The sequence below is a fragment of the Coregonus lavaretus genome (assembly GCF_964263955.1).
Source record: "Coregonus lavaretus genome assembly, contig: HAP1_SCAFFOLD_1374, whole genome shotgun sequence".
Taxonomy (NCBI): Eukaryota; Metazoa; Chordata; class Actinopteri; order Salmoniformes; family Salmonidae; genus Coregonus; species Coregonus lavaretus.
Genome location: NW_028161224.1, coordinates 320 through 72,408, shown reverse-complemented (window position 1 = coordinate 72,408; position 72,089 = coordinate 320). Strand labels below are relative to the sequence as shown.

General features: G+C 45.2%; 1 protein-coding gene across 1 annotated transcript; it reads left to right on the top strand.

Moving 5' to 3' along the window:
• Positions 1 to 12,986: 12,986 nt before the first annotated feature.
• LOC311121000 (striatin-like) lies at positions 12,987 to 69,999 on the top strand (the record flags this gene model as incomplete). Its single annotated transcript, XM_084195546.1, has 5 exons — positions 12,987 to 13,362; positions 54,682 to 54,785; positions 58,217 to 58,290; positions 60,255 to 60,333; positions 69,823 to 69,999. Coding segments are annotated over exons 1-5 (641 nt in total), but the record flags the coding sequence as incomplete, so codon positions are not given.
• Between the last annotated feature and the right edge of the window lie 2,090 nt (positions 70,000 to 72,089).

Genomic DNA, 72,089 nt, shown 5'->3' with positions numbered 1-72,089 from the left:
AGTCTCCTCTGAACAGTTGATGTTGAGATATGTCTGTTACTTGAACTCTTCTAAGCATTTATTTAGGCCTGGTAACTCTAATGAACTTATCCTCTGCAGCAGAGGTAACTCTGGGTCTTCCATTCCTGTGGCGGTCCTCATGAGAGCCAGTTTCATCATAGTGCTTGATGGTTTTTGCGACTGCACTTGAAGAAACGTTAAAAGTTCTTGAAATGTTCCGTATTGACTGACCTTCATGTCTTAAAGTAATGATGGACTGTCATTTCTCTTTGCTTATTTGAGCTGTTCTTGCCATAATATGGACTTGGTCTTTTACCAAATAGGGCTATCTTCTGTATACCACTCCTACCTTGTCAGAACATAACTGATTGGCTCAAATGCATTAAGAAGGAAATAAATTCCACAAATTAACTTTTAAGAAGGCACACCTGTTAATTGAAATACATTCCAGGTGACTACCTCATGAAGCTGGTTGAGAGAATGGCAAGAGTGTGCAAAGCTGTCATCAAGGCAAAGGGTGGCTATTTGAAAAATCTCAAATCTCAAATATATTATGATTTGTTTAACACTTTTTCTGGTTACTACATGATTCCATATGTGTTATTTTCATAGTTTTGATGTCTTCACTATTATTATACAATGTAAAAAATAGTAAAAATAAAGAAAAACCCTTGAATGAGTAGGTTTGTCCAAACCTTTGACTGGTAGTGTATATTTGGGTTATGTGAGATACCCTGTAAGAGCCTTCGTGCCCAAACCCTTGTGATAGATGTCAACTATTTGGTCATGTGTCAAGTCTATATAGACGGGAGGAGAATCATGAAGTGCCCCCTGGGTAAAGGAGACTGAGGTGAATAAGGAGGCATTGAGAATAAAGAAGAAGGGAGTAAAGTTGTAGTTGGATTAGAGACAACAGGATCCTGACACATTGCATGTTAAAAAGGTGAACACTGTATCGTTTATTTTTATTTTATTTTATTTTTTATTTTATTTTATTTCACCTTTATTTAACCAGGTAAGCCAGTTGAGAACAGGTTCTCATTTACAACTGCGACCTGGCCAAGATAAAGCAAAGCAGTGCAATAAAAACAACACAGAGTTACATATGGGGTAAACAAAACATTAAGTCAAAAAATACAACAGAAAATATATATACAGTGTGTGCAAATGTAGCAAGTTATGGAGGTAAGGCAATAAATAGGCTATAGTGCAAAATAATTACAATAGTATTAACACTGGAATGCTAGATGTGCAAGAGATTATGTGCAAATAGAGATACTGGGGTGCAAAAGAGCAAAATAAATAACAATATAGGGATGAGGTAGTTGGGTGGGCTAATTTCAGATGGGCTGTGTACAGGTGCAGTGATCGGTAAGCTGCTCTGACAACTGATGCTTAAAGTTATTGAGGGAGATAAGAGTCTCCAGCTTCAGAGATTTTTGCAATTCGTTCCAGTCATTGGCAGCAGAGAACTGGAAGGAATGGCGGCCAAAGGAGGTGTTGGCTTTGGGAATGACCAGTGAGATATACCTGCTGGAGCGCAGACTACGGGTGGGTGCTGCTATGGTGACCAATGAGCTAAGATAAGGCGGGGATTTGCCTAGCAGTGATTTATAGATGGCCTGGAGCCAGTGGGTTTGACGACGAACATGTAGTGAGGACCAGCCAACAAGAGCGTACAGGTCACAGTGGTGGGTAGTGTATGGGGCTTTGGAGACAAAACGGATGGCACTGTGATAGACTACATCCAATTTGCTGAGTAGAGTGTTGGAGGCTATTTTGTAAATGACATCGCCGAAGTCAAGGATCGGTAGGATAGTCAGTTTTACGAGGGCATGTTTGGCAGCATGAGTGAAGGAGGCTTTGTTGCGAAATAGGAAGCCGATTCTAGATTTAACTTTGGATTGGAGATTCTTTATGTGAGTCTGGAAGTTGAGTTTACAGTCTAACCAGACACCTAGGTATTTGTAGTTGTCCACATACTCTAGGTCAGACCCGTCGAGAGTGGTGATTCTAGTCGGGTGGGCGGTGCCAGCAGCGTTCGATTGAAAAGCATGCATTTAGTTTTACTAGTGTTTAAGAGCAGTTGGAGGCTACTGAAGGATTGTTGTATGGCATTGAAGCTCGTTTGGAGGTTTGTTAACACAGTGTCCAATGAAGGGCCAGATGTATACAAAATGGTGTCGTCTGCGTAGAGGTGGATCTGAGAGTCACCAGCAGCAAGAGCGACATCATTGATATACACGGAGAAAAGTGTCGGCCCAAGAATTGAACCCTGTGGCACCCCCATAGAGACTGCCATAGGTCCAGACAACAGGCCCTCCGATTTGACACACTGAACTCTATCTGAGAAGTAGTTGGTGAACCAGGCGAGGCAGTCATTTGAGAAACCAAGGCTATTTAGTCTGCCAATAAGAATGCGGTGGTTGACAGAGTCGAAAGCCTTGGCCAGGTCGATGAAGACGGCTGCACAGTACTGTCTATTATCAATCGCGGTTATAATATCGTTTAGGACCTTGAGCGTGGCTGAAGTGCACCCATGACCAGCTCGGAAACCGGATTGCATAGCGGAGAAGGTACGGTGGTATTCGAAATGGTCGGTGATCTGTTTGTTAACTTGGCTTTCAAATACTTTTGAAAGGCAGGGCAGGATGGATATAGGTCTGTAGCAGTTTGGATCTAGAGTGTCACCCCCTTTGAAGAGGGGGATGACCGCGGCAGCTTTCCAATCTCTGGGGATCTCAGACGTTATGAAAGAGAGGTTGAACAGACTAGTAATAGGGGTTGCGACAACTTCGGCGGCTAGTTTTAGAAAGAAAGGGTCCAGATTGTCTAGCCCAGCTGATTTGTAGGGGTCCAGATTTTGCAGCGCTTTCAAAATCTGGTCAATGTGGGTACAGGTTAGTCCAGGTTATAAACTGCACAGCGCGAACAAAGAAGACATCTGAGAAAATAGACATCTTTGTGAGTGCGGCTGAAATGTATTTGAGACTCAGGGATTTTACAGCAGAGGCATTACAAGCAATCCTGTCGATGAATGTTCCATCCACACAGGTACCTGAGATGTGATTTGGATTATCACTGAAGGAGGGGGGTGGGGATTTTGGGGATTTATTTTATTTGGTATTGTATATGATGCTGATATTAACCCCCACCCGTCCCCCCGTCCCCTTTCCCGCAATGGATATTATTATTTTTTGTTCACTACCCGTACAGTAGGTGGCGGCAATACACCAATAGGTGTTGTCTGCCATAAAACCTTAAAGAAGAAGAAGACCTCGAACGTGTCCCCTTGACAGAACAAGGTTGTGAACAAGGTCAGTGTCCCAGACATCAAATCAACAGGTTTAGACCTTACCGTGAAAATCTTACTTATAAGCCCTTAACCAACAATGCAGTTCATGAAATAGAGTTACGAATTATTTACTAAATAACCTAAAGTAAAAAATGTAATTAAAAAGTAACACAATAAAATAACGAGGCTATATACAGGGGGTACCGGTACCGAGAGAGATTGCCATGAAAGAATCAAAGTGTTCGTAAACGAGACAAAAAAATCAAGACAAGCGAGAGAAAGTATATTTTCAATGCAATGTGTTGAGCTTTTTTTTATGCATGAATTCTGCTGGACGATTTAGCATAGGTAGTTAGCTATCTAAATGAAATCAAATGAAATCAAAATGTGTTTGTCACATGTGCCGAACACAACAGGTGTGGACCTTACAGTGAAATGCTTACTGACAAGCCCTTTACAAACAATGCAGTTTTAAGAAAAATAAGTGTAAAAAAAAAATTTGATGAGTAAAAAAAAATTAAAGAGCAGCAGTAAAATAACAGTAGGGAGGCTATATACAGGGGGTACCGGTACAGATTCAATGGGAAATAACAGTAGGGAGGCTATATACAGGGGGTACCGGTACAGATTCAATGGGAAATAACAGTAGGGAGGCTATATACAGGGGGTACCGGTACAGAGTCAATGGGAAATAACAGTAGAGAGGCTATATACAGGGGGTACCGGTATGGAGTCAATGGGAAATAACAGTAGGGAGGCTATATACAGGGGGTACCGGTATGGAGTCAATGGGAAATAACAGTAGAGAGGCTATATACAGGGGGTACCGGTATGGAGTCAATGGGAAATAACAGTAGGGAGGCTATATACAGGGGGTACCGGTATGGAGTCAATGGGAAATAACAGTAAGGAGGCTATATACAGGGGGTACCGGTACAGAGTCAATGGGAAATAACAGTAAGGAGGCTATATACAGGGGGTACCGGTACAGAGTCAATGTACGGGAGTACAGGTTAGTCGAGGTAATTGAGGTAATATGTACATGTAGGTAGAGTTAAAGTTACTATCCATAGATAATAAACAGAGAGTAGCAGCAGCGTAAAAGAGAAGGGGGGGGGGGGGGGGGGGGACAATGCAAACAGTCCGGGTAACTATTAACTGTTCAGGAGTCTTATGGATTGGGGGTAGAAGCTGTTAAGAAGACTTTTGGACCTAAACTTGGCGCTCCGGTACCGCTTGCCGTGCGGTAGAAGAGAGACAGTCTATGACTAGGGTGGCTGGAGTCTTTGACAATTTTTAGGGACTTCCTCTGACACCGCCTGGTATAGAGGATGGAAGGTAGCTTGGCCCAAGTGATGTACTGGGCCGTACGCACTACCCTCTGCAGTGCCTTGCGGTCGGAGGCCGAGCAGTTGCCATACCAGGCAGTGATGCAACCAGTCAGGATGCTCTCGATGGTGCAGCTGTATAACTTTTTGAGGATCTGAGGACCCATGCCAAATCTTTTCAGTCTTTGTCGTGCCCTCTTCACGACTGTCTTGGTGTGTTTGTTGGTGATGTCGACACCAAGGAACTTGAAGCTCTCAACCTGCTCCACTACAGCCCCGTCGATGAGAATGGGGGCGTGCTCAGTCATCTCCTTTGTCTTGCTGACGTTGAGGGAGAGGTTGTTGTCCTGGCACCACACGGCCAGGTCTCTGACCTCCTCCCTATAGGTTGTTTCATCGTTGTCGGTGATCAGGCCTACCACTGTTGTGTCGTCGGCAAACTTAATGATGGTGTTGGAGTCGTGCCTGGCCATGCAGTCATGAGTGAACAGGGAGTACAGGAGGGGACTGAGCACGCACCCCTGAGGGGCCCCCGTGTTGAGGATCAGCGTGGCAGATATGTTGTTACCTACCCTTACCACCTGGGGGCGGCCCGTCAGGAAGTCCAGGATCCAGTTGCAGAGGGAGGTGTTTAGTCCCAGGGTCCTTAGCTTAGTGATTAGCTTTGTGGTCACTATGGTGTTGGACGCTGAGCTTTAGTCAATGAATAGCATTCTCACATAGGTGTTCCTTTTGTCCAGGTGGGAAAGGGCAGTGTGGAGTGCAATAGAGATTGCATCATATGTGGATATGTTGGGGCGGTATGCAAATTGGAGTGGGTCTAGGGTTTATGTGATAATGGTGTTGATGTGAGCCACGCCCTGGCTCTGGGGACTCTTATATGTTGAACCAGGGTGTTAGTTTCTATGTTTAGTGTTCTATGTTCATGTTCTAGTTCATGTGTTTCTATGTTGGCCGGGGTGGTTCCCAATCAGAGGCAGCTGTGGCTTGTTGTCTCTGATTGGGAACCATACTTAGGCAGCCTGTTTTGCACTTGTCATTTGTGGGATCTTGTTCCGGAGAGGTTTGTGTTTTGTTAACCTTAGGACTTCACGTATCGTTTTGTTGTTTTGTTATTGTTAATAAGTACTCATTAAAAGATGTACGCATATCACGCTGCGCCTTGGTCCGTTGCTTATGACGATCGTGACAATGTGTACTCCTCAATGCTATCGGAAGAATCCCGGAACATGTTCCAGTCTGTGCTAACAAAACAGTCCTGTAGCTTAGCATCTGCGTCATCTGACCAATTTTTTATTAACCGAGTCACTGGTGCTTCCTGCTTTAGTTTTTGCTTATAAGCAGGAATCAGGAGGATAGAGTTATGGTCAGATTTGCCAAATGGAGGGCGAGGGAGAGCTTTGTATGCGTCTCTGTGTGTGGAGCAAAGGTGGTCTAGAGGTTTTGGCTATATATACAGGGGGGTACCGGTGCAGAGTCAATGTGCGGGGGCACCGGCTAGTTGAGATAGTTGAAGTGCCCAGATATAGCCCAGATATAGCCCAGATATAGCCCAGATATAGCCCAGATATAGACGCGATATAGCCCAGATATAGCGGAGATATAGCAGCGATATAGCCCAGATATAGCCCAGATATAGACGCGTAAAAGCCCAGATATAGCCCAGATATAGCCCAGATATAGCCCAGATATAGCCCAGATATAGCCCAGATATAGCCGCGATATCTCCACTATATCTCCGCTATATCTCCGCTATATCTCCGCTATATCGCCGCTATATCTGGGCTGTATCTCGGCTATATCTGGGCTATATCGCGTCTGTATCTGGGCTATATCTGGGCTATATCGCTGCTATATCTCCGCTATATCTGGGCTATATCTGGGCTATATCGCGTCTGTATCTGGGCTATATCTGGGCTATATCGCTGCTATATCTCCGCTATATCTCCGCTATATCTCCGCTATATCTCGGCTATATCTCGGCTATATCGCGGCTATATCTCGGCTATATCTCGGCTACTCACCATTTTGTAGGCTACAGATATAATTCACCAATAGAATAGTTATTTTTATGTTATATCTTTGTTTAATCTAATTAATCAAATTATTAATCTAACAATAAAAATCAAAATTATTTTGTATGAAATATAAAGTATTTTTACATGTTGCAATGAAGTTGACTAAATTAGAAGCTCATCTATTGTTTGTAGGTATTTTTCACTTGGTAATGAGTAGTAGGACTAAGTAATTATATATAGAAATTGCTATATCCTGTATAACACCTAGTAATTACATTGTACTTATGCAGAATCCACTCTGTGGATTAGTAGTGTGTTTATTTATCACTTGCATGGCACTTTCAGAAGCTGACGATTAGATTGTCAGGATGGGCAATGTACTTTTTATGTACACTATAATTACAAGTATGTACCCCTCAAGATACACTTCATTTTTACAAACTAAATCCTGTTTAACAACTAGTAATTACATTGTACCTATGCAAATATTACATGTATTCTATAGTGTACTAATATGTTTATTCTCCCACTTGGATGGCCCTTCTAGAAACTTAAAAGAATGAGGATTAAGTTGTCAGAATGGGTAATTTACTGTATACAATAAGTACACATTAGTTACAATAAGTTCCCCTCAAGATACACTTTTTTTGTTTTCTTTTTGTTTTACTCATTTAGCAGACACTCTTATCCAGAGCGACTTACATGCAAACACGAGCCTACCAGATGAGCTAAATTCCTTTAATGCTCGCTTCGAGGCAAGCAACACTGAAGCATACATGACAGCACCAGCTGTTCCGGATGACTGTGTCATCACGCTCTCCGTAGCCAATGTGAGCCAGACCTTTAAACAGGTCAACATTCACAAAGCCGTGAGGCCACACGGATTACCACGACGTGTACTGAAAGCATGCGTGGACCAACTGGCAAGTGTCTTCACTGACATTTTCAACCTCTCCCTGACCGAGTCTGTAATACCTACAGTTGAAGTCGGAAGTTTACATACACTTAGGTTGGAGTCATTAAAACTAGTTTTTCAACCACTCCACACATTTCTTGTTAACAAACTATAGTTTTGGCAAGTCGGTGAGGACATCTACTTTGTGCATGACACAAGTAATTTTTCCAACAACTGTTTACAGACAGATTATTTCACTTATAATTCACTGTATCACAATTCCAGTGGGTCAGAAGTTTACATACACTAAGTTGACTGTGCCTTTAAACAGCTTGGAAAATTCCAGAAAATGATGTCATGGCTTTAGAAGCTTCTGATAGGCTAATTGACATCATTTGAGTCAATTGGAGGTGTACCTGTGGATGTATTTCAAGGCCTACCTTCAAACTCAGTGCCTCTTTGCTTGACATCATAGGAAAATCTAAAGAAATCAGCCAAGACCTCAGAAAATAAATTGTAGACCTCCACAAGTCTGGTTCATCCTTGGGAGCAATTTCCAAACGCCTGAAGGTACCACGTTCATCTGTATAAACAATAGTACGCAAGTATAAACACCATGGGACCACGCAGCCGTCATACCGCTGAGGAAGGAGACGCGTTCTGTCTCCTAGAGATGAACGTACTTTGGTGCGAAAAGTGCAAATCAATCCCAGAACAACAGCAAAGGACCTTGTGAAGATGCTGGAGGAAACAGGTACAAAAGTATCTATATCCACAGTAAAACGAGTCCTATATCGACATAACCTGAAAGGCCGCTCAGCAAGGAAGAAGCCACTGCTCCAAAACCGCCATTAAAAAACAAGACTACGGTTTGCAACTGCACATGGGGACAAAGATCGTACTTTTTGGAGAAATGTCCTCTGGGCTGATGAAACAAAAATATAACTGTTTGGCCATAATGACCATCGTTATGTTTGGAGGAAAAAGGATGTTGCTTGCAAGCCAAAGAACACCATCCCAACATTTACATTTACATTTAAGTCATTTAGCAGACGCTCTTATCCAGAGCGACTTACAAATTGGTGCATTCAACTTAGGATAGCCAGTGGGACAACCACTCCCTTTTTTTTATGGGGGGGTAGAAGGATTACTTTTATACTATTCCAGGTATTCCTTAAAGAGGTAGGGTTTCAAGTGTCTCCGGAAGGTGGTCAGTGACTCTGCTGTCCTGGCGTCGTGGGGGAACTTGTTCCACCATTGGGGTGCCAGAGCAGCGAATAGCTTTGACTGGGCTGAGCGGCAACTGTGCTTCCATAGAGGTAGGGGGGCCAGCAGGCCAGAGGTGTATGAACGTAGTGCCCTTGTTTGGGTGTAGGGACTGATCAGAGCCTGAAGGTAAGGAGGTTATGTTCCCCTCACAGCTCCGTAGGCAAGCACCATGGTTTTGTAGTAGATGCGAGCTTCAACTGGAAGCCAGTGGAGTGTGCGGAGGAGCGAGGTGACATGAGAGAACTTGGGAAGGTTGAACATCAGATGGGCTGCGGCGTTCTGGATGAGTTGTAGGGGTTTAATGGCACAGGCAGGGAGCCCAGCCAACAGCGAGTTGCAGTAATCCAGATGGGAGATGACAAGTGCCTGGATTAGGACCTGTGCCGCTTTCTGTGTGAGGTAGGGTCGTACTCTACAAATGTTATAGAGCATGAACCTGCAGGATCGGGTCACCGCTTTGATGTTAGCAGAGAACGACAGGGTGTTGTCCAGGGTCACGCCAAGGTTCTTTGCACTCTGGGAGGAGGACACAATGGAGTTGTCAACCGTGATGGCGAGATCATGGAGCGGGCAGTCCTTCCCTGGGAGGAAGAGCAGCTCCGTCTTGCCGAGGTTCAGCTTGAGGTGGTGATCCGACATCCACACTGATATGTCTGCCAGACATACAGAGATGCGATTCGCCATCTGGTTATCAGGAGGAAAATTATTGTGTGTCGTCTGCGTAGCAATGATAGGAGAGACCATGTGATATATGACAGAGCCAAGTGACTTGGTGTATAGAGAGAATAGGAGAGGGCCTAGAACTGAGCCCTGGGGGACACCAGTGGTAAGAGCATGTGGTGCGGAGACAGATTCTCACCACGCCACCTGGTAGGAGCGACCTGTCAGGTAGGACGCAATCCAAGAGTGAGCCGCGCCGGAGATGCCCAGCTCGGAGAGGGTGGAGAGGAGGATCTGATGGTTCACAGTATCAAAGGCAGCAGACAGGTCTAGAAGGACAAGAGCAGAGGAGAGAGAGTTAGCTTTAGCAGTGCGGAGAGCCTCCGTGACACAGAGAAGAGCAGTCTCAGTTGAATGACCAGTCTTGAAACCTGACTGGTTTGGATCAAGAAGGTCATTCTGTGAGAGCAGGAGAGTTGGCTGGAGACGGCACGCTCAAGAGTTTTGGAGAGAAAAGAAAGAAGGGATACTGGTCTGTAGTTGTTGACATCGGAGGGATCGAGTGTAGGTTTTTTGTGGAGGGGTGCAACTCTCGCTCTCTTGAAGACGGAAGGGACATAGCCAGCGGTCAAGGATGAGTTGATGAGCGAGGTGAGGTAAGGGAGAAGGTCTCCGGAAATGGTCTGGAGAAGAGAGGAGGGGATAGGGTCAAGCGGGCAGGTTGTTGGTTGGCCGGCCGTCACAAGTCGCAAGATTTCATCTGGAGAGAGAGGGGAGAAAGAAGTCAAAGGGTAGGGCAGTGTGAGCAGGACCAGCGGTGTCATTTGACTTAATAAATGAGGATTGGATGTCGTCAACCTTCTTTTTTAAATGATTGACGAAGTCATCCACAGAGGGGGAGGAGGATTCAGCAGGGAGGAGAAGGTGGCAAAGAGCTTCCTAGGGTTAGAGGCAGAGGCTTGACATTTAGAGTGGTAGAAAGTGGCATCTGAGTAGGGGCAGAGTGAGTAGTGTTGGAGGAGAGCGAGAGAGAAAAGGATACAAAGTAGTGGTCGGAGACATGGAGGGGAGTTGCAGTGAGATTAGTAGAACAACAGCATCTAGTAAAGATGAGGTCAAGCGTATTGCCTGCCTTGTGAGTAGGGGGGGATGGTGAGAGGGTGAGGTCAAAAGAGGAAAGGAGTGGAAAGAAGGAGGCAGAGAGAAATACATTTAAACTCAGTCGATGTGCCCTTAAGCAAGGCACTTAACCCTAATTGCTCATGTAAGTCGCTCTGGATAAGAGCGTCTGCTAAATGACTAAAATGTAAAAAGTGACATCAATAAGGGATCATAGCTTTTACCTGGATTCACCTGGTCAGTCTATGTCATGGAAAGAGAAGGTGTTCCTAATGTTGTGGTCTTGTGTGTTTTCTGACAACATCAACATCCATACATGGTGTGGGCGTGATGAGATGCATAGGCAAAACGGTGAAATAGCCGGGCTACTGATGTCGAAAAAAGAGATGTCCGGAGTATCCGTGGTCCTGTGGAGGAAAAACTATGTCTAACAGACAGCTGTGGGATAAGGAGACGTATACTTGGATGACGGAGGAGGAATGGAAGGAAAAAGAGAGGCCGAGGAGGTCTAAGAGAGGGAGGAAGATTGTGAGCTTGAGTCGGGAGAAAATGGCTGGAAAAAGGGAGGTTTGTTAAAGAAGAGTGGTAGAAAATGTAAGCAAAGTGAGCTGAAGACAGGAGGAGAAATGGAAGTGAATGAGGGTGAAGGATCGGAGGTGGTAGGTGTGGTGAAGTACTCGGAGCCCGAGGCTAGCACCGAGGGTCAGGATAAAGATTAGTCTGTGACAGTAGGAGTGAAGTTTTTGGAAAAAGTGGACCTTTGCCTTTTTGCTGATCGATTTGTGGTTTCAAGATGGGTGAAAAAAAGGGGGGGGTGGGGGGTGAGAGTAGTAGAGATGTACCAGTACAGAGAGATAGGCCAACAAGTGATATATGTTTCAGTAAGATTGGATTTTTAGCGTTTATAGCAATGGTTAATAATTATACTGCAGGGATGGAACGTAAGTTGAAGAAAATTGAGGTTTGGTGGCAGCTGCAGAGAGGTATTTGGGTGGCCGAGACTGGACATCAGAAGAGGTACAGGGAGTGTTAAGAGGTGTCCCATCATCTCAGGTTGAGGGCATGAGGTAGGAGTTAATATATTTAAATAGTGGAGTGGGGTGGGGTTAATTATTAATAATAATTTTGAATTTGTGAGTGTAGTGTTAGATGGTAGGGTATTTCTTAATTTTATTTTATTTTTCAAGAAAAATGTTCCTCTGTAGCTCAATTGGTAGAGCATGGCGCTTGTAACGCCAGGGTAGTGGGTTCGATCCCCAGGGACCACCCATACGTTAAAATGTATGCGCACATGACTGTAAGTCGATTTGGATAAAAGGGTCTGCTAAATGGCATATTATTATTTATATTAAAATATAAGGGGTGTTGTACTCCAGTCTAGTAGGTGGCGGTAATGCAACAAATTGGCAGCCAACCGCGGTTAAACCTCATCGAAGAAGAAGAATGGGGCGTGATGATGTTCTCTGACGTCAGTCAATAACAGCTAGCTGTCAGAAAGCCCAGTCCCCATAGAGAGAGAGAGAGAGAGAGAGAGAGAGAGAGAGAGAGAGAGAGAGACAGAGAGAGAGACAGAGAGAGAGAGAGAGAGAGAGAGAGAGAGAGAGAGAGAGAGAGAGAGAGAGAGAGAGAGAGAGAGAGAGAGAGAGAGAGAGAGAGAGAGAGCGAGAGAGAGAGAGAGCTGTCAATATACGGTAGTAGTTACTACCCTTCCGATTGCGAGAGAGAGAGAGAGAGAGGGGCGAGAGAGAGGGGCGAGAGAGAGAGAGAGAGAGAGAGAGAGAGGGGCGAGAGAGAGGGGCGAGAGAGAGAGAGAGAGAGAGAGAGAGCGAGAGAGAGAGAGAGCTGTCAATATACGGTAGTAGTTACTACCCTTCCGATTGCGAGAGAGAGAGAGAGAGAGAGGGGGCGAGAGAGAGGGGCGAGAGAGAGAGAGAGAGAGAGAGAGAGAGAGAGAGAGAGAGAGGAGCGAGAGAGAGAGAGAGAGAGAGAGAGAGAGAGAGAGAGAGAGAGAGTGAGAGAGAGAGAGAGAGAGAGAGGGGCGAGAGAGAGAGAGAGCTGTCAATATACGGTAGTAGTTACTACCCTTCCGATTGCGAGAGAGAGAGAGAGAGAGTAGAGAGAGAGAGAGAGAGAGAGAGAGCGAGAGAGAGAGAGAGCTGTCAATATACGGTAGTAGTTACTACCCTTCCGATTGCGAGAGAGAGAGAGAGAGAGGGGCGAGAGAGAGGGGCGAGAGAGAGAGAGAGAGAGAGAGAGAGAGAGAGAGAGAGAGAGGGGCGAGAGAGAGAGAGAGAGAGAGAGAGAGAGAGAGAGAGAGAGAGAGAGAGAGAGAGAGACAGAGAGGGGCGAGAGAGAGAGAGAGAGAGAGAGAGAGAGAGAGAGAGAGAGAGAGGGGCGAGAGAGAGAGAGAGAGAGAGAGAGAGAGAGAGAGAGAGAGAGCTGTCAATATACGGTAGTAGTTACTACCCTTCCGATTGCACACCGTACATCTGACTTGGTGAACATCCTCACGAATCAGCGACACAAAAGTGGAGCTATCCCTCTGTCCGTGACCTGAACCGAGCCCAGGCCATGGACGAACAGGCAGGGCCCGGCGTTTTCTTCAACAACAACTCTATCTTAGCGGGCGGTGGGAAGGGACTGCTGCCGGAGGGGGACGCAGGGGAGGCGGCCAGGTCTCCGTACAGTATCCCGGGGATCCTACACTTCCTGCAACACGAATGGGCCCGCTTCGAAGTGGAGAAGGCACAATGGGAGGTGCAACGCGCCGAATTGCAGGTGAATAACTTTGATATTTGTAATCACTTTTGAACGATGTTTTGTGATGATGACGGCAGATTTGTACGATGGTCTTATCAGGCTAGCTACATAGCTATTCTTTGTATAAATGTGATTGTTTTAGTTAGCATTAGCTAGCGCGCATCGTCTCCTGGTTGGTTAGCACATGCTAAGTAGCAACCAGGTTAGCCATTATTTATTGACAAGCTAGTTAGGTAGTTTCGTCGTGAGGATAAGACGCTAGCTAACATAGTTGCATGCAGTTAGTTAACGGTAGTTAGTTCTGGATGAGGTGTAATTTGATTTGATTTTAATGTTTTGTCTCTAGTGCCTAACATTGGACGTTTATTTGTGTAGCAAGCTAACTAGCTAGTTAGCAACTGCCATGGCTAAGCTAGGACGCTTGTGAAATCCCCCAAGAGTGGCTAACCAGGTAGCGAACTAGTTAATGTTATAGGAATAATCTAGCAAACCAACTGGTTGCCTATTAAATCCGCTCCCTCTGCTGTTGTCTTGGAAAATACAGGCGTTGAAGCTGCTGAATCCTGTGATGGTATAACGTTAACGTATAGTTAGTACTACATTACACATTAGTGATGCCACCCCCCAATGAACACACACTCCACACCTTTATACATTGCCCATCTGAAGATGGCGGAACGATAGAACAATGTAGGGGACACAGACGTTTCCTGTGTAATTGATTTTCCTCCTTCCAGCCCTGACATATTTTCCTCCTTCCTACCCTGACATCTTTTACCCCTTCCAGCCCTGACATATTTTCCTCCTTCCTGTCCTGATATATTTTCCTCCTTCCTGTCCTGACATCTTTTCCTCCTTCCTGCCCTGACATCTTGAGTTCAGTTGTCACTGTTATGCTCTGAACAGGGCTCAGCTGGCACTTGGACGCACACACACACTGTTGTTTGCAGCAGGGGCCAGGAATGGCGAGTGGACACAGTTTGTGGGGCTGATGTGGATGTGCTCATCCTGTGAGTGTGAACACAATAGATTGGTTTCTGTCTTTTTACCACACTGATTCAGTCTATTATTTGACCAATTAAATCCCTAGCCACACTCTGCAGTTGCATGACTAGCCTAAGTGTACCTGTTTTGGACAGACTCCATCTTCATTCCACTCCACCACAGTGTCTTCTTCTGTGTAGTTACTATGTAATACATGATGTAGGCCCAGAATGAATAGTGAATGACAACATCTCCCCTGATTCGCTACTAACTGACTGATTTGAATTAAAACTTTCATACATATTTGCCCATGTAGCAAAATTTGAAGTTGTGTTTTTTACAATGGATAAAAGTAGAGACTCAGAGCTAGAAAATGGTATATCACCCACTGCAGTTGAGGAACAATGGGAAAGTAATTCTGCTTTGAAAGTTGATAAACTTGTAAACCCACTTTTGAGAAAATGGCCCCACCCAACCCTTTAAGGATTTACAGTGTAGTAAACAACCAAAGATTTCAAGACTAAATGTGGTGAAAGTAGTAGCAAAAGTAATAAGAAAAAGACACTGTATCTAGTCCTTGGCCTATATCTAATCTGACTTTGGTGCAGGTCAGGTTGTTCTTCACATTACCGTCTCTGGTAAACACACACTATATCAAATAAAAACGTGTATTTGTCACATGCACAGAAGGTGTAAATGGTACAATGAAATGGTTACTTGCATAGTGGAGTCTTTTTTTTGTTTTGTCATATAGCATTTAGCAAACTGGTTGGATGCATTTGCTGTTTGTTTAGGTTGTTTCAGATTATTTTGTGCCCATTAGAAATTAATGGTAAATAATGTATTGTCAATTTGCCATATGTGTCCCACCATCTCATTTCAGTCTTATGTTCCAAAATGTTAAATGGTGTTTTTTACGTTGGATAAAAGTACAGACTCAGAGCTTCTAAATGGCATATCATACACTGTAGTTGGAGGAAACATAGAGAAGTAATACACTGTAGTTGGAGGAAACATGGAGAAGTAATGGCATATCATACACTGTAGTTGGAGGAAACATGGAGAAGTAATGGCATATCATACACTGTAGTTGGAGGAAACATGGAGAAGTAATGGCATATCATACACTGTAGTTGGAGGAAACATGGAGAAGTAATGGCATATCATACACTGTAGTTGGAGGAAACACGGAGAAGTAATGGCATATCATACACTGTAGTTGGAGGAAACATAGAGAAGTAATGGCATATCATACACTGTAGTTGGAGGAAACACGGAGAAGTAATGGCATATCATACACTGTAGTTGGAGGAAACATGGAGAAGTAATGGCATATCATACACTGTAGTTGGAGGAAACATAGAGAAGTAATGGCATATCATACACTGTAGTTGGAGGAAACACGGAGAAGTAATGGCATATCATACACTGTAGTTGGAGGAAACATGGAGAAGTAATGGCATATCATACACTGTAGTTGGAGGAAACACGGAGAAGTAATGGCATATCATACACTGTAGTTGGAGGAAACACGGAGAAGTAATGGCATATCATACACTGTAGTTGGAGGAAACACGGAGAAGTAATGGCATATCATACACTGTAGTTGGAGGAAACATGGAGAAGTAATGGCATATCATACACTGTAGTTGGAGGAAACATGGAGAAGTAATGGCATATCATACACTGTAGTTGGAGGAAACATAGAGAAGTAATACACTGTAGTTGGAGGAAACATGGAGAAGTAATGGCATATCATACACTGTAGTTGGAGGAAACATAGAGACGTAATACACTGTAGTTGGAGGAAACATAGAGAAGTAATGGCATATCATACACTGTAGTTGGAGGAAACATGGAGAAGTAATGGCATATCATACACTGTAGTTGGAGGAAACATAGAGAAGTCATGGCATATCATACACTGTAGTTGGAGGAAACATGGAGAAGTAATGGCATATCATACACTGTAGTTGGAGGAAACATGGAGAAGTAATGGCATATCATACACTGTAGTTGGAGGAAACATAGAGAAGTAATGGCATATCATACACTGTAGTTGGAGGAAACATGGAGAAGTAATGGCATATCATACACTGTAGTTGGAGGAAACATAGAGAAGTAATGGCATATCATACACTGTAGTTGGAGGAAACATGGAGAAGTAATGGCATATCATACACTGTAGTTGGAGGAAACATGGAGAAGTAATAGCATATCATACACTGTAGTTGGAGGAAACATGGAGAAGTAATGGCATATCATACACTGTAGTTGGAGGAAACATGGAGAAGTAATGGCATATCATACACTGTAGTTGGAGGAAACATGGAGAAGTAATACACTGTAGTTGGAGGAAACATAGAGAAGTAATTGCATATCATACACTGTAGTTGGAGGAAACACTGAGAAGTAATGGCATATCATACACTGTAGTTGGAGGAAACATAGAGAAGTAATACACTGTAGTTGGAGGAAACATGGAGAAGTAATGGCATATCATACACTGTAGTTGGAGGAAACATAGAGAAGTAATGGCATATCATACACTGTAGTTGGAGGAAACATAGAGAAGTAATGGCATATCATACACTGTAGTTGGAGGAAACATGGAGAAGTAATGGCATATCATACACTGTAGTTGGAGGAAACATAGAGAAGTAATGGCATATCATACACTGTAGTTGGAGGAAACATGGAGAAGTAATGGCATATCATACACTGTAGTTGGAGGAAACATGGAGAAGTAATGGCATATCATACACTGTAGTTGGAGGAAACATAGAGAAGTAATACACTGTAGTTGGAGGAAACATGGAGAAGTAATGGCATATCATACACTGTAGTTGGAGGAAACATAGAGAAGTCATGGCATATCATACACTGTAGTTGGAGGAAACATGGAGAAGTAATGGCATATCATACACTGTAGTTGGAGGAAACATAGAGAAGTAATGGCATATCATACACTGTAGTTGGAGGAAACATGGAGAAGTAATGGCATATCATACACTGTAGTTGGAGGAAACATGGGGAAGTAATGGCATATCATACACTGTAGTTGGAGGAAACATGGAGAAGTAATGGCATATCATACACTGTAGTTGGAGGAAACACGGAGAAGTAATGGCATATCATACACTGTAGTTGGAGGAAACACGGAGAAGTAATGGCATATCATACACTGTAGTTGGAGGAAACATGGAGAAGTAATGGCTTATCATACACTGTAGTTGGAGGAAACATGGAGAAGTAATGGCATATCATACACTGTAGTTGGAGGAAACACGGAGAAGTAATGGCATATCATACACTGTAGTTGGAGGAAACACGGAGAACATAGAGAAGTAATGGCATATCATACACTGTAGTTGGAGGAAACATGGAGAAGTAATGGCATATCATACACTGTAGTTGGAGGAAACAACATAGAGAAGTAATGGCATATCATACACTGTAGTTGGAGGAAACATAGAGAAGTAATGGCATATCATACACTGTAGTTGGAGGAAACATGGGGAAGTAATGGCATATCATACACTGTAGTTGGAGGAAACATGGAGAAGTAATGGCATATCATACACTGTAGTTGGAGGAAACATAGCGAAGTAATGGCATATCATACACTGTAGTTGGAGGAAACATGGAGATGTAATGGCATATCATACACTGTAGTTGGAGGAAACACGGAGAAGTAATGGCATATCATACACTGTAGTTGGAGGAAACATGGAGAAGTAATGGCATATCATACACTGTAGTTGGAGGAAACATGGAGAAGTAATGGCATATCATACACTGTAGTTGGAGGAAACACGGAGAAGTAATGGCATATCATACACTGTAGTTGGAGGAAACATGGAGATGTAATGGCATATCATACACTGTAGTTGGAGGAAACACGGAGAAGTAATGGCATATCATACACTGTAGTTGGAGGAAACATGGAGAAGTAATGGCATATCATACACTGTAGTTGGAGGAAACATGGAGAAGTAATGGCATATCATACACTGTAGTTGGAGGAAACACGGAGAAGTAATGGCATATCATACACTGTAGTTGGAGGAAACATGGAGAAGTAATGGCATATCATACACTGTAGTTGGAGGAAACATGGAGAAGTAATGGCATATCATACACTAGTTGGAGGAAACATGGAGAAGTAATGGCATATCATACACTGTAGTTGGAGGAAACACGGAGAAGTAATGGCATATCATACACTGTAGTTGGAGGAAACATGGAGAAGTAATGGCATATCATACACTGTAGTTGGAGGAAACATAGAGAAGTAATGGCATATCATACACTGTAGTTGGAGGAAACACGGAGAAGTAATGGCATATCATACACTGTAGTTGGAGGAAACATGGAGAAGTAATGGCATATCATACACTGTAGTTGGAGGAAACACGGAGAAGTAATGGCATATCATACACTGTAGTTGGAGGAAACATGGAGAAGTAATGGCATATCATACACTGTAGTTGGAGGAAACACGGAGAAGTAATGGCATATCATACACTGTAGTTGGAGGAAACATGGAGAAGTAATGGCATATCATACACTGTAGTTGGAGGAAACACGGAGAAGTAATGGCATATCATACACTGTAGTTGGAGGAAACATGGAGAAGTAATGGCATATCATACACTGTAGTTGGAGGAAACATGGAGAAGTAATGGCATATCATACACTGTAGTTGGAGGAAACATAGAGAAGTAATACACTGTAGTTGGAGGAAACATGGAGAAGTAATGGCATATCATACACTGTAGTTGGAGGAAACATAGAGACGTAATACACTGTAGTTGGAGGAAACATAGAGAAGTAATGGCATATCATACACTGTAGTTGGAGGAAACACTGAGAAGTAATGGCATATCATACACTGTAGTTGGAGGAAACATGGAGAAGTAATGGCATATCATACACTGTAGTTGGAGGAAACACAGAGAAGTAATGGCATATCATACACTGTAGTTGGAGGAAACATGGAGAAGTAATGGCATATCATACACTGTAGTTGGAGGAAACATGGAGAAGTAATGGCATATCATACACTGTAGTTGGAGGAAACATGGAGAAGTAATGGCATATCATACACTGTAGTTGGAGGAAACATGGAGAAGTAATGGCATATCATACACTGTAGTTGGAGGAAACATGGAGAAGTAATGGCATATCATACACTGTAGTTGGAGGAAACATGGAGAAGTAATGGCATATCATACACTGTAGTTGGAGGAAACATGGAGAAGTAATGGCATATCATACACTGTAGTTGGAGGAAACATGGAGAAGTAATGGCATATCATACACTGTAGTTGGAGGAAACATGGAGAAGTAATGGCATATCATACACTGTAGTTGGAGGAAACATAGAGAAGTAATACACTGTAGTTGGAGGAAACATGGAGAAGTAATGGCATATCATACACTGTAGTTGGAGGAAACATAGAGAAGTAATGGCATATCATACACTGTAGTTGGAGGAAACATGGAGAAGTAATGGCATATCATACACTGTAGTTGGAGGAAACATGGAGAAGTAATGGCATATCATACACTGTAGTTGGAGGAAACATGGAGAAGTAATGGCATATCATACACTGTAGTTGGAGGAAACATGGAGAAGTAATGGCATATCATACACTGTAGTTGGAGGAAACATAGAGAAGTAATACACTGTAGTTGGAGGAAACATGGAGAAGTAATGGCATATCATACACTGTAGTTGGAGGAAACATGGAGAAGTAATGGCATATCATACACTGTAGTTGGAGGAAACATGGAGAAGTAATGGCATATCATACACTGTAGTTGGAGGAAACATGGAGAAGTAATGGCATATCATACACTGTAGTTGGAGGAAACATAGAGAAGTAATGGCATATCATACACTGTAGTTGGAGGAAACATGGAGAAGTAATGGCATATCATACACTGTAGTTGGAGGAAACATAGAGAAGTAATGGCATATCATACACTGTAGTTGGAGGAAACATGGAGAAGTAATGGCATATCATACACTGTAGTTGGAGGAAACATGGAGAAGTAATAGCATATCATACACTGTAGTTGGAGGAAACATGGAGAAGTAATGGCATATCATACACTGTAGTTGGAGGAAACATGGAGAAGTAATGGCATATCATACACTGTAGTTGGAGGAAACATGGAGAAGTAATGGCATATCATACACTGTAGTTGGAGGAAACACGGAGAAGTAATGGCATATCATAAACTGTAGTTGGAGGAAACATGGAGAAGTAATGGCATATCATACACTGTAGTTGGAGGAAACATAGAGAAGTAATGGCATATCATACACTGTAGTTGGAGGAAACATGGAGAAGTAATGGCATATCATACACTGTAGTTGGAGGAAACATGGAGAAGTAATGGCATATCATACACTGTAGTTGGAGGAAACACGGAGAAGTAATGGCATATCATACACTGTAGTTGGAGGAAACATGGAGAAGTAATGGCATATCATACACTGTAGTTGGAGGAAACATGGAGAAGTAATGGCATATCATACACTGTAGTTGGAGGAAACATGGAGAAGTAATGGCATATCATACACTGTAGTTGGAGGAAACATAGAGAAGTAATGGCATATCATACACTGTAGTTGGAGGAAACATGGAGAAGTAATGGCATATCATACACTGTAGTTGGAGGAAACATGGAGAAGTAATGGCATATCATACACTGTAGTTGGAGGAAACATAGAGAAGTAATACACTGTAGTTGGAGGAAACATGGAGAAGTAATGGCATATCATACACTGTAGTTGGAGGAAACATAGAGACGTAATACACTGTAGTTGGAGGAAACATAGAGAAGTAATTGCATATCATACACTGTAGTTGGAGGAAACACTGAGAAGTAATGGCATATCATACACTGTAGTTGGAGGAAACATAGAGAAGTAATGGCATATCATACACTGTAGTTGGAGGAAACATGGAGAAGTAATGGCATATCATACACTGTAGTTGGAGGAAACATGGAGAAGTAATGGCATATCATACACTGTAGTTGGAGGAAACATAGAGAAGTAATACACTGTAGTTGGAGGAAACATGGAGAAGTAATGGCATATCATACACTGTAGTTGGAGGAAACATAGAGACGTAATACACTGTAGTTGGAGGAAACATAGAGAAGTAATTGCATATCATACACTGTAGTTGGAGGAAACACTGAGAAGTAATGGCATATCATACACTGTAGTTGGAGGAAACATAGAGAAGTAATACACTGTAGTTGGAGGAAACATGGAGAAGTAATGGCATATCATACACTGTAGTTGGAGGAAACATAGAGAAGTAATGGCATATCATACACTGTAGTTGGAGGAAACATAGAGAAGTAATGGCATATCATACACTGTAGTTGGAGGAAACATGGAGAAGTAATGGCATATCATACACTGTAGTTGGAGGAAACATAGAGAAGTAATGGCATATCATACACTGTAGTTGGAGGAAACATGGAGAAGTAATGGCATATCATACACTGTAGTTGGAGGAAACATGGAGAAGTAATGGCATATCATACACTGTAGTTGGAGGAAACATAGAGAAGTAATACACTGTAGTTGGAGGAAACATGGAGAAGTAATGGCATATCATACACTGTAGTTGGAGGAAACATAGAGAAGTCATGGCATATCATACACTGTAGTTGGAGGAAACATGGAGAAGTAATGGCATATCATACACTGTAGTTGGAGGAAACATAGAGAAGTAATGGCATATCATACACTGTAGTTGGAGGAAACATGGAGAAGTAATGGCATATCATACACTGTAGTTGGAGGAAACATGGGGAAGTAATGGCATATCATACACTGTAGTTGGAGGAAACATGGAGAAGTAATGGCATATCATACACTGTAGTTGGAGGAAACACGGAGAAGTAATGGCATATCATACACTGTAGTTGGAGGAAACACGGAGAAGTAATGGCATATCATACACTGTAGTTGGAGGAAACATGGAGAAGTAATGGCTTATCATACACTGTAGTTGGAGGAAACATGGAGAAGTAATGGCATATCATACACTGTAGTTGGAGGAAACACGGAGAAGTAATGGCATATCATACACTGTAGTTGGAGGAAACACGGAGAACATAGAGAAGTAATGGCATATCATACACTGTAGTTGGAGGAAACATGGAGAAGTAATGGCATATCATACACTGTAGTTGGAGGAAACAACATAGAGAAGTAATGGCATATCATACACTGTAGTTGGAGGAAACATAGAGAAGTAATGGCATATCATACACTGTAGTTGGAGGAAACATGGGGAAGTAATGGCATATCATACACTGTAGTTGGAGGAAACATGGAGAAGTAATGGCATATCATACACTGTAGTTGGAGGAAACATAGCGAAGTAATGGCATATCATACACTGTAGTTGGAGGAAACATGGAGATGTAATGGCATATCATACACTGTAGTTGGAGGAAACACGGAGAAGTAATGGCATATCATACACTGTAGTTGGAGGAAACATGGAGAAGTAATGGCATATCATACACTGTAGTTGGAGGAAACACGGAGAAGTAATGGCATATCATACACTGTAGTTGGAGGAAACATGGAGATGTAATGGCATATCATACACTGTAGTTGGAGGAAACACGGAGAAGTAATGGCATATCATACACTGTAGTTGGAGGAAACATGGAGAAGTAATGGCATATCATACACTGTAGTTGGAGGAAACATGGAGAAGTAATGGCATATCATACACTGTAGTTGGAGGAAACACGGAGAAGTAATGGCATATCATACACTGTAGTTGGAGGAAACATGGAGAAGTAATGGCATATCATACACTGTAGTTGGAGGAAACATGGAGAAGTAATGGCATATCATACACTGTAGTTGGAGGAAACATGGAGAAGTAATGGCATATCATACACTGTAGTTGGAGGAAACACGGAGAAGTAATGGCATATCATACACTGTAGTTGGAGGAAACATGGAGAAGTAATGGCATATCATACACTGTAGTTGGAGGAAACATGGAGAAGTAATGGCATATCATACACTGTAGTTGGAGGAAACATAGAGAAGTAATGGCATATCATACACTGTAGTTGGAGGAAACATGGAGAAGTAATGGCATATCATACACTGTAGTTGGAGGAAACATAGAGAAGTAATGGCATATCATACACTGTAGTTGGAGGAAACATGGAGAAGTAATGGCATATCATACACTGTAGTTGGAGGAAACACGGAGAAGTAATGGCATATCATACACTGTAGTTGGAGGAAACATGGAGAAGTAATGGCATATCATACACTGTAGTTGGAGGAAACATGGAGAAGTAATGGCATATCATACACTGTAGTTGGAGGAAACATAGAGAAGTAATGGCATATCATACACTGTAGTTGGAGGAAACATGGAGAAGTAATGGCATATCATACACTGTAGTTGGAGGAAACATGGAGAAGTAATGGCATATCATACACTGTAGTTGGAGGAAACACGGAGAAGTAATGGCATATCATACACTGTAGTTGGAGGAAACATGGAGAAGTAATGGCATATCATACACTGTAGTTGGAGGAAACATGGAGAAGTAATGGCATATCATACACTGTAGTTGGAGGAAACACGGAGAAGTAATGGCATATCATACACTGTAGTTGGAGGAAACATGGAGAAGTAATGGCATATCATACACTGTAGTTGGAGGAAACATGGAGAAGTAATGGCATATCATACACTGTAGTTGGAGGAAACATGGAGAAGTAATGGCATATCATACACTGTAGTTGGAGGAAACATGGAGAAGTAACACTGCTTTAAAAGGTGATAAATGTATAATCCCATTTAGGACAAAAAGACATTCAAACATTTTGCCGTGGTTTTCACACGTGCTCAACATTAACCACTGGGAAACATATATTTAGAAAAGGACTACTTTCACCAAATTACCTAAATGGATTCTCTGAACATCATCTCACCAAGTTCCCCCATTAGGCAAACCATTTACAGTATTAAAGATAAAAGATAACCTTTCACATTGAACAGCTACAGAGCTGCTCTTTGTTTATGCCCATTTAGCATCGTTCACACCCTCTAAAGCCTTAGACCCACCCGGTTCATCAGAGGAAAAATACGAGGTGAAATCATGACGTCAGTGATCTTTAGGTCGGAAAGCCGGAGCTCTAGAAAGAGGCCCACGTTCCAGAGTTGGAATTCCGAGTCGGATGACCGTTCAAAATGATTTTTCCCAGTCGAAGCTAATTTCTTTTCCCGAGTTCCCAGTTGTCTAGAAGGCACTGAAGTGGGAAGTTGGAGATGTCCCAGTTCCGAGTTCCTAGTTATTTTGAACGCGGCATTAATGCTAAGACGGAGACGGCAGGGTATTCCTTTTGACTCAGTAACCAAAACTCCACCGTAGTGACCCGTGAATGCATTCGGTCACATGACCGCTCAATCAGCTGTTCGATTTCACTTACCGGCATGTCAACTGCGCCAGGATCACAGTCAAACGTATTGGGAAGTAGGTCCCAAAGTGCTCTTCCAAGCGTTGGAGGTGAGCAGTCATCACTCATGTGGGACACTTACTGATGCTGATGGAAGGGGGCATGGTTCGCTTTTGAAAGACTCAAATAAGAATGATTCTCTCTGAATCCACTGATTCGGTCACTCATCTGTAAAATGTTTTTGTATTTCCCCTGCATGCTTGCATTCCGTTTGTTCAGTTTCCCAAATATGTCTGTTACATTTTCTCTTCATTACACAGAAGGTCAACCAAGTCTGTTTTTTTACGTCCATTGGGAATGACAACAGTTCCTCTCTCAATGCAATAACAAATCTTTCCAACACTCCCCCTCTAACCACAGTGTTATCTGACAAAGGAATTGATGTGAGATTTTGTCCCTCTGCCTCCCCACACATTGTTTTCATTATATCAATTGCGGCCGGTAATATCAAGGTCTCTGCAATAGTGTTGTTTCATCACGTATCGGACCTAGCCGTTCACCGTGGGAATGATTTAAAGTGCAACGGTCAAGTGCGGCCTTTTCCCATAATCTAAGGGCGCTCTCTGGTTGAATTTTATCTTTTAGATTAAATGTTTTTTAATTTAGATGAAGGTTAACCACATTACAATGATTTTGAGATACAAAGATGAGATAAAATATACATTCGGAAAGTATTCAGACCTCTTGACTTTTTCTGCATTTTTGTTACAATACAGCCTTATTCTAAAATTGATTAAATTAAATTTTCCTCATCAATCTACACAACATACCCCAAAATGACACAGCGAAAGCAGGTTTTTAGAATATTTAGCAAATGTATTAAAATGATAAAACAGAAAGACCTTATTTACATAAGTATTCAGACCCTTTACCCTTTCCAGTCCCAACTCACTCTCAATCCCTCCCCCCTAGCCTTAACCCTCCATTCAGTGCTCATCTGTAACATACTTTTTATTTTGTAAATTTTTTTTTTGTCATTTAGCAGATGCTCTTATCCAGAGCGACTTACAGTTAGTGCATACATTATTTTATCGAACCCACAACCCTGGCGTTGCAAACGCCATGCTCTACCAACTGAGCTACATCCCCTGCCGGCCATTCCCTCCCCTACCCTGGACGACGCTGGGCCAATTGTGCGCCGCCCCATGGGTCTCCCGGTCGCGGCCGGCTACGACAGAGCCTGCATTCGAAACCAGGATCTCTAGTGGCACAGCTAGCGCTGCGATGCAGTGCCTTAGACCACTGCGCCACTCGGGAGTAAGGGGCTAATTTAGTGTAAGCTCCACCACTACTATACTTACCTAGTCAAACTATTTTGATATAAAGATGTACGTTGATAGATTAGGGGGTAGTACCGTTTCCTCTTACTAACACGGAAAGTGGTTGTTAAACATTCTCTCATTGTCAGAACAATAGTAGAGCAAGAATCTAATGATAATCTGGATTGGGTAACATCATTACGGAGTCATCCACACTCTCCACACACTCTATCCGTGACCGCTTAGCTGGTGGAGGTTTTGGATGATCCGTCTTTCAATACAAAGTGATCTACTGGCCAACTGCCACATCTTTGGTGGACTTGGTTGCCTGGGAAGAGCAGATTTTGAAATGACTACAGTCGTGGTCAAAAGTTGTTTGAGAATGACACAAGTATTGGTCTTCACAAAGTTTGCCGCTTCAGTGTTTTTTTTGATATTTTTGTCAGATGTTACTATGGTATACTGAATTATAATTACAAGCATTCCATAAGTGTCAAAGGGTTTTATTGACAATTACATTACGTTTATGCAAAGAGTCAATATTTGCAGTGTTGACCCTTCTTTTTCAAGACCTCTGCAATCCGCCCTGGCATGCTGTCAATAGGCTCTATGCACGCATCACTTCCGCATTGGCGTAAGGATGCTTGGGCGTTTCCGGTTACCGGGAAAAAACATTAAGACAGCGACAGTAGACCGTTATGATGGCAGAGATGAAGTTTACAAGGTGTTTGCTGGAGTTGCCTAAAGTATCTGTTAATGATATACGGAGGAGGGTCGTCCGGACATCCAGTACGACGCCACGTAGCAAACTGGATAAAGGCTTCACATTTTACGTTTCTTCTTTTCTTTGCAACTTTGAAGGTAATATGCTAATGCTAGCTAGCCTGGGCTAGAAGCCTTGCTTTGGTGTTTTAAGTCATGACTCCGTCCTGCTTCAGGTTAATCATGCTTTAAATAAAGTTTAATAATGTGTATGTACCTCTCACTTCATGTGTTTGTACTTTTATGAAAGGATCAGGTAAAAACATGGCTCCAAATGAGATCTCTGTGAGAGCCCACTGCTACCGCTCAATGAAGAACCTAAAGCCACCACACCAGCTGAGAGCAGGACTGGATTAAGGGACACGTTCAAAGTTCTGTTGAACTTGTTCAAGGTTCCGTTCAACACGTTTTTACTCGTTTAATGTTACCACAGCTTTGATTGCCGTCGCTAAGAGAACACTTTAGTGGTGGGGAGACAGTATAGCCAAGTGGTGGGGAGACAGTATAGCCAAGTGGTGGGAGACAGTATAGCCAAGTGGTGGGAGACAGTATAGCCAAGTGGTGGGAGACAGTATAGCCAAGTGGTGGGAGACAGTATAGCCAAGTGGTGGGAGACAGTATAGCCAAGTGGTGGGAGACAGTATAGCCAAGTGGTGGGAGACAGTATAGCCAAGTGGTGGGAGACAGTATAGCCAAGTGGTGGGGAGACAGTATAGCCAAGTGGTGGGAGACAGTATAGCCAAGTGGTGGGAGACAGTATAGCCAAGTGGTGGGGAGACAGTATAGCCAAGTGGTGGGGAGACAGTATAGCCAAGTGGTGGGAGACAGTATAGCCAAGTGGTGGGAGACAGTATAGCCAAGTGGTGGGGAGACAGTATAGCCAAGTGGTGGGGAGACAGTATAGCCAAGTGGTGGGAGACAGTATAGCCAAGTGGTGGGAGACAGTATAGCCAAGTGGTGGGAGACAGTATAGCCAAGTGGTGGGAGACAGTATAGCCAAGTGGTGGGAGACAGTATAGCCAAGTGGTGGGGAGACAGTATAGCCAAGTGGTGGGGAGACAGTATAGCCAAGTGGTGGGGAGACAGTATAGCCAAGTGGTGGGGAGACAGTATAGCCAAGTGGTGGGGAGACAGTATAGCCAAGTGGTGGGGAGACAGTATAGCCAAGTGGTGGGAGACAGTATAGCCAAGTGGTGGGAGACAGTATAGCCAAGTGGTGGGAGACAGTATAGCCAAGTGGTGGGAGACAGTATAGCCAAGTGGTGGGGAGACAGTATAGCCAAGTGGTGGGAGACAGTATAGCCAAGTGGTGGGGAGACAGTATAGCCAAGTGGTGGGGAGACAGTATAGCCAAGTGGTGGGAGACAGTATAGCCAAGTGGTGGGAGACAGTATAGCCAAGTGGTGGGAGACAGTATAGCCAAGTGGTGGGAGACAGTATAGCCAAGTGGTGGGAGACAGTATAGCCAAGTGGTGGGAGACAGTATAGCCAAGTGGTGGGAGACAGTATAGCCAAGTGGTGGGAGACAGTATAGCCAAGTGGTGGGGAGACAGTATAGCCAAGTGGTGGGGAGACAGTATAGCCAAGTGGTGGGAGACAGTATAGCCAAGTGGTGGGAGACAGTATAGCCAAGTGGTGGGGAGACAGTATAGCCAAGTGGTGGGGAGACAGTATAGCCAAGTGGTGGGAGACAGTATAGCCAAGTGGTGGGGAGACAGTATAGCCAAGTGGTGGGAGACAGTATAGCCAAGTGGTGGGGAGACAGTATAGCCAAGTGGTGGGGAGACAGTATAGCCAAGTGGTGGGAGACAGTATAGCCAAGTGGTGGGGAGACAGTATAGCCAAGTGGTGGGGAGACAGTATAGCCAAGTGGTGGGGAGACAGTATAGCCAAGTGGTGGGGAGACAGTATAGCCAAGTGGTGGGAGACAGTATAGCCAAGTGGTGGGAGACAGTATAGCCAAGTGGTGGGGAGACAGTATAGCCAAGTGGTGGGGAGACAGTATAGCCAAGTGGTGGGAGACAGTATAGCCAAGTGGTGGGAGACAGTATAGCCAAGTGGTGGGGAGACAGTATAGCCAAGTGGTGGGGAGACAGTATAGCCAAGTGGTGGGGAGACAGTATAGCCAAGTGGTGGGGAGACAGTATAGCCAAGTGGTGGGGAGACAGTATAGCCAAGTGGTGGGAGACAGTATAGCCAAGTGGTGGGAGACAGTATAGCCAAGTGGTGGGAGACAGTATAGCCAAGTGGTGGGAGACAGTATAGCCAAGTGGTGGGAGACAGTATAGCCAAGTGGTGGGAGACAGTATAGCCAAGTGGTGGGAGACAGTATAGCCAAGTGGTGGGAGACAGTATAGCCAAGTGGTGGGAGACAGTATAGCCAAGTGGTGGGAGACAGTATAGCCAAGTAGTGGGGAGACAGTATAGCCAAGTGGTGGGAGACAGTATAGCCAAGTGGTGGGAGACAGTATAGCCAAGTGGTGGGAGACAGTATAGCCAAGTGGTGCAAGACAGTAGGAAAGTGATGCACAAAGCACAAAAGTGTATATATATATATATATATATATATATATATATATATATATATATATATATATATATATATATATATATATATATATATATATATATATATATATATATATATATATATATTAAACACATTGGACATTTTAATTTACCTTGTGAAAAACCTTGTGTCATCATCAGATCCAGCAAACCACTCCAAGCAGAACTTGCTGCTGATAGTTATCTCCTCAATTTGATTTCGGAGCCTTGCTATCTCTACACTAAGTTCTTCATCGTGGTCAAGGGACATATCCAGCGCAGCAGGTTCAGTACTGTTGCAGTAGTCATGGTCAGGAGGACAGTCCAATTCCACAGACGGATCATTCATGGTTTCTGTGTTGGGACGCTCGGTCCTTTCCCAAACTCCGGGCCGCGGGGCTGGAAGACTGAAATTGTTCCATTGAAACAGCTCCCTTCTTCAGAAGTCTGCGCCCAGCTGGAGTCGGAGGCTCTATCACATCTTCACTTAGAAAGTGTCGGCTGCAGACTCGTGTGTTTGTTGTAAGAAAGTTGACTCGTCGAATGTTAATCACCCGCCGTTTATGTAATTCACTGTCTTTGGGAAAAGTAAAAGAAGAATTGCATCTGACAGACACTGGACATTGCGGCACACAGCAGTGACGGCTGGAAGAGCTGTCATCCCGTTTCTGAAAGGACCCTTTCGTACGTTTACACGTCATCGTGTTATAAGTCAAGACGAAGTATTACAAGTAAAAACATTAACATAAACATTTAAGATCAACAACAACAACGAAAATTAACCGTTTCGGATGTTTTTGACGAAAAGCATTCAATGCTAGCATACGGTAGCACAGCATTCTACGATAACCGGGTGGTTTACATCCATCCTGAGATTTAACCGGAAATACGTCATGCTCGCCTGTGCATATCGCCTATTAACTTCTGGGCCACATCCTGACTGATGGCAGCCCATTCTTGCATAATCAATGCTTGGAGTTTGTCAGACTTTGTGGGTTTTTGTTTGTCCACCCGCCTCTTGAGGATCGACCACAAGTTCTCAATGGGATTAAGGTCTGGGGAGTTTCCTGGCCATGGAACCAACATTTCGATGTTTTGTTCCCCGAGCCACTTAGTTATCACTTTTGCCTTATGGCAAGGTGCTCCATCATGCTGGAAAAGGCATTGTTTGTCACCAAACTGTTCTTGGATGGTTGGGAGAAGTTGCTCTCGGAGGATGTGTTGGTACCATTCTTTATTCATGGATGTGTTCTTAGGCAAAATTGTGAGTGAGCCCACTCCCTTGGCTGAGAAGCAACCCCACACATGAACGGTCTCAGGATGCTTTACTGTTGGCATGACACAGGACTGATGGTAGCTCTCACCTGGTCTTCTCCGGACAATCTTTTTACCGGATGCCCCAAACAATCGGAAAGGGGATTCATCAGAGAAAATGACTTTACCCCAGTACTTAGCAGTCCAATCCCAGTACCTTATGCAGAATATCAGTCTGTCCCTGATGTTTTTCCTGGAGAGAAGTGGCTTCCTCGCTGCCATTCTTGACACCAAGCCATCCTCTAAACGTCTTCGCCTCACTGTGCGTGCAGATGCACTCACACCTGCCTGCTGCCATTCCTGAGCAAGCTCTGCACTGGTGGTGCCCTGATCCCGTGCCTGAATCAATCTTAGGAGACGGTCCTGGCGCTTGCTGGACTTTCTTGTGCGCCCTGACGCCTTCTTCACAATAATTGAACCTCTCTCCCTGAAGTTCTTGATGATCTGAAAAATTGTTGATTTAGGTGCAATCTTACTAGCAGCAATATCCTTGCCTGTGAAGCCCTTTTTGTGCAAAGCAATGATGACGGCACGTGTTTCCTTGCAGGTAACCATGGTTAACAGAGGAAGAACAATGATTTCAAGCACCACCCTCCTTTTAAAGCTTCCAGTCTGTTATTCTAACTCAATCAGCATGACAGAGTGATCTCCAGCCTTGTCAACACTCTCACCTGTGTTAATGAGAAAATCACTGAGATGATGTCAGCTGGTCCTTTTGTGGCAGGGCTGAAATGCAGTGGAAATGTTTTTTGGGGGATTAAGTTCATTTTCATGGCAAAGAGGGACTTTGCAATTAATTACAATTCATCTGATCACGCTTCATAACATTCTGGAGTATATGCAAATTGCCATCATAAAAACTGAGGCAGCAGACTTTGTGAAAATTAATATTTGTGTCTCAAAACTTTTGACCACGACTGTATGTCCATTAAATGAAATCCAAATAAAAAACTAATTTAAATGGCAACAAAATAGGAAAAACGCAAAGGGGGATAAATACTTTTGCAAGGCACTGTGTATATATATGGGGGATTGGAAATGATGCAGACAATTACATTTATAGAAGCCACAATCTATTTGCTATATTAAAGCTGATCCACCCCCTAAAAAATAAAAAGTCACCCCCGTCTGTTTTGCCCCATAGTTGCACACCGGCCGGTTTTGTTGCTAAACAACCAACCTGTCTATAATCTTACTCATGACTCGGACCAACCACTATAAAATAGAACGTTAACATCATCATAGCATCGTAGCTACATCATGCAGCATCCACCGTACATCTAGCCTAACATTTACACACCATTTCCCTTCCAAATCATAAAAATACCACATGTATCTATCATCATACAGCTAATGGCATTTGCTAGCCCTCTGATTTCAAAAGAGAAGGTGCTTTACAATCGGATTTGGATCTGTTATGCACCAAAATGAATGCATAAAAATCTGATCGTAAAAGTCTTCTCTTTAGTCAGATATTTGGCTAGCTAATTTAGCCAGCTAATGTTAGATCAGTGAAAGCAAGGATATGGATGTTCATGTCGGAACTAACGTTAGCACAACATTGACAAATTAATTAACGTTGGTTAGCTAAATAATCTCTGCTATTCTATGTTAGCTAGTTACTTACCGGTACATGGTGCTTGCTGCTGGGACTGTCAGTGGCAACTCAAGTGTTGGAACTGCAGTGCAAGAAACTTGGCACACCCCATTTTCTTTTTGCAGCAGGTTCTCGAAGCACTCATCTGCAAAATCTTCTCTGCAAATGGCACTCTTTGTGGTCAACTTGGGTGCATCCTGAGCTTGGGAAACAAATGTAACCCACTTCTCCCTTAAATCTTCCTTCATGGGGAAGTTAAACAACTGCTGTAAATTGCTTTTACACACTGTAATGAGACATTTTTGCTTACTGGTAACTAGTTAGCTATCTGCCCTGTTGCTTGCTGAATCCAAAGATAATACTGCAGGGCCTGACAGGTTATGCAAATTAGAACGGGGAGTGAAGTATATACAAAGCATATCATTGGACGTATTAAAATGAGTCGCTGACGTCACCTCACCTGAGGCAAAGCAAAACCGAGTGATTCAGATCAATTTATATGATTGGATTTATACAGCTCAACAGACATGGCAATAATATTGATTTTTCAGACTTTGATGATAGTAATTACATCTGCCTTAGTTCAAATGTTAATTAAATTCAATATAAATGCAGTTTTCACTGCGCATTCCTTTAAAGGGGCAGCATCCTACTTGTTTTTAAATCTCAAAATGACAGATTTTAAAAACAAAAATGAATGCAATTAATACAATGCAATTCTAAATAATAGGATAATGATTTGCATTGGTAAATTACACAGCTTTTCAATACATAATAACCAAATGTAGCCTATTAATAGCTGAATGTAAGTAAGCATTTCACTGTTAGTCATTTCACCTGTTGTTTACGAAGAATTTGACAAATACATTTGAATTGATATAGAGAGAAAGCATGCCAACCTATAGACCCTGCATGATCCCAATGCATTTAAGAATTACACCATGTCCGGGCCAGTAGAAATTATTTTCTGGCCAATAGATTTTTGTCTCAATAAGAAAAAAAGTGAACGCTGAACCGTGTTTCATATGCAGCCACAGAGTGGTGGCGCACAGGCTGTTTACTGTGCTTTGATTGACGAACAGCAAGCTTGACAAATGTATAAAAGGTGTTGAATTGACTAAAGTCTATCATATATCCTTATCCATTCATAAATCATACAACGTAGTTATCTGTCCATGGTATCGCATCCGGACACGTAAACTAAAGATGTTGTTTGTATTTTCGATATGAAGTCCACCAGGACTTGCCAGACGTTAATGTGAGTGACTTGTCAGTAGCCTACCGCATTGCTTTCTGTGTAGCAAAGCCCATGTTTAACACCTGCTTCATTTTACATTTTAGTCATTTAGCAGATGCTCTTATCCAGAGCAACTTACAGGAGCAATTAGGGTTAAGTGCCTTGCTCAAGGGCACATCGACAGATTTTTCACCTCTTAACCACTAAGCTACCTGCTTCATTCTTCGAACATACAGTGGGGAAAAAAAGTATTTAGTCAGCCACCAATTGTGCAAGTTCTCCCACTTAAAAAGATGAGAGAGGCCTGTAATTTTCAACATAGGTACACGTCAACTATGACAGACAAATTGAGAAAAGGCAACAAAGGAGTGGCTCAAGAAGAAGCACATTAAGGTCCTGGAGTGGCCTAGCCAGTCTCCAGACCTTAATCCCATAGAAAATCTGTGGAGGGAGCTGACGGTTCGAGTTGCCAAACGTCAGCCTCGAAACCTTAATGACTTGGAGAAGATCTGCAAAGAGGAGTGGGACAAAATCCCTCCTGAGATGTGTGCAAACCTTTTGGCCAACTACAAGAAGCGTCTGACCTCTGTGATTGCTAACAAGGGTTTTACCACCAAGTACTAAGTCATGTTTTGCAAAGGGGTCAAATACTTATTTCCCTCATTAAAATGCTAATCAATTTATAACATTTTTGACATGCGTTTTTCTGGATTTTTTTGTTGTTATTCTGTCTCTCACTGTTCAAATAAACAAACTATTAGAATTATAGACTGATCATGTCTTTGTCAGTGGGCAAACGTACAAAATCAGCAAGGGATCAAATACGTTTTTTCCCTCACTGTATGTGTTATTTCATAGTTTTGATGTCTTCACTATTAATCTACAATGTAGAAAATAGTAAAAATAAAGAAAAACCCTGGAATGAGTAGGTTTGTCCAAATATTTGACTGGTACTGTATCACAAGACATTTAGAAATGCCAGACGGGCTAATTTTTCTAACTTCATCACTATTAAATCAGAATAATTTGAGAGTGCTCTTCTCGACTATTGGATGGCCTGATAAATCCTACCCCCGCAAACATATGTGAACTTTCCTCGACATCTACAGTGGGGAAAAAAAGTATTTAGTCAGCCACCAATTGTGCAAGTTCTCCCACTTAAAAAGATGAGAGAGGCCTGTAATTTTCATCATAGGTACACGTCAACTATGACAGACAAATTCCAGAAAATCACATTGTAGGATTTTTAATGAATTTATTTGCAAATTATGGTGGAAAATAAGTATTTGGTCACCTACAAACAAGCAAGATTTCTGGCTCTCACAGACCTGTAACTTCTTCTTTAAGAGGCTCCTCTGTCCTCCACTCGTTACCTGTATTAATGGCACCTGTTTGAACTTGTTATCAGTATAAAAGACACCTGTCCACAACCTCAAACAGTCACACTCCAAACTCCACAATGGCCAAGACCAAAGAGCTGTCAAAGGACACCAAAAACAAAATTGTAGACCTGCACCAGGCTGGGAAGACTGAATCTGCAATAGGTAAGCAGCTTGGTTTGAAGAAATCAACTGTGGGAGCAATTATTAGGAAATGGAAGACATACAAGACCACTGATAATCTCCCTCGATCTGGGGCTCCACGCAAGATCTCACCCCGTGGGGTCAAAATGATCACAAGAACGGTGAGCAAAAATCCCAGAACCACACGGGGGGACCTAGTGAATGACCTGCAGAGAGCTGGGACCAAAGTAACAAAGCCTACCATCAGTAACACACTACGCCGCCAGGGACTCAAATCCTGCAGTGCGAGACGTGTCCCCCTGCTTAAGCCAGTACATGTCCAGGCCCGTCTGAAGTGCATTTGGATGATCCAGAAGAGGATTGGGAGAATGTCATATGGTCAGATGAAACCAAAATATAACTTTTTGGTAAAAACTCAACTCGTCGTGTTTGGAGGACAAAGAATGCTGAGTTGCATCCAAAGAACACCATACCTACTGTGAAGTATGGGGGTGGAAACATCATGCTTTGGGGCTGTTTTTCTGCAAAGGGACCAGGACGACTGATCCGTGTAAAGGAACGAATGAATGGGGCCATGTATCGTGAGATTTTGAGTGAAAACCTCCTTCCATCAGCAAGGGCATTGAAGATGAAACGTGGCTGGGTCTTTCAGCATGACAATGATCCCAAACACACCGCCCGGGCAACGAAGGAGTGGCTTCGTAAGAAGCATTTCAAGGTCCTGGAGTGGCCTAGCCAGTCTCCAGATCTCAACCCCATAGAAAATCTTTGGAGGGAGTTGAAAGTCTGTGTTGCCCAGCGACAGCCCCAAAACATCACTGCTCTAGAGGAGATCTGCATGGAGGAATGGGCCAAAATACCAGCAACAGTGTGTGAAAACCTTGTGAAGACTTACAGAAAACGTTTGACCTGTGTCATTGCCAACAAAGGGTATATAACAAAGTATTGAGAAACTTTTGTTATTGACCAAATACTTATTTTCCACCATAATTTGCAAATAAATTCATAAAAAATCCTACAATGTGATTTTCTGGATTTTTTTTTCTCATTTTGTCTGTCGTAGTTGACGTGTACCTATGATGAAAATTACAGGCCTCTCTCATCTTTTTAAGTGGGAGAACTTGCACAATTGGTGGCTGACTAAATACTTTTTTTCCCCACTGTACCTGTATTGCAGATAGCTGAAAAATACCTCTTAAAAGGAAACTTGATGCCTGTGGAAGTCTGCGGACTCCTACAGGATTCTTTGAAGGCCCAGTACATTCAAAATAAAAATGTTTCTTTGTTTTATATCCTAAAATGAACACCCTCCAAATGCGGGTAGATTTTGTAATTGGCTGGTAAGAATTCATCAGCCACGTTGGTGGGGGGTCACATTCGGGGCTCTACAGTTCGAGCATTCCATAAACATAGTCAAAAGTCAAGTATGGGCACATCTGCGAGTTGTGATTTATAGCAAAAATAAATGCTGCAGTAGCTGTTTTCAAAGTATTTCTGCTGTTTTGTTTCAGTTCTGGTAATTAGGGCTAAATCTGTTCTTTCGACCAATTGGTCAAAATTTTAGACGTTTATTTTTCCCTATATAGACACCCTATGTGTTTTTTGTTATAAAATCAACTATATGTGGGCTACTGAGCTTGTCTGATGTTTTAAGCACACTGTTATTAAATGATTTAAGGCACACAAATAAATAATAATAATAATAATATGCCATTTAGCAGACGCTTTTATCCAAAGCGACTTACAGTCATGCGTGCATACATTTTTACATATGGGTGGTCCCGGGGATCGAACCCACTACCTTGGCGTTACAAGCGGAGGACCACTCAAATGACTCAAGGGGGAGCCAGAGATCTAGATAGCCTAAATAGAAGAAGAGCTGTTCCCTTCCCCTCCTCTCCCCTCCTCCCGCTGTTCCCTTCCCCTCCTCTCCCCCCCTCCCGCTGGCATATGCAGATTCTACCGTTAAGCTCCTGACGTTGCCGGTAATAGGCTACACCAGGGGTCGGAAACCTTTTTCCATTTGGAGTGCCAATTTATCGTACCATTTCTACCGATCTGCGTGCCAGTTATGATTTTCATATGCACATTTTCATTTAATTTGTCTTCGTATCTCAAAATCATTAAATGTGGTAAATCAAAAATTTACTTCTATTGCCATTGCCAACTATCTAAAAATAGCCTACATAAAGCCAACAAATGAAAACATTGCAGCCTGTAGGTAGAAAATATCCTGATTTAAAAATAAATATCCTATAAATCACATTGGCTATGCATGGCCTGTCTGCAAGGAACTTGAAACATTGTATCAACTATTAACTTGGTCCAGCCTGAAGCTCCTGCTAGCAAACTTGCAACATTGTTTAAAATATTCAGGGCCCTCCGAGTTTCCCAGCCAGTGAGCTCCGGACAGACACAGCTGTAGACTATTAGTCCACTCAGACTGTGAGTTAGACAGGTGTCTCGTGTGCTATAAAAAAATATACAGTACCAGACAAAAGTTTGGAAACATTTAATCATTCAAGGGTTTTTCTTTATTTTTACATTGTAGAGTAATGGTGAAGACATCACAACTATGAAATAACACACATGATGGAATCATGTAGGAACCAAAAAGTGTTAAACAAATCAAAATATATTTTGGGGCACCGTCGTGAGTTATTTAAGATATTCTTCAAAGAGGTAGGGATTCAAACGTTTTCGAAAGATGGGCAGGGAGTCCTGACTTTAGGGGGAAGCTTCTTCCACCGTTGCCAGGACAGAGAAGAGCTTGGACTGGGCTGAGTGGGAGCTGCCCTCCCATTGGGGTAGGAGGGCAGAGAAGAGCTTGGACTGGGCTGAGGGGGAACTGCCCTCCCATTGGGGTGCCAGGACAGAGAAGAGCTTGGACTGGGCTGAGTGGGAGCTGCCCTCCCATAGGGGTGCCAGGACAGAGAAGAGCTTGGACTGGGCTGAGTGGGAGCTGCCCTCCCATAGGGGTGCCAGGACAGAGAAGAGCTGGGACTGGGCTGTAGGGGAGCTGCCCTCCCATTGGGGTGCCAGGACAGAGAAGAGCTGGGACTGGGCTGTAGGGGAGCTGCCCTCCCATTGGGGTGCCAGGACAGAGAAGAGCTTGGACTGGGCTGTAGGGGAGCTGCCCTCCCATTGGGGTGCCAGGACAGAGAAGAGCTTGGACTGGGCTGAGTGGGAGCTGCCCTCCCATTGGGGTGCCAGGACAGAGAAGAGCTTGGACTGGGCTGAGGGGGAACTGCCCTCCCATTGGGGTGCCAGGACAGAGAAGAGCTTGGACTGGGCTGAGGGGGAGCTGCCCTCCCATTGGGGTGCCAGGACAGAGAAGAGCTTGGACTGGGCTGAGGGGGAGCTGCCCTCCCATTGGGGTGCCAGGACAGAGAAGAGCTTGGACTGGGCTGAGCGGGAGCTGCCCTCCCATTGGGGTGCCAGGACAGGGAAGAGCTTGGACTGGGCTGAGGGGGAGCTGCCCTCCCATAGGGGTAGGAGGGCCAAGAGACTGGAGGTTGCGGAACGGAGTGCTCGGGTCGGGATGTATGGTTTGAACATAGCCTGAAGGTAAGGAGGTGCAGTTCCCCTTGCTGCTCCATAGGCAAGCACCAGGGTCTTGAAGATGACGCCAGCTTCGACTGGAAGTCGGTGGAGTGTGCGGAGGAGGGGGGGTGACATGGGAGAATTTAGGAAGGTTGAACACAAGGAGGGCTGCAGCATTAAGGTTACCAAGGTGACCTTAAAGGGGCAGCTGAACATTTGTCTCATCTGTGATGTTCTGGTTAAAAGACTCGGGTCATAGTAAACATTGTACCACATTTACTTCTTACTAGTAATACATTTCATGTTTTAGAAACATTACTAAGCATGCTCATCAGTTTTTGTGTGTGTTGTGTAATTATTGACGAAAAACATATTTGGCCTGGTAAATAATCTGCGTGGCAGGTAAATCTTTTAAATCTGGTTAGTTACGCCCTGATCATATTGTGCAACAGCTGATGAAACTAACAGTGTGAAAAAATGTAATCAGTACCAAATAGAGCTTGTTCTGCAAAAACATCTTAACCCGGGGGGGAAGCCATGGGGGGGAAGCCATGGGGGGGAAGCCATGGCTACTCCGTGGAAAACACTGCCAATATTAGCATTTCTCATGCATACTGTTCAAATCATCTTGAAGTGACTTTGTTCAGCTTCAAAATCAATTTGAGATACTTTCGGATGCTTTTAAGTGGCCTTTTATTGTCCCCAGCACAAGGTGCACCTGTGTAATGATCATGCTGTTTAATCAGCTTCTTGATATGCCACACCTGTCAGGTGGATGGATTATCTTGGCAAAGGAGAAATGCTCACTAACATGGATGTGAACAAAATTGGAGAGAAATAAGCTTTTTGTGCATATGGAACATTTCTGAGATTTTCTTTTCAGCTCATGAAACATGGGACCAACACGTTACTTTGCGTTTATATTTTTGTTCAGTGTAGCTACCTACCCCCTCTACCTACCCCCTCTACCTACCCCTCTACCCACCCCTCTACCCACCCCTCTACCTACCCCTCTACCTACCCCCTCTACCCACCCCTCTACCCACCCCTCTACCCACCCCTCTACCTACCCCTCTACCCCCTCTACCCACCCCTCTACCCCCTCTACCCACCCCTCTACCTACCCCCTCTACCCACCCCTCTACCCACCCCCTCTACCTACCCCCCTACCCCCTCTACCCACCCCCTCTACCCACCCCCTCTACCCACCCCCTCTACCCACCCCTCTACCCACCCCTCTACCCACCCCTCTACCCACCCCCTCTACCTACCCCCCTACCCCCTCTACCCACCCCCTCTACCCACCCCTCTACCCACCCCTCTACCCACCCCTCTACCCACCCCTCTACCTACCCCCTCTACCCACCCCCTCTACCCACCCCTCTACCCACCCCTCTACCCACCCCTCTACCTACCCCTCTACCCACCCCTCTACCTACCCCTCTACCCACCCCTCTACCTACCCCCTCTACCCACCCCCTCTACCCACCCCTCTACCCACCCCTCTACCCACCCCTCTACCCCCTCTACCCACCCCTCTACCCACCCCTCTACCCCCTCTACCCCCTCTACCCACCCCTCTACCCACCCCTCTACCTACCCCTCTACCCACCCCTCTACCTACCCCTCTACCCACCCCTCTACCTACCCCCTCTACCCACCCCCTCTACCCACCCCTCTACCCACCCCTCTACCCACCCCTCTACCCACCCCTCTACCCCCTCTACCCACCCCTCTACCCACCCCTCTACCTACCCCCTCTACCTACCCCCTCTACCCACCCCTCTACCTACCCCTCTACCCACCCCTCTACCTACCCCTCTACCCACCCCTCTACCCACCCCTCTACCCACCCCTCTACCTACATCCTCTACCCACCCCTCTACCTACCCCCTCTACCCACCCCTCTACCCACCCCTCTACCCCCTCTACCTACCCCTCTACCCACCCCTCTACCCACCCCTCTACCTACCCCTCTACCTACCCCTCTACCCACCCCTCTACCCACCCCTCTACCCCCTCTACCCACCCCTCTACCTACCCCTCTACCTACCCCCTCTACCTACCCCTCTACCCACCCCTCTACCCACCCCTCTACCCACCCCCTCTACCCACCCCCTCTACCCACCCCTCTACCCACCCCTCTACCTACCCCTCTACCCACACCCTCTACCCACACCCTCTACCTACCCCCTCTACCTACCCCCTCTACCCCCTCTACCCACCCACTCTACCTACCCCCTCTACCCCGTCTACCTACCCCCTCTACCCACCCCTCTACCTACCCCCTCTACCCACCCCTCTACCTACCCCCTCTACCCACCCCCTCTACCTAGCCCCTCTACCCACCCCTCTACCTACCCCCTCTGCCTACCCCCTCTACCCACCCCTCTACCCACCCCTCTACCCACCCCCTCTACCCACCCCCTCTACCTACCCCCTCTACCTACCCCCTCTACCTACCCCCTCTGCCTACCCCCTCTACCCACCCCTCTACCCACCCCTCTACCCACCCCTCTACCCACCCCTCTACCTACCCCCTCTACCCACCCCCTCTACCTACCCCTCTACCCACCCCTCTACCTACCCCCTCTACCCACCCCTCTACCTACCCCTCTACCCACCCCTCTACCTACCCCCTCTACCCACCCCTCTACCCACCCCTCTACCTACCCCTCTACCCACACCCTCTACCTACCCCCTCTACCTACCCCCTCTACCTACCCCCTCTACCCACCCCCTCTACCTACCCCCTCTACCCCCTCTACCTACCCCCTCTACCCACACCTCTACCTACCCCCTCTACCTACCCACTTTACCCACCCCTCTACCCACCAACCCTACCTACCCCCTCTACCCACCCCTCTACCTACCCCCTCTGCCTACCCCCTCTACCCACCCCTCTACCCACCCCTCTACCCACCCCCTCTATCCACCCCCTCTACCTACCCCCTCTGCCTACCCCCTCTACCCACCCCTCTACCTACCCCCTCTACCCACCCCCTCTACCCACCCCTCTACCCACCCCTCTACCTACCCCTCTACCCACCCCTCTACCTACCCCCTCTACCCACCCCTCTACCTACCCCTCTACCCACCCCTCTACCTACCCCTCTACCCACCCCTCTACCTACCCCCTCTACCCACCCCTCTACCTACCCCTCTACCCACCCCTCTACCTACCCCTCTACCCACCCCCTCTACCTACCCCCTCTACCTACCCCTCTACCCACCCCTCTACCTACCCCCTCTACCCACCCCCTCTACCCACCCCCTCTACCCACCCCTCTACCTACCCCTCTACCCACACCCTCTACCCACACCCTCTACCCACACCCTCTACCTACCCCCTCTACCTACCCCCTCTACCCACCCCCTCTACCTACCCCCTCTACCCCCTCTACCTACCCCCTCTACCCACACCTCTACCTACCCCCTCTACCTACCCCCTCTACCTACCCCCTCTACCCACCCCCTCTACCTACCCCCTCTAGCCACCCCTCTACCTACCCCCTCTGCCTACCCCCTCTACCCACCCCTCTACCCACCCCTCTACCCACCCCCTCTACCCACCCCCTCTACCCACCCCCTCTACCTACCCCCTCTGCCTACCCCCTCTACCCACCCCTCTACCTACCCCCTCTACCAACCCCCTCTACCTACCCCCTCTACCCACCCCTCTACCTACCCCTCTACCCACCCCCTCTACCCACCCCTCTACCTACCCCCTCTACCCACCCCTCTACCCACCCCCTCTACCCACCCCCTCTACCTACACCTATCCCATCCTCACAAGCTCTGGTCTGATGCAACCGTTTTTACCTCCGTCGACTCTAAACTGGAGCAGACTGAGAGACCCTTGACCTCTGGCCTGATAAAGCAGTCAGCCGGTCAGAGTGAGGACTGTAACGGTGGTATTAAAACGCTTCCTGGTTCCTTTTTTTATGGCCCAGTTGACTCATAGCAGCATTCCAGCCAAGGTTAATGTTTGATTGGGGAGGGAGGGATGGAGAGCCAAAGACGGTCATTCTCTGAAGAGCTATCCTTCTATCATCTCTTCTTCCTCCTATCCTCTCCTCCTATCCTCTCCGTAGTCCGCTACTATCTCTGACACTGGACTGGGGGATGAAGGGGGAGGACACTGGGGAGGGATGAAGGGATGCTGAGCCAAAATCATTCTCTAAAGACCTGTCCTCCTCTGTTCACTCCCTAATGTACTCCTGAGTGGCGCAGTGGTCTAAGGCACTGCATCGCAGTGCTTACTGTGCCACTAGAGATCCTGGTTCAAATCCAGGCTCTGTCGCAGCCGGCCGCGACCGGGAGACTCATGGGCGGCACACAATTGGCACAGCGTCGTCCAGGGTAGGGGAGGGAATGGCCGGCAGGGATGTAGCTCAGTTGATAGAGCATGGCATTTGCAACGCCAGGGTTGTGTGTTCGATTCCCACGGGGGGCCAGTATAAAAAAAAAAAATGTAATCACTAACTGTAAGTCGCTCTGGATAAGAGCGTCTGCTAAATGACTAAAATGTAAAAAAAAAATGTAATGCTCTTCCTCTGTCCTCTCCTCCCAGTGGCCTGTTTCAGCCACATCAGAATATAGCTAGGCTATCAGGAATACGAAGGAGTTTATGCTCTGCTTGGCATTTAGCACTTCTCAACATGGCATCCTGAATGTAGATTCAGATTCTCTGTCTGTCTGTGGACTTCAGCTCTGTGTGTGTTTCTCAGAGGAGTTTGGAATAATCAGAAGACTCATTTCAGTTTCCCTGCAACAATGGACAATAAAGTAATCATCTTTCTCTTCATGAATCTGATTATTGTGTGGGATCATTTCTCCTGTCCAATGTGGACTTCTTCAACTTCATAGATAAATCATTAGTCCAGTCCTGAATCCTTCGGGCCTCTGAAGATGTGCTGTGTATGTTTCTAGAGAGGGCTGATATAGAGATTTTTGAGGATGATGGGTGGATGTGAAATGAAGCTCAGGTTATTTAAATCCGCCAGATTGAAGCAGAGCAGTCATGACTCATCAACGCTTTCCAAGGGAATTAATTCTAATTTCTTCTTGATTGTGTTGCTGTCCCAGTTTCTGTGGTGCCTACTATCTGCAGCATGGACTGAGACAGGAGAGAGTGAGTTATGGGCCCCCCGAGTTATGGGCCCCCCGAGTTATGGGCCCCCCGAGTTCTACCTGCCTGGCTGTAAGATGCTGTGAGGGCAGGGAGACTCCTCTGCTCTGTGGTAGGACTAGAAGGGTGTTGGTGTTGGTCTGTTTAGCCCCATATAGGTAGATATATTTGGTGTTGGTCTGTTTAGCCCCATATAGGTAGATATATTTGGTGTTGGTCTGTTTAGCCCCATATAGGTAGATATATTTGGTGTTGGTCTGTTTAGCCCCATATAGATAGATATATGGGTAGTAAGTAGGTAGAAACAATGTGTACCTCTGTGACTCCCACAACACCTTATATAAGAAAACACAGACCCATACAATATAGACTATAGCTACACACCCCATTAAACACACCAATCCCTGTGAACCCAGCTCCACACCCCATTAAACACACCAATCCCTGTGAACCCAGCTCCACACCCCATTAAACACACCAATCCCTGTGAACCTAGCTCCACACCCCATTAAACACACCAATCCCTGTGAACCCAGCTACACACCCCATTAAACACACCAATCCCTGTGAACCCAGCTCCACACCCCATTAAACACACCAATCCCTGTGAACCAGTGGACTTTCAAGTAAAAGTAAGGAGGTGTTATTCCCCTACATTCTAATCCCCTACATTCTAGTCCCCTACATTCTAGTCCCCTACAATCTATTCCCCCTACATTCTCTTCCCCTACATTCTCTTCCCCTACAATCATTCCCCCTACATTCTATTCCCCCTACATTCTATTCCCCCTACATTCTCTTCCCCTACATTCTATTCCCCTACAATCTATTCCCCCTACATTCTCTTCCCCTACATTCTCTTCCCCTACAATCATTCCCCCTACATTCTATTCCCCCTACATTCTATTCCCCCTACATTCTCTTCCCCTATATTCTATTCCCCCTACATTCTAGTTCCCCTACATTCTATTCCCCTACATTCTATTCCCCCTACATTCTAGTTCCCCTACATTCTATTCCCCTACATTCTATTCCCCCTACATTCTATTCCCCTACATTCTATTCCCCTACATTCTATTCCCCTACATTATATTATCCTACATTATATTCCCCTATATTCTAGTCCCCCTACATTCTAGTCCCCCTACATTCTATTCCCCCTACATTCTATTCCCCATACATTCTATTCCCCCTACATTCTAGTTCCCCTACATTCTAGTCCCCCTACATTCTAGTCCCCCTACATTCTATTCCCCCTACATTCTATTCCCCCTACATTCTAGTTCCCCTACATTCTAGTTCCCCTACATTCTAGTTCCCCTACATTCTATTCCCCCTACATTCTATTCCCCCTACATTCTAGTTCCCCTACATTCTAGTCCCCCTACATTCTATTCCCCCTACATTCTATTCCCCCTACATTCTAGTTCCCCTACATTCTAGTTCCCCTACATTCTAGTTCCCCTACATTCTATTCCCCCTACATTCTATTCCCCCTACATTCTAGTTCCCCTACATTCTAGTTCCCCTACATTCTAGTTCCCCTACATTCTATTCCCCCTACATTCTATTCCCCCTACATTCTATTCCCCCTACATTCTAGTTCCCCTACATTCTAGTCCCCCTACATTCTATTCCCCCTACATTCTAGTTCCCCTACATTCTAGTTCCCCTACATTCTAGTTCCCCTACATTCTAGTCCCCCTACATTCTAGTCCCCCTACATTCTAGTTCCCCTACATTCTAGTTCCCCTACATTCTAGTCCCCCTACATTCTAGTCCCCCTACAATATATTCCCCTTACATTCTATTCCCCTATATTGTGCTGTAGAGAAGATAATTTCTCCCAAGAAAAGACAAATGACTTTAGCCTATCTGGATTCTAAACTAGATTATCTTGGACTCAGAAAAACAGCCAAATGAATGCAGGTAATTGACATACAAATGATGCTGCTTAAATAGTTTGTCAGCTGAATGTATGGGTGTTGATAGTGATGTTGTTTACCCTCTCAGAGAGCCTTCATGCAGGGGCAGGGACAAGGACAGGAGAATGTATTGGTGATCATAGTGTTGTAGGCTTGGGCGGTATCCAGATTGTCATACCTTCATACCAACTTTGTGCCATACCGGGATATTCGGTAATACCGGCACTGAACACAAGGGGTGCTGTATTTAAATGTTTTTAATGTTTTTAAACCCCGCTGATACTCTGTAATCCGAAGGTTAGCAATGCTGACAAGTACATGTAAAATCCCATAGAGAATGCTAACTAAATGCTAACGAGTGCATTGTGAACATTTATACAGTTTCTGATCTAAAGTATACAATTATACAAGTAACTCAAAAATGTTACTCCCAGTTTGCTGCACGCACAAAACAAATATTAGCAAGCAAGGCTCTTGATCCAGGAGAGGATTCTCTGCTGTTACCAAGCGAATGCTTGATTTTGGAAGAAGCGAACCACTTAGCTAGATAGCTAACTAGCCACTAAATTAGCAAACCAAATGCACAACTGCAGAGCATTTAGCACATTTTAGACAGTTAACTTAATAGTTATAAGATATCTAGCTGGCAAACATTTAGTTGTGAATTCGATCCTGTGATTAGATCACCTGGTGCATGCTGCAAAACAGGGAGTGACTCACAAGGCTCCGGTCTCATCGTTGTGTGCTTGTAAATAAACACCATGTGACTGGGGACTAAATCAAATCAAGCTTTATTTATACAGCACATTTCAGACATGGAATGCAACACAATGTGCTTTACAGAAGAAGAAAAAAAACTCATAAAAAACAATAAATAAAAGCTGAAATATTTACTACACTACAAACAAATAATTACTCAAACTGAACAACCAAAAAGCCTCCTGAGGAAAAGCAAAGCTAAAAATATGTTTTAAGATCTCTTTTAAAATTTCAGCCCCCCTCAGGATCTCTGGCAGGCTGTTCCAGAGGCTGGGGGCATAGTAACTAAAGGCTGCCTCTCCATGCCTCTTGATCCTAGGCTTTGGGATAGTTAAAAGGCCAGTGCCAGAGGACCTGAGGGACGTACTGGGTACATAACTTAAAAGCATGTCTGATATGTATTGAGGTGCACAATCGTCGAACAATCTTTAAATTAATTCTAAAACAGTGCAGTGACCTTAAAACCGGTGTAATGTGTGCTCTCCGTTTGGTCTTGGTCAGTACTCGTGTTGCAGCATTCTGGTTGTTTTGCAGTTGACCAATGTCTTTCTTGGGTAGACCAGACAGGAGAGCATTACAGTAGTCAAGCCTGCTTGTAATAAAGCATGGATGAGTCTCTCTGTATCCGCCTGAGAGAGAAACGGCCGCACCTTGGCAATGTTCCTCAGGGGGTAAAAAGCTGTTTTGGTCACATTCCTGATGTGTGATTCGAAATTTAGTTCAGAATCTAAAATAACACCTGGGTTTTTTACCTGGTGTTTTATCTCTATTGCCTGTGAATTATAATGTGCGGCTAGATTCTCTCTCTGTGCTTTGGCTCCAACAATAAGTACCTCGTCTTGTCTTTTAAATACATTTTAAACTAAAAAAATCATTTAGCTGTTTGAATACCAATTTCTCCAGAAGTTTGCTTAAGAATGGAAGGTTGGAGATTGGCCGGAAATGGCTAAGAGCTGAAGAATCCAGATGACTTTTCTCCAGAAGGGGTTTCACTATAGATTACTTTTCTCCAGAAGGGGTTTCACCATAGATGACTTTTCTTCAGAAGGGGTTTCACCATAGATGACTTTTCTTCAGAAGGGGTTTCACCATAGATGACTTTTCTTCAGAAGGGGTTTCACCATAGATGACTTTTCTCCAGAAGGGGTTTCACCATAGATGACTTTTCTCCAGAAGGGGTTTCACCATAGATGACTTTTCTTCAGAAGGGGTTTCACCATAGATGACTTTTCTTCAGAAGGGGTTTCACGATAGATGACTTTTCTCCAGAAGGGATTTCACCATAGATGACTTTTCTCCAGAAGGGGTTTCACCATAGAGGACTTTTCTTCAGAAGGGGTTTCACCATAGATGACTTTTCTTCAGAAGGGGTTTCACCATAGATTACTTTTCTCCAGAAGGGGTTTCACCATAGATGACTTTTCTCCAGAAGGGGTTTCACCATAGATGACTTTTCTTCAGAAGGGGTTTCACCATAGATGACTTTTCTCCAGAAGGGGTTTCACCATAGATGACTTTTCTCCAGAAGGGGTTTCACCATAGATGACTTTTCTCCAGAAGGGGTTTCACCATAGAGGACTTTTCTTCAGAAGGGGTTTCACCATAGATGACTTTTCTCCAGAAGGGGTTTCACCATAGATGACTTTTCTCCAGAAGGGGTTTCACCATAGATGACTTTTCTTCAGAAGGGGTTTCACCATAGATGACTTTTCTTCAGAAGGGGTTTCACTATAGATGACTTTTCTCCAGAAGGGGTTTCACCATAGAGGACTTTTCTTCAGAAGGGGTTTCACCATAGATGACTTTTCTTCAGAAGGGGTTTCACCATAGATTACTTTTCTCCAGAAGGGGTTTCACCATAGATGACTTTTCTCCAGAAGGGGTTTCACCATAGATGACTTTTCTTCAGAAGGGGTTTCACCATAGATGACTTTTCTCCAGAAGGGGTTTCACCATAGATGACTTTTCTCCAGAAGGGGTTTCACCATAGATGACTTTTCTCCAGAAGGGGTTTCACCATAGAGGACTTTTCTTCAGAAGGGGTTTCACCATAGAGGACTTTTCTTCAGAAGGGGTTTCACCATAGATGACTTTTCTTCAGAAGGGGTTTCACCATAGATGACTTTTCTTCAGAAGGGGTTTCACCATAGATGACTTTTCTTCAGAAGGGGTTTCACCATAGATGACTTTTCTCCAGAAGGGGTTTCACCATAGATGACTTTTCTTCAGAAGGGGTTTCACTATAGATGACTTTTCTTCAGAAGGGGTTTCACCATAGATGACTTTTCTTCAGAAGGGGTTTCACCATAGATGACTTTTCTCCAGAAGGGGTTTCACCATAGATGACTTTTCTTCAGAAGGGGTTTCACCATAGATGACTTTTCTCCAGAAGGGGTTTCACCATAGATGACTTTTCTTCAGAAGGGGTTTCACCATAGATGACTTTTCTTCAGAAGTGGTTTCACCATAGATGACTTTTCTCCAGAAGGGGTTTCACCATAGATGACTTTTCTTCAGAAGGGGTTTCACCATAGATGACTTTTCTCCAGAAGGGGTTTCACCATAGATGACTTTTCTCCAGAAGGGGTTTCACCATAGATGACTTTTCTCCAGAAGGGGTTTCACCATAGATGACTTTTCTCCAGAAGGGGTTTCACCATAGATGACTTTTCTCCAGAAGGGGTTTCACCATAGATGACTTTTCTTCAGAAAGGGTTTCACCATAGATGACTTTTCTTCAGAAGGGGTTTCACCATAGATGACTTTTCTCCAGAAGGGGTTTCACCATAGATGACTTTTCTTCAGAAGGGGTTTCACCATAGATGACTTTTCTCCAGAAGGGGTTTCACCATAGATGACTTTTCTTCAGAAGGGGTTTCACCATAGATGACTTTTCTCCAGAAGGAGTTTCACTATAGATTACTTTTCTTCAGAAGGGGTTTCACCATAGCAGTGTTTAGTGCAGTGGGGAAAGTGCCTGTAAACAGGGAGTGATTAACAATAGCTTGCACTTCTTCAGATACGCAATTAAAAACTGCTTCGAAGAAGGTGGTGGGGATAGGATCAAGAGAAGGCAGGTAGAAGGCTTAAGTTGTGATATCACTTTCCTGAGCGTGTCTGTGTCAACCAGGGAAAATAAATCCATAGTTCCTTTGCGTGGTAGGCTAGGGCACATATCATCACACTTCTCATCAGGCCTTGCTTGACTCATACCCAGCCTAATGTTGGTTATCTTATCTCTGAAATATGCCGCAAACTCATCATATTTACAGTGGGGGGGAAAAGTATTTAGTCAGCCACCAATTGTGCAAGTTCTCCCACTTAAAAAGATGAGAGAGGCCTGTAATTTTCATCATAGGTACACGTCAACTATGACAGACAAAATGAGAAAAAAAATCCAGAAAATCACATTGTAGGATTTTTTTTACATTTATTTGCAAATTATGGTGGAAAATAAGTATTTGGTCAATAACAAAAGTTTCTCAATACTTTGTTATATACCCTTTGTTGGCAATGACACAGGTCAAACGTTTTCTGTAAGTCTTCACAAGGTTTTCACACACTGTTGCTGGTATTTTGGCCCATTCCTCCATGCAGATCTCCTCTAGAGCAGTGATGTTTTGGGGCTGTCGTTGGGCAACACAGACTTTCAACTCCCTCCAAAGATTTTCTATGGGGTTGAGATCTGGAGACTGGCTAGGCCACTCCAGGACCTTGAAATGCTTCTTACGAAGCCACTCCTTCGTTGCCCGGGCGGTGTGTTTGGGATCATTGTCATGCTGAAAGACCCAGCCACGTTTCATCTTCAATGCCCTTGCTGATGGAAGGAGGTTTTCACTCAAAATCTCACGATACATGGCCCCATTCATTCTTTCCTTTACACGGATCAGTCGTCCTTGTCCCTTTGCAGAAAAACAGCCCCAAAGCATGATGTTTCCACCCCCATGCTTCACAGTAGGTATGGTGTTCTTTGGATGCAACTCAGCATTCTTTGTCCTCCAAACACGGTGAGTTGAGTTTTTTAACCAAAAAGTTATATTTTGGTTTCATCTGACCATATGACATTCTCCCAATCCTCTTCTGGATCATCCAAATGCACTCTAGCAAACTTCAGACGGGCCTGGACATGTAGTGGCTTAAGCAGGGGGACACGTCTGGCACTGCAGGATTTGAGTCCCTGGCGGCGTAGTGTGTTACTGATGGTAGGCTTTGTTACTTTGGTCCCAGCTCTCTGCAGGTCATTCACTAGGTCCCCCCGTGTGGTTCTGGGATTTTTGCTCACCGTTCTTGTGATCATTTTGACCCCACGGGGTGAGATCTTGCGTGGAGCCCCAGATCGAGGGAGATTATCAGTGGTCTTGTATGTCTTCCATTTCCTAATACTTGCTCCCACAGTTGATTTCTTCAAACCAAGCTGCTTACCTATTGCAGATTCAGTCTTCCCAGCCTGGTGCAGGTCTACAATTTTGTTTCTGGTGTCCTTTGACAGCTCTTTAGTCTTGGCCATAGTGGAGTTTGGAGTGTGACTGTTTGAGGTTGTGGACAGGTGTCTTTTATACTGATAACAAGTTCAAACAGGTGCCATTAATACAGGTAACGAGTGGAGGACAGAGGAGCCTCTTAAAGAAGAAGTTACAGGTCTGTGAGAGCCAGAAATCTTGCTTGTTTGTAGGTGACCAAATACTTATTTTCCACCATAATTTGCAAATAAATTCATAAAAAATCCTACAATGTGATTTTCTGGAGAAAAAAATTCTCAATTTGTCTGTCATAGTTGACGTGTACCTATGATGAAAATTACAGGCCTCTCTCATCTTTTTAAGTGGGAGAACTTGCACAATTGGTGGCTGACTAAATACTTTTTTTCCCCACTGTAGATGTCGAGGAAAGTTCACATATGTTTGCGGGGGTAGGATTTATCAGGCCATCCAATAGTCGAGAAGAGCACTCTCAAATTATTCTGATTTAATAGTGATGAAGTTAGAAAAATTAGCCCGTCTGGCATTTCTAAATGTCTTGTGATACAGTACCAGTCAAATATTTGGACAAACCTACTCATTCCAGGGTTTTTCTTTATTTTTACTATTTTCTACATTGTAGATTAATAGCGAAGACATCAAAACTATGAAATAACACATACAGTGAGGGAAAAAAGTATTTGATCCCCTGCTGATTTTGTACGTTTGCCCACTGACAAAGACATGATCAGTCTATAATTCTAATGGTAGGTTTATTTGAACAGTGAGAGACAGAATAACAACAAAAAATCCAGAAAAAAGCATGTCAAAAATGTTATAAATTGATTAGCATTTTAATGAGGGAAATAAGTATTTGACCCCTTTGCAAAACATGACTTAGTACTTGGTGGCAAAACCCTTGTTGGCAATCACAGAGGTCAGACCCTTCTTGTAGTTGGCCAAAAGGTTTGCACACATCTCAGGAGGGATTTTGTCCCACTCCTCTTTGCAGATCTTCTCCAAGTCATTAAGGTTTCGAGGCTGACGTTTGGCAACTCGAACCTTCAGCTCCCTCCACAGATTTTCTATGGGATTAAGGTCTGGAGACTGGCTAGGCCACTCCAGGACCTTAATTCTATTTATTTATTTATTTATTTAACCTTTATTTAACCAGGAAGGTTAATGTGCTTCTTCTTGAGCCACTCCTTTGTTGCCTTGGCCGTGTGTTTTGGGTCATTGTCATGCTGGAATACCCATCCACAACCCATTTTCAATGCCCTGGCTGAGGGAAGGAGGTTCTCACCCAAGATTTGACGGTACATGGCCCCGTCCATCGTCCCTTTGATGCGGTGAAGTTGTCCTGTCCCCTTAGCAGAAAAACACCCCCAAAGCATAATGTTTCCACCTCCATGTTTGACGGTGGGGATGGTGTTCTTGGGGTCATAGGCAGCATTCCTCCTCCTCCAAACACGGCGAGTTGAGTTGATGCCAAAGAGCTCGATTTTGGTCTCATCTGACCACAACACTTTCACCCAGTTCTCCTCTGAATCATTCAGATGTTCATTGGCAAACTTCAGACAGCCCTGTATATGTGCTTTCTTGAGCAGGGGGACCTTGCGGGCGCTGCAGGATTTCAGTCCTTCACGGCGTAGTGTGTTACCAATTGTTTACTTGCTGACTATGGTCCCGGCTGCCTTGAGATCATTGACAATATCCTCCCATGTAGTTCTGGGCTGATTCCTCACCGTTCTCATGATCATTGCAACTCCACGAGGTGAGATCTTGCATGGAGCCCCAGGCCGAGGGAGACTGACAGTTATTTTGTGTTTCTTCCATTTGCGAATAATCGCACCAACTGTTGTCACCTTCTCACCAAGCTGCTTGGCGATGGTCTTATAATAATAATAATAATAATAATATAATATGCCATTTAGCAGACGCTTTTATCCAAAGCGACTTACAGTCGTGCGTGCATACATTTTTGTGTATGGGTGGTCCCGGGGATCGAACCCACTACCTTGGCGTTACAAGCGCCGTGCTCTACCAGGTCTTGTAGCCCATTCCTACTAAAGGACACCAATAAGAAGAAGAGACCTGCTTGGGCCAAGAAACACGAGCAATGGACATTAGACCGGTGGAAATTTGTCCTTTTGGTCTGGAGTCCAAATTTGAGATTTTTGGTTCCAACCACTGTTTCTTTGTGTGGGTGAACGGATGATCTTCGCATGTGTATTTCCCACCGTAAAGCATGGAGGGGAAGGTATTATGGTGTGGGGGTGCTTTTTGCTGGTGACACTGTCTGTGATTTATTTATAATTCAAGGCACACTTAACCAGCATGGCTACCACAGCATTCCTGTCGTTGCAATGTTTCTTCAGGTACTCGTTCAGGGCAAAGAGTCGGCTGAAACGTTCCGAACCACTTCGGTAGCACGGGAGGGGGCCAGAGATAATTATTATCTTCCCTGTGCTAGCGAGGGTGTTTAAAAAAATGTTGTAGTCCTCCCTCAGTTCCTCAGATCGGTGAAAACAAAGGTTTTTAAAACCTACGTGAGTGACGATGGTGTCAATATTGGAGTAGTTGGCCAGAACCGTGGGCAGGAGGAAGTTGGTCGGTCCACAGATCGTAGGCAGGCAAAAACCTCTCACCATCGAGCTGCCCACGATGAAAACCTCTCACCATCGAGCTGCCCACGATGAAAACCTCTCACCATCGAGCTGCCCACGATGATGGAATCCGATGGGGAAGTGAGCTGCTGAACTGCTGTGGGGGAGGGAGCCACTGGTTTACAGCCAGGATCCGTGCTGACTCATGGGGCTGGTAGGTCCGTCTCAAGCGGGGAAAAGCTGTTTGACAGCTGGATATGATCTTCTCGGATAGATGAAGGGTGGCCAGACTGCCTCCCCGATCTCCTACGCCTTGCGAGTGTCCAGTCTCCCATGGGCAGCGGAGTTGAGCTCAACATCTGTCCGTTGTATTGGGACAGATCAACGTCGCCCGACTCATCGACAGCTTTGCTATAGTAGTCATTTAACACTGAGATTGGGTTTGCCTGGGTTACAGCAAGGTCGGTGTACTTAGAAAGCAGGTTATCCTTTTCTCACAGCCGAGCTAACAGCCGGAGGATCTCTTCCCTGAGCTGCTTGACGGTGGTGCATTTAGGGCAGACAAAGCCCTGTCCATTTTCTAGTTCCACCTTATCTTCTTCATGTGATTGTGTGGAATCATCTCACACCTGAACCGTTTGTGCCCAGCCGTGGATAAAAATGCTGGTGGGCTAGCACTGCTAGTGTTAGCCTGCTCCGTTTTCATGATGGCTAGCAGCTATCTGGCTAGACACAAACGTGCAGTGCCAGCCGTAAAGGCTGAACGCGTCACGTAATCCGTAGCAATACAAACTTTAGCTATGATTTAAAACAATTTAATTAAAACGTTTTTCATAAAACCAACAAACCGAGTATAGACAGTACACTGTTCTGTTGCTTGCTTTGACTACCGTAAGCTTCATAATAATCTGACAGGTGAAATGAAGAACACAATGTTCTTTTATCTCCTAACGTATTGCAGGTATTTACTTAAAAAGTAGCTACAAATATTCAAATATGTTTAAAAAAAGTTCAAATAAATAGTTTCAACGGTATTGACAGTATTGAAAAACCATCCCGTGGCTATTTCCAAATACCCCTATATACGGTATATACACGGCATACCGCCCAAGCCTAGTGTGTTGATAGTGTGTGTATTTGTGATGCGTCTCCCCAGGCCCAGATAGCGTTCCTCCAGGGCGAGAGGAACGGCCAGGAGAACCTGAAGAAGGATCTGGTGAGGAGGATTAAGATGCTGGAGTACGCCCTCAGACAGGACAGGTACGTTACAGCACCTGACATCACACAGCATGTGTACTGTGCATCATCACATGACCCTATGACCTTTCACATTCATTCACCACACTGATATTGACAGAGGGCCTGACAGCCAAAGACGTCTCTACATCACATCTTCAAATGACCATGGAACTTAACACAGCAGAAAATCTACAATGACAGATGACAGGGTGACAAAGAGAGATGACAGGGTGACAAAGAGAGATGACAGGGTGACGAAGAGAGATGACAGGGTGACAAAGAGAGATGACAGGGTGACGAAGAGAGATGTGTGGAAGGATGGATCTGTTCTATATGGTGTCTGATTTAATGATGGCTGACCTTTCCTAGAACGGTTTCTGTCAGTCTTACCTTGGAAGATCGCTCCACTGTGAGGACCAGTCTCTACACCTGTCCTGTCCTTCCACTAAGAGGACCAGAGTCAAATCAAATTCAATTTTATTTGTCACATGTAAACAACAGGTGTAGACTAACAGTGAAATGCCAACTGACGGGTCCATCCCAACAATGCAGAGAGAGAAAAAAAAAATTATCGCAGAAAAAATAAGACGAGGAATAACTCCACAATGAGTAACGATAACTTGGCTATATACATGGGGTACCAGTACTGAGTCCATGTACAGGGGTACCAGGTCATTGAGGTAGTTATGTACATATAGGTAGGGATAAAGTTACTAGGCAACAGGATCGATAATAAACAGTAACAGCAGCGTATGTGATGAGTCAAAAGAGATTAGTGCAAAAAGGGTCAATGCAGATATTCCGGGTAGCTATTGGTTAACTATTTAACTAAATATTCTAGCTTGAGGGTAGAAGCTCTTCAGGGTCTTGTTGGTTCCAGACTTGGTGCATCGGTACCGCTTGCCATGCGGTAGCAGAGAGAACAGTATATGACTTGGGTGGCTGGAGTCTTTCACCGCCTGGTATAGAGGTCCTGGATGGCAGGGAGCTCGGTCCCGGTGATGTACAGGGCCGTACGCACTACCCTCTGTAGCGCCTTGTGGTCGGATGCCAAACGGTTGCCATACCAGGCGGTGATGCAACCAATCAGGATGCTCTCGATGGTGCAGCTGTTGGACTTTTTGAGGATCTGAGGGCCCATGCTGAATCTTTTTTAGCCTCCTGAGGGGAAAGAGGCGTTGTTGTGCCTTCTTCACAACGTGTTGTGTGTGGACCATGATAGATCCTTAGTGATGTGGACACCGAGGAACTTAAAGCTCTTGACCTGTTCCACAACAGCCCCGTCGATGTGGATGGGGGCATACTCGGCCCTCCATTTCCTGTAGTCCTCGATCAGCTCCTTTGTCTTGTTGAGGAAGAGGTTGTTATCCTGGCACCACACCTCCTCCCTGTAGGCTGTCTTATCATCGTCGGTGATCAGGCCTTCCACCGTCATGTCTGCAAACTTAATGATGGTGTTGGAGTCGTTCTTGGCCACGCAGTCGTGGGTGAACAGGGAGTACAGGAGGGGACTGAGCACGCACCCCTGAGGGGCCCCGTGTTGAGGATCAGCGCGGCAGATGTGTTGTTACCTACCCTTACCACCTGGGGGGGGCGGCCCGTCAGGAAGTCCAGGATCCAGTTGCACAGGGAGGTATTTAACCCATCAGAGTCTAAGCCCTGTCTAAACCGGGGGGGGGGGGGGGGGGGTTCTACTAAGCTATACGGAATTGTTTTAAGAAGGTCATAACAAGGATCACTTAGCTATTTTATGTTGAATTTTAAGACCCCTTGAAGTATCAAATATATAAAAAAATGATTTGATAAATAAATTCATTGAATAACAGATTCACTACATGGAACAACAAATATATCAAAAGGAAGTTTGTTCTGATGTCTATCCTACTGTATATCTGAGAGATCTAAGAAAAATCAGGAAACATATATATTCTTTTTTGACATGTATTTAACCCCATATTTTTGGCATTAAACTGTCTCCATAAACACTTCAATAAAAAAATTGAACTGACCTTCAGATGAGTCTTGTGAGGCCTGTGGTCGTCCTAAAGCATATTAGTGTGTAGCCCCAAACTCTTCAGATGCTACAGACAGAAGTTGGCAGATGGGCTGTAACGACTTCAGACGAGACTCACGATTTTGTGGGAAGACTGATTTTTGGGATGTCTCATGGTCCGACAGACACCGCTGTAGCTCGGTCACCTTCCACTGCAGATGCGGAAGTGTTACATAGGCAGATGCGGTGGATTGAAACGCATCCAATGCAAAAACAACAACAACAACATATCTCTAGTTTAAACTGACGGATTTAGATGGGGATTGTTTTATTATTCTAATTAGATTTTGGCGGGACACGGACACTAGGGGGTTAAATAACCATCACATTGCTGTTAAATTGGGAACATCCTGCTTTCTGCTATTCCCAGATATGAAAGCAACCAGGGAAACCTACAAGATCAGAACATTATTAACACCATTATCTCTGTGTGTCGCTCCTAACCCGTTCCCAGAGAGGCGGAGACAATAGTGTTACTGAAATGAACAGACAAATACAGGATACAGGCAGCCTGCAGAACATCATTAATGATGATGAGGAATAAATACAGGCAGCCTGCAGCAGATCATTAATGATGAGGAATAAATACAGGCAGCCTGCAGCACATCATTAATGATGAGGAATAAATACAGGCAGCCTGCAGCACATCATTAATGATGAGGAATAAATACAGGCAGCCTGCAGCACATCATTAATGATGAGGAATAAATACAGGCAGCCTGCAGCACATCATTAATGATGAGGAATAAATACAGGCAGCCTGCAGCACATCATTAATGATGAGGAATAAATACAGGCAGCCTGCAGCACATCATTAATGATGAGGAATAAATACAGGCAGCCTGCAGCACATCATTAATGATGAGGAATAAATACAGGCAGCCTGCAGCAGATCATTAATGATGAGGAATAAATACAGGCAGCCTGCAGCACATCATTAATGATGAGGAATAAATACAGGCAGCCTGCAGAACACCCCCCCCCACCCTTACCCCAGCTTAGACAGGGGCTTAGACTATTATAGGTTAACAGGAATGTGATGGTTAGTTGACAGGAATGTGATGGTTAGTTGACAGGAATGTGATGGTTAGTTGACAGGAATGTGATGGTTATTTAGAGTGCTTCTGAAAGACCATGGGAGGAGTGCCAGGGAACAAGATGGCCTTAGGGTTCTACACACACTGTGTTCCCAAGTTATGTCCCTGATTGAAGTGTGGATAATGTTTCAGCATCTTTTAACAGTTTCTGCTTTCTCTCTCTCTCTCTCTCTCTCTCTCTCTCTCTCTCTGTCTCTCTCTCTCTCTCTCTCTCTCTCTCTCTCTCTCTCTCTCTCTCTCTCTCTCTCTCTCTCTCTCTCTCTCTCTCTCTCTCTCTCTCTCTCTCTTTCTTTTTCTTCCAGGGCCAAGTACCACAAGTTAAGATATGGAACAGAGTTGAACCAAGGAGACATGAAACCTCCCAGCTATGACTCCGGTAGGACTAACGCAGACCCCTCTTTACCTATGGGAGTACTAGATCATAGTGATTGCAGCATTCACATACCTGAATCCTGTCTTGTGTGTAGGCTTTTACACATGTTGAGTGTTGTTTTATCCAATAGTTTCATGATGTCTTTTCCTGAGAACTCTAATGTAATAACAACGCTCTGTATTCACATTTCCTCTGTTCCGTTTGTGTACCTGTTGAATCCAGTATAATTGGCCTCCATGTTAGATTTCCCTCCTGTCTTTAGGGATGTGTCCTCCTCATTATTCCTCATCTTAGCCTGTTCTGTTGATTGAAGGCACCAGCTCTCTGGAAGTGTTGATGAACCGGAGAGGTGTTGGGTTGCGTGTTGCATCCAGTGCCACACCTGCCCGCTGTTCATATGCCTAAATTAGACATCTCTCTCCTCTCCTTTCTCTCCTTAATTACCCAGTTTAAAGACTCTTCTCCTCCTCCTCTCCTCTGTCAAATTACCCAGTTTAAAGACTCTTCTCCTCCTCCTCTCCTCTGTCAAATTACCCAGTTTAAAGACTCTCCTCCTCTCCTCTGTCAAATTACCCAGTTTAAAATACAGTCTCTCTCTTCTCCTCTCCCCTGCCTCTCCTTCAGCTCATTCTCACAACCCAGCCCCCTCATAGACTTCTCATCTGTATGCTAGTATTAAAACGTTTATTACGGTGACCGCGGTAATTTGACTGGCCAATTAGCATAATCCAAAATGACATGACCATCACAGCCCTACTTACTGCTGCTAACACCTTGGTTCTGCTGCTGCTGCTAACACCTTGGTTCTGCTGCTGCTAACACCTTGGTTCTGCTGCTGCTAACACCTTGGTTCTGCTGCTGCTAACACCTTGGTTCTGCTGCTGCTAACACCTTGGTTCTGCTGCTGCTAAGACCTTGGTTCTGCTGCTGCTAACACCTTGGTTCTGCTGCTGCTAACACCTTGCTGCTGCTAACACCTTGGTTCTGCTGCTAACACCTTGGTTCTGCTGCTAACACCTTGGTTCTGCTGCTAACACCTTGGTTCTGCTGCTAACACCTTGGTTCTGCTAACACCTTGGTTCGGCTAACACCTTGGTTCTGCTGCTGCTAACACCTTGGTTCTGCTGCTGCTAACACCTTGGTTCTGCTGCTGCTAACACCTTGGTTCTGCTAACACCTTGCTGCTGCTAACACCTTGGTTCTGCTGCTAACACCTTGGTTCTGCTGCTAACACCTTGGTTCTGCTGCTAACACCTTGGTTCTGCTGCTGCTAACACCTTGGTTCTGGTGCTGCTAACACCTTGGTTCTGCTGCTAACACCTTGGTTCTGCTGCTAACACCTTGGTTCTGCTGCTAACACCTTGGTTCTGCTGCTGCTAACACCTTGGTTCTGCTGCTGCTAACACCTTGGTTCTGCTGCTAACACCTTGGTTCTGCTGCTGCTAACACCTTGGTTCTGCTGCTAACACCTTGGTTCTGCTGATAACACCTTGGTTCTGCTACTAACACCTTGGTTCTGCTGCTAACACCTTGGTTCTGCTGCTAACACCTTGGTTCTGCTGCTAACACCTTGGTTCTGCTGCTGCTAACACCTTGGTTCTGCTGCTAACACCTTGGTTCTGCTGCTAACACCTTGGTTCTGCTGCTGCGAACACCTTGGTTCTGCTACTAACACCTTGGTTCTGCTGCTAACACCTTGGTTCTGCTGCTTCTTCTACTGATGGGTCTTAATGAGGGTACTCCTACATGGAGAAGTCTCTCTGGATTCTACTTGATTGTCAATAAACCATGACACAGCTGTAACGACCCACGATAAGGAGCCATAGAGAAAACCGATCTCTAAGTAGAATAAGACCATGTTGTAGAGTGGTGCTGTGGTTAATGTGGTTAATGTGGTTATTGTGGTTAATGTGGTTCATGTTTCTGTGGTCGTTGCTCAGCAAGTTTCTCTGCATCTCTGTCCCCAGATGACGTGATTGAGAATGAGACTCCTGGGTCCTTGAACAACCAGCTGTCCTGGAAACAAGGCCGTCAGCTCCTCAGACAGTGAGTTACTATACCATACCCCTAACCCTAACCCTGGAAACAAGGCAGTCAGCTCCCCAGACAGTGAGTTACTATACCATACCCCTAACCCTAACCCTGGAAACAAGGCAGTCAGCTCCCCAGACAGTGAGTTACTATACCATACCCCTAACCCTAACCCTAACCCTGGAAACAAGGCAGTCAGCTCCCCAGACAGTGAGTTACTATACCATACCCCTAACCCTAACCCTGGAAACAAGGCAGTCAGCTCCCCAGACAGTGAGTTACTATACCATACCCCTAACCCTAACCCTGGAAACAAGGCAGTCAGCTCCCCAGACAGTGAGTTACTATACCATACCCCTAACCCTAACCCTAACCCTGGAAACAAGGCAGTCAGCTCCTCAGACAGTGAGTTACTATACCATACCCCTAACCCTAACCCTGGAAACAAGGCAGTCAGCTCCCCAGACAGTGAGTTACTATACCATACCCCTAACCCTAACCCTGGAAACAAGGCAGTCAGCTCCCCAGACAGTGAGTTACTATACCATACCCCTAACCCTAACCCTGGAAACAAGGCAGTCAGCTCCCCAGACAGTGAGTTACTATACCATACCCCTAACCCTAACCCTGGAAACAAGGCAGTCAGCTCCCCAGACAGTGAGTTACTATACCATACCCCTAACCCTAACCCTGGAAACAAGGCAGTCAGCTCCCCAGACAGTGAGTTACTATACCATACCCCTAACCCTAACCCTAACCCTGGAAACAAGGCAGTCAGCTCCCCAGACAGTGAGTTACTATACCATACCCCTAACCCTAACCCTAACCCTGGAAACAAGGCAGTCAGCTCCCCAGACAGTGAGTTACTATACCATACCCCTAACCCTAACCCTAACCCTGGAAACAAGGCAGTCAGCTCCCCAGACAGTGAGTTACTATACCATACCCCTAACCCTAACCCTGGAAACAAGGCAGTCAGCTCCCCAGACAGTGAGTTACTATACCATACCCCTAACCCTAACCCTGGAAACAAGGCAGTCAGCTCCCCAGACAGTGAGTTACTATACCATACCCCTAACCCTAACCCTGGAAACAAGGCAGTCAGCTCCCCAGACAGTGAGTTACTATACCATACCCCTAACCCTAACCCTGGAAACAAGGCAGTCAGCTCCCCAGACAGTGAGTTACTATACCATACCCCTAACCCTAACCCTGATAACAAGGCAGTCAGCTCCCCAGACAGTGAGTTACTATACCATACCCCTAACCCTAACCCTAACCCTGGAAACAAGGCAGTCAGCTCCCCAGACAGTGAGTTACTATACCATACCCCTAACCCTAACCCTAACCCTGGAAACAAGGCAGTCAGCTCCCCAGACAGTGAGTTACTATACCATACCCCTAACCCTAACCCTGGAAACAAGGCAGTCAGCTCCCCAGACAGTGAGTTACTATACCATACCCCTAACCCTAACCCTGGAAACAAGGCAGTCAGCTCCTCAGACAGTGAGTTACTATACCATACCCCTAACCCTAACCCTGGAAACAAGGCAGTCAGCTCCCCAGACAGTGAGTTACTATACCATACCCCTAACCCTAACCCTGGAAACAAGGCAGTCAGCTCCCCAGACAGTGAGTTACTATACCATACCCCTAACCCTAACCCAGGAAACAAGGCAGTCAGCTCCCCAGACAGTGAGTTACTATACCATACCCCTAACCCTAACCCTGGAAACAAGGCAGTCAGCTCCCCAGACAGTGAGTTACTATACCATACCCCTAACCCTAACCCTGGAAACAAGGCAGTCAGCTCCCCAGACAGTGAGTTACTATACCATACCCCTAACCCTAACCCTGGAAACAAGGCAGTCAGCTCCCCAGACAGTGAGTTACTATACCATACCCCTAACCCTAACCCTAACCCTGGAAACAAGGCAGTCAGCTCCCCAGACAGTGAGTTACTATACCATACCCCTAACCCTAACCCTGGAAACAAGGCAGTCAGCTCCCCAGACAGTGAGTTACTATACCATACCCCTAACCCTAACCCTGGAAACAAGGCAGTCAGCTCCCCAGACAGTGAGTTACTATACCATACCCCTAACCCTAACCCTGGAAACAAGGCAGTCAGCTCCCCAGACAGTGAGTTACTATACCATACCCCTAACCCTAACCCTGGAAACAAGGCAGTCAGCTCCCCAGACAGTGAGTTACTATACCATACCCCTAACCCTAACCCTGGAAACAAGGCAGTCAGCTCCCCAGACAGTGAGTTACTATACCATACCCCTAACCCTAACCCTAACCCTGGAAACAAGGCAGTCAGCTCCCCAGACAGTGAGTTACTATACCATACCCCTAACCCTAACCCTGGAAACAAGGCAGTCAGCTACCCAGACAGTGAGTTACTATACCATACCCCTAACCCTAACCCTGGAAACAAGGCAGTCAGCTCCCCAGACAGTGAGTTACTATACCATACCCCTAACCCTAACCCTGGAAACAAGGCAGTCAGCTCCCCAGACAGTGAGTTACTATACCATACCCCTAACCCTAACCCTGGAAACAAGGCAGTCAGCTCCCCAGACAGTGAGTTACTATACCATACCCCTAACCCTAACCCTAACCCTGGAAACAAGGCAGTCAGCTCCCCAGACAGTGAGTTACTATACCATACCCCTAACCCTAACCCTGGAAACAAGGCAGTCAGCTCCCCAGACAGTGAGTTACTATACCATACCCCTAACCCTAACCCTGGAAACAAGGCAGTCAGCTCCCCAGACAGTGAGTTACTATACCATACCCCTAACCCTAACCCTGGAAACAAGGCAGTCAGCTCCCCAGACAGTGAGTTACTATACCATACCCCTAACCCTAACCCTGGAAACAAGGCAGTCAGCTCCCCAGACAGTGAGTTACTATACCATACCCCTAACCCTAACCCTGGAAACAAGGCAGTCAGCTCCCCAGACAGTGAGTTACTATACCATACCCCTAACCCTAACCCTGGAAACAAGGCAGTCAGCTCCCCAGACAGTGAGTTACTATACCATACCCCTAACCCTAACCCTGGAAACAAGGCAGTCAGCTCCCCAGACAGTGAGTTACTATACCATACCCCTAACCCTAACCCTGGAAACAAGGCAGTCAGCTCCCCAGACAGTGAGTTACTATACCATACCCCTAACCCTAACCCTGGAAACAAGGCAGTCAGCTCCCCAGACAGTGAGTTACTATACCATACCCCTAACCCTAACCCTGGAAACAAGGCAGTCAGCTCCCCAGACAGTGAGTTACTATACCATACCCCTAACCCTAACCCTGGAAACAAGGCAGTCAGCTCCCCAGACAGTGAGTTACTATACCATACCCCTAACCCTAACCCTGGAAACAAGGCAGTCAGCTCCCCAGACAGTGAGTTACTATACCATACCCCTAACCCTAACCCTGGAAACAAGGCAGTCAGCTCCCCAGACAGTGAGTTACTATACCATACCCCTAACCCTAACCCTAACCCTGGAAACAAGGCAGTCAGCTCCCCAGACAGTGAGTTACTATACCATACCCCTAACCCTAACCCTAACCCTGGAAACAAGGCAGTCAGCTCCCCAGACAGTGAGTTACTATACCATACCCCTAACCCTAACCCTAACCCTGGAAACAAGGCAGTCAGCTCCCCAGACAGTGAGTTACTATACCATACCCCTAACCCTAACCCTGGAAACAAGGCAGTCAGCTCCCCAGACAGTGAGTTACTATACCATACCCCTAACCCTAACCCTAACCCTGGAAACAAGGCAGTCAGCTCCCCAGACAGTGAGTTACTATACCATACCCCTAACCCTAACCCTGGAAACAAGGCAGTCAGCTCCCCAGACAGTGAGTTACTATACCATACCCCTAACCCTAACCCTGGAAACAAGGCAGTCAGCTCCCCAGACAGTGAGTTACTATACCATACCCCTAACCCTAACCCTGGAAACAAGGCAGTCAGCTCCCCAGACAGTGAGTTACTATACCATACCCCTAACCCTAACCCTGGAAACAAGGCAGTCAGCTCCCCAGACAGTGAGTTACTATACCATACCCCTAACCCTAACCCTGGAAACAAGGCAGTCAGCTCCCCAGACAGTGAGTTACTATACCATACCCCTAACCCTAACCCTGGAAACAAGGCAGTCAGCTCCCCAGACAGTGAGTTACTATACCATACCCCTAACCCTAACCCTGGAAACAAGGCAGTCAGCTCCCCAGACAGTGAGTTACTATACCATACCCCTAACCCTAACCCTGGAAACAAGGCAGTCAGCTCCCCAGACAGTGAGTTACTATACCATACCCCTAACCCTAACCCTGGAAACAAGGCAGTCAGCTCCCCAGACAGTGAGTTACTATACCATACCCCTAACCCTAACCCTAACCCTGGAAACAAGGCAGTCAGCTCCCCAGACAGTGAGTTACTATACCATACCCCTAACCCTAACCCTGGAAACAAGGCAGTCAGCTCCCCAGACAGTGAGTTACTATACCATACCCCTAACCCTAACCCTAACCCTGGAAACAAGGCAGTCAGCTCCCCAGACAGTGAGTTACTATACCATACCCCTAACCCTAACCCTGGAAACAAGGCAGTCAGCTCCCCAGACAGTGAGTTACTATACCATACCCCTAACCCTAACCCTGGAAACAAGGCAGTCAGCTCCCCAGACAGTGAGTTACTATACCATACCCCTAACCCTAACCCTGGAAACAAGGCAGTCAGCTCCCCAGACAGTGAGTTACTATACCATACCCCTAACCCTAACCCTGGAAACAAGGCAGTCAGCTCCCCAGACAGTGAGTTACTATACCATACCCCTAACCCTAACCCTGGAAACAAGGCAGTCAGCTCCCCAGACAGTGAGTTACTATACCATACCCCTAACCCTAACCCTAACCCTGGAAACAAGGCAGTCAGCTCCCCAGACAGTGAGTTACTATACCATACCCCTAACCCTAACCCTGGAAACAAGGCAGTCAGCTCCCCAGACAGTGAGTTACTATACCATAACCCTAACCCTAACCCTGGAAACAAGGCCGTCAGCTCCCCAGACAGTGAGTTACTATACCATACCCCTAACCCTAACCCTGGAAACAAGGCAGTCAGCTCCCCAGACAGTGAGTTACTATACCATACCCCTAACCCTAACCCTAACCCTGGAAACAAGGCAGTCAGCTCCCCAGACAGTGAGTTACTATACCATACCCCTAACCCTAACCCTGGAAACAAGGCAGTCAGCTCCCCAGACAGTGAGTTACTATACCATACCCCTAACCCTAACCCTAACCCTGGAAACAAGGCAGTCAGCTCCCCAGACAGTGAGTTACTATACCATACCCCTAACCCTAACCCTGGAAACAAGGCAGTCAGCTCCCCAGACAGTGAGTTACTATACCATACCCCTAACCCTAACCCTGGAAACAAGGCAGTCAGCTCCCCAGACAGTGAGTTACTATACCATACCCCTAACCCTAACCCTAACCCTGGAAACAAGGCAGTCAGCTCCCCAGACAGTGAGTTACTATACCATACCCCTAACCCTAACCCTGGAAACAAGGCAGTCAGCTCCCCAGACAGTGAGTTACTATACCATACCCCTAACCCTAACCCTGGAAACAAGGCAGTCAGCTCCCCAGACAGTGAGTTACTATACCATACCCCTAACCCTAACCCTAACCCTGGAAACAAGGCAGTCAGCTCCCCAGACAGTGAGTTAATATACCATACCCCTAACCCTAACCCTGGAAACAAGGCAGTCAGCTCCCCAGACAGTGAGTTACTATACCATACCCCTAACCCTAACCCTGGAAACAAGGCAGTCGGCTCCCCAGACAGTGAGTTACTATACCATACCCCTAACCCTAACCCTGGAAACAAGGCAGTCAGCTCCCCAGACAGTGAGTTACTATACCATACCCCTAACCCTAACCCTGGAAACAAGGCAGTCAGCTCCCCAGACAGTGAGTTACTATACCATACCCCTAACCCTAACCCTGGAAACAAGGCAGTCAGCTCCCCAGACAGTGAGTTACTATACCATACCCCTAACCCTAACCCTAACCCTGGAAACAAGGCAGTCAGCTCCCCAGACAGTGAGTTACTATACCATACCCCTAACCCTAACCCTGGAAACAAGGCAGTCAGCTCCCCAGACAGTGAGTTACTATACCATACCCCTAACCCTAACCCTGGAAACAAGGCAGTCAGCTCCCCAGACAGTGAGTTACTATACCATACCCCTAACCCTAACCCTAACCCTGGAAACAAGGCAGTCAGCTCCCCAGACAGTGAGTTACTATACCATACCCCTAACCCTAACCCTAACCCTGGAAACAAGGCAGTCAGCTCCCCAGACAGTGAGTTACTATACCATACCCCTAACCCTAACCCTGGAAACAAGGCAGTCAGCTCCCCAGACAGTGAGTTACTATACCATACCCCTAACCCTAACCCTGGAAACAAGGCAGTCAGCTCCCCAGACAGTGAGTTACTATACCATACCCCTAACCCTAACCCTGGAAACAAGGCAGTCAGCTCCCCAGACAGTGAGTTACTATACCATACCCCTAACCCTAACCCTGGAAACAAGGCAGTCAGCTCCCCAGACAGTGAGTTACTATACCATACCCCTAACCCTAACCCTAACCCTGGAAACAAGGCAGTCAGCTCCCCAGACAGTGAGTTACTATACCATACCCCTAACCCTAACCCTGGAAACAAGGCAGTCAGCTCCCCAGACAGTGAGTTACTATACCATACCCCTAACCCTAACCCTGGAAACAAGGCAGTCAGCTCCCCAGACAGTGAGTTACTATACCATACCCCTAACCCTAACCCTAACCCTGGAAACAAGGCAGTCAGCTCCCCAGACAGTGAGTTACTATACCATACCCCTAACCCTAACCCTGGAAACAAGGCAGTCAGCTCCCCAGACAGTGAGTTACTATACCATACCCCTAACCCTAACCCTGGAAACAAGGCAGTCAGCTCCCCAGACAGTGAGTTACTATACCATACCCCTAACCCTAACCCTGGAAACAAGGCAGTCAGCTCCCCAGACAGTGAGTTACTATACCATACCCCTAACCCTAACCCTAACCCTGGAAACAAGGCCGTCAGCTCCCCAGACAGTGAGTTTCTGTACTGTTATTTTATTGTGATGGATTATATTGACATGGCCCCAACACAACTAGGGAATATACAGGCAGGCTGCTAAATCCCGAGTTACAGCCCAACTCTACAGAGGACATCATGACCCCCCTACAGAGAGGCGTTTTCCCCTTTGAAGCTTTACCATTATTTATTTTGATTCATTTTACCTTTATTTAACCAGGCAAGTCAGTTAAGAACAATTTCTTATTTACAATGACGGCCTACACCGGCCAACCCCGGACGATGCTGGGTTTGACCATTAGGGCCCCAGTCAAAACAGTAGGCTTTAAAGACTGGTCAGTGTGTGGTCTGCATGGCAGTGCCAGACTCCGACTCTTTGTCTGAGAGGTGCCAGACAAAGAGCAGGCAGGCAGGCAGGCAGGCAGGCAGGCAGAGACAGACAGGCAGGCAGGCAGGCTGGCAGGTCTAGCACTGTTGTTACTGTTGTATCACATTACAGAGTGTCAGTGTACCAGCTGTCTTTAACATAGTTGACATTGATTATTACAGAGTGTCAGTGTACCAGCTGTCTTTAACATAGTTGACATTGATTATTACAGAGTGTCAGTGTACCAGCTGTCTTTAACATAGTTGACATTGATTATTACAGAGTGTCAGTGTACCAGCTGTCTTTAACATAGTTGACATTGATTATTACAGAGTGTCAGTGTACCAGCTGTCTTTAACATAGTTGACATTGATTATTACAGAGTGTCAGTGTACCAGCTGTCTTTAACATAGTTGACATTGATTATTACAGAGTGTCAGTGTACCAGCTGTCTTTAACATAGTTGACCTTGATCATTACAGAGTGTCAGTGTACAAGCTGTCTTTAACATAGTTGACATAACAGAGTGTCAGTGGACCAGCTGTCTTTAACATAGTAGACATTGATCATTACAGAGTGTCAGTATACCAGCTGTCTTTAACATAGTTGACATTGATCATTACAGAGTGTCAGTGTACCAGCTGTCTTTAACATAGTTGACATTGATCATTACAGAGTGTCAGTGTACCAGCTGTCTTTAACATAGTTGACATTGATCATTACAGAGTGTCAGTGTACCAGCTGTCTTTAACATAGTTGACATTGATCATTACAGAGTGTCAGTGTACCAGCTGTCTTTAACATAGTTGACATTGATCATTACAGAGTGTCAGTGTACCAGCTGTCTTTAACATAGTTGACATTGATCATTACAGAGTGTCAGTGTACCAGCTGTCTTTAACATAGTTGACATTGATCATTACAGAGTGTCAGTGTACAAGCTGTCTTTAACATAGTTGACATTACAGAGTGTCAGTGGACCAGCTGTCTTTAACATAGTAGACATTGATCATTACAGAGTGTCAGTATACCAGCTGTCTTTAACATAGTTGACATTGATCATTACAGTGTCAGTGTACCAGCTGTCTTTAACATAGTTGACATTGATCATTACAGAGTGTCAGTGTACCAGTTGTCTTTAATAATATAATTTTAATTTAATATGCCATTTAGCAGATGCTTTTATCCAAAGCGACTTACAGTCATGTGTGCATACATTTTTACGTATGGGTGGTCCCGGGGATCGAACCCACTACCCTGGCGTTACAAGTGCCATGCTCTACCAATTGATCTACAGAGGTCCACAGTTGACATTGATCATTACAGAGTGTCAGTATACCAGCTGTCTTTAGCATAGTTGACATTGATCATTACAGAGTGTCAGTGTACCAGCTGTCTTTAGCATAGTTGACATTGATCATTACAGAGTGTCAGTGTACCAGCTGTCTTTAACATAGTTGACATTGATCATTACAGAGTGTCAGTATACCAGCTGTCTTTAACATAGTTGACATTGATCATTACAGAGTGTCAGTATACCAGCTGTCTTTAACATAGTTGACATTGATCATTACAGAGTGTCAGTGTACCAGCTGTCTTTAACATAGTTGACATTGATCATTATGCGTTAGAGGACACCAGTGTAATGATGCTGCCTGCCTGCCTGCCTGCCTGCCTGCCTGCCTGCCTGTCTGTCTGTCTGCCTGTCTGTCTGTCTGCCTGCCTGCCTGCCTGTCTGTCTGTCTGTCTGTCTGTCTGTCTATAAATATAAATAACCGTTAGTTTGTCCTGACACATCACTTCTTCTGTGATTTAAAGGATATCTTTACTATATCTGACCCTAAGTTTCCACTCCTGTGTGATGTTGTTAATTGATCCAAACAGCAGCCTGACTCAACTGGCTGTAATGGGAGCCGTAGGGACAAGCTCCTTCTAATCTAAAAACACTCACATCCGGTCTACTTTCTATCTCGCTCTACTCCAGGTATCTTCAGGAGGTAGGCTACACAGACACCATCCTGGATGTGAAGTCTCGAAGGGTGCAAGCCCTGCTGGGTCTGGCTGGAGACGGAGGGGGGAGACCTGGGGAGAGGACAGCCAACGAGCCCCCTCTGGTCAACGGAACAGACACCTCACCTAAAGGCACGGGCACCAGAGGAGGGTAAGTTAACACACCTCACTGTCAATACACACACAGGATGGTGCCCCCCACAGGATGGTGCCCCCCACAAAAAAGTATTTGATCCCCTGCTGATTTTGTACGTTTGCCCACTGACAAAGACATGATCAGTCTATAATTTTAATGGTAGGTTTATTTGAACAGTGAGAGACAGAATAACAACAAAAAAATCCAGAAAAACACATGTCAAAAATGTTATTAACTGAGTTGCATTTTAATGAGGGAAATAATAATAATAAATAATAATATGCCATTTAGCAGACGCTTTTATCCAAAGCGACTTACAGTCATGCGTGCATACATTTTTTTTTTTGTGTATGGGTGGTCCCGGGGATCGAACCCACTACCTTGGCGTTATAAGCGCCGTGCTCTACCAGCTGAGCTACAGAGGACCACAAATACGTATTTGACCCCCTCTCAATCAGAAAGATTTCTGGCTCCCAGGTGTCTTTTAAACAGGTAATGAGCTGAGATTAGGAGCACACTCTTAAAGGGAGTGCTCCTAATCTCAGCTTGTTACCTGTATAAAAGACACCTGTCCACAGAAGCCATCAATCAATCAGATTCCAAGCTCTCCACCATGGCCAAGACCAAAGAGCTCTCCAAGGATGTCAGGGACAAGATTGTAGACCTACACAAGGCTGGAATGGGCTACAAGACCATCGCCAAGCAGCTTGGTGAGAAGGTGACTGTCTCCTGAGTGGCGCAGTGGTCTAAGGCACTGCATCGCAGTGCTAACTGTGCCACTAGAGATCCTGGTTCGAATCCAGGCTCTGTCGCAGCCGGCCGCGACCGGGAGACTCATGGGCGGCGCACAATTGGCCCAGCGTCGTCCAGGGTAGGGGAGGGAATGGCCGGCAGGGATGTAGCTCAGTTGATAGAGCATGGCGTTTGCAACGCCAGGGTTGTGGGTTCGATTCCCACGGGGGGCCAGTATAAAAAAATATGTATTCACTAACTGTAAGTCGCTCTGGATAAGAGCGTCTGCTAAATGACTAAAATGTAAATGTAAAAAATGTGACAAAAGTTGGTGTGATTATTCGCAAATGGAAGAAACACAAAATAACTGTCAGTCTCCCTCGGCCTGGGGCTCCATGCAAGATCTCACCTTGTGGAGTTGCAATGATCATGAGAACGGTGAGGAATCAGCCCAGAACTACACGGGAGGATCTTGTTAATGATATCAAGGCAGCTGGGACCATAGTCACCAAGAAAACAATTGGTAACACACTACGCCGTGAAGGACTGAAATCCTGCAGCGCCCACAAGGTCCCCCTGCTCAAGAAAGCACATATACAGGTCCGTCTGAAGTTTGCCAATGAACATCTGAATGATTCAGAGGAGAACTGGGTGAAAGTGTTGTGGTCAGATGAGACCAAAATGGAGCTCTTTGGCATCAACTCAACTCAACTTTGGAGGAGGAGGAATGCTGCCTATGACCCCAAGAACACCATCCCCACCGTCAAACATGGAGGTGGAAACATTATGCTTTGGGGGTGTTTTTCTGCTAAGGGGACAGGACAACTTCACCGCATCAAAGGGACGATGGACGGGGCCATGTACCGTCAAATCTTATTAGAGAACCTCCTTCCCTCAGCCAGGGCATTGAAAATGGGTCGTGCATGGTTATTCCAGCATGACAATGACCCAAAACACATGGCCAAGGCAACAAAGTAGTGGCTCAAGAAGAAGCACATTAAGGTCCTGGAGTGGCCTAGCCAGTCTCCAGACCTTAATCCCATAGAAAATCTGTGGAGGGAGCTGAAGGTTCGAGTTGCCAAACGTCAGCCTCAAAACCTTAATGACTTGGAGAAGATCTGCAAAGAGGAGTGGGACAAAATCCCACCTGAGATGTGTGCAAACCTGGTGGCCAACTACAAGAAACGTCTGACCTCTGTGATTGCCAACAAGGGTTTTGCCACCAAGTACTAAGTCATGTTTTGCAGAGGGGTCAAATACTTATTTCCCTCATTAATATGCAAATCAATTTATAACATTTTTGACATGCGTTTTTCTGGATTTTTTGTTGTTATTCTGTCTCTCACTGTTCAAATAAACCTACCATTAAAATT